The following is a 71,481-nucleotide window of genomic DNA, read 5'->3' as shown; positions in this document are numbered from 1 at the left end:
ACAGATAATTTAGGTTTGAGCTTAAAAACACAAACAATCTTTACATTTACAGCTCTGCTTTATGGTAGCACTGCGGATATTTGTGAAGCAGAGGGAAAAACCATATCCCTGGATGACTTTCCTTCAGCTAAGTCTGCGTTTCAGTGCCAGCGAGGCTCAGAGGCAGCTCAGAACGAGGGACACTTAAAGATCTGATTGTTTATGCAGCGGTTTCACGATGTGCTCTGATGTGGTAACTCTCTGAACTGTCCGTGACCATAGTAGTGGATCAAAATTACTGGAATTTGGAGTTATGCTTGAACTTTTTTCAATCTTCTGTCCTGTTAACTGACCCAAGACCACAAACAGACTTTTAGTCGAGACTGAAATACTGTATCTCAAACTACTGGATGGATTGCAATGACATTCTGTAGAAACATTCATGTTCCCCAGAGGATGATACCTTAAGATTTTGTTGATACGGTACCCTGACTATTCCTCAAGCGCCACCTGCAGGTCAAAGTTTCCACTTATCCTGTAAATTATCTCAAAATCTACAGGATTACATGACATGTTGACCAAAATGATCACAATCCTCCAGGATTACTAATAATTGGCCCTGAAAAAAACATACTGCTCAACCCCTACTTGTTAGCAAATATTAGCATGCTAACACACTCAACCTACCTGCTAAACAGCAGCATTGGTAGCATTGTAATTGTGAGGATGTTAGCATGCTGATGTAAGCACTTAGCTCAAAGTGTTGACACTGGCACGGCTGTAAACCGAGATGTTTTGTACTGCAACAGGAATCCTCGTAACACTATCATGTGCGACTGAATGAAATATAGCACTGATAACACACTAAGCTGTAGTTTCATAGCATTGAACGCTGCTTGTGCTGTATTTCGAGACATTTTGAGACATGTTACAGAAGTCTTAATGCCTGTGATCGAATAAAATACTGTAATGTGAGACAAGTCTGGGATGAATTAAAATCGCCAGCTAAGTCAGAGACAGCTGGAGGTGGAAACATGTCTGACTGATTTCTTCTGTAAATGTCACATAGAGAGCATTCACTGGGCAGCGCTCTGTTTACTGCCTCCTCAGCAATATCACATATCATGCGCACACACACAAAAGAATCAAGCAGACACACACACATGCACCCTCAGCAATTAATTTCACAAAGGAAACACAGCTGGACGTCGGCCCGTGACCTATTTGGGACGATCACATCATTGCTCTTTAGCCGAAGCAGAATGTTTGAGTTGGACCGGAGGACCGTATGACGACGGTCTGCGCTTTGTCACCAGGCATGTCAGGAAGGACAGGCTGCCATGAAAAATAGGCCCCCGTCCAGGGTCGAGCTAATTACCACGTGAGAATAGGCGAAGGATTTATACGACTGTGAGGAGGACAAAAAAAGAAAAACTAACCTAATGGCTCTGAGAAGCATCAATCACGCTGCGTGTTCGACGAGACGCCAGATTACCATGGAAATAGTTGATGGTTGTGTATTTTTTTGGGTCCCAGGACTTCAGCGTTAGTCCATGTAACAATGTGTTCAGCATCTGCCAGTGTCATCTGTCTTCAGTGTGTTGGACGCTGCCTTGTTTATGTAGCTGAGGACTCTGTTACGGTCATAGATGCGAGTGTGTGCAAAGTTATTAGGCAAACGTGTTTGTTCAGAGGTGTCCTCTTACTGTACCTCATTCCCTCAATCCTCACATGAGACGTTAGCGTTTTCAGTGCCGTCATATGGATAATTATGAGTTATACTTTATTGTACTGCTGAAAGTGTATGCACAAGAGAGTACATGTGGGGGTTCAGCTTCTTTTTGGTCCATAAATGGGCCAAACTCAACATGTAGGTGCAAATATCATGTAAGGTTTTGCTGCGTAATTTTCTGGATATTTTTCACAGTTTTGACCATCATTTCTATTGTTTATGATCAAGCTTTAGTCTCAAATTCAGAAAATGTATTGATCTTACAGGTTTTGATCAAACTCAAATGTTAGCCAAACACATTTGGAAGAGGAAACAAAGTTATTAGCATTATTATTGCATTGTTTTCCTGTGAAATTAGGGTTTAAAGCTGCAATATGTAAGATTTTTGTGGAAAACAACACTACTAGCTGAACCACTAGCTGCACGGCTAATTGAGCGAACTAGCTAGGTGTTCTATAGGTGGCCAATTCTTGCATATTGCACCTTTAATTTTGGTTGTGCTCACTTTTTTGTTCAGATAATCTATTTTTTGTGTTGCACATACCTGCCGAAGTTGGCATGCTAACCAGCCTGTCTCATAATACCGATGTGTACCTCGAGCTCCTGAGAGGACCACTAGCTGCACGGCTAATTGAGCTAACGGGAGCTACAGTCAGCAGCAGTTACAGTTACTCCTGTGATGTGCTGCCCTCTTTTTGTAATCTCGTAGCGATATTTGGCATTTCTGTTTTGCTTATTTTACGTACCGTGTTGTTTTGCTAGCGTCTTTGATGAGCTAAATCTACGCAACAGCGACACCTTGGACTAACTGCTTGTTTTGGGTTTAGTCTGAGGAATTAATTGTATGTAAGCTACGTGATTGCAGGGTTTTTCTACCTGGTTGTTAAAAAAACATTCAGATTAGTTCCATTTCTCGGTCCTGCATGCATTGTTGGACATATAACGCCATGAAGGAAACACAACTTGATGTTTGAACACACAAACTCAATATAACATGGTGATAAGTGAGCTTTACAGAGTCTGGCAGGAGGATTGTGTTACCCTCAGATAGGGCCGGGTTAGCCATTTCCTCTGTTTCCAGTCTTAATGCTAAGCTAAGATAACTGCCTTCTGGCTCTAGTTTCATATTTAGAGCAAAGACATGAGGCTCGTAAAACGTTATCATCACTGATGGAACTGATGTCCAACACAATAAAGAGTTATCTTCAAAACTTGCAGTCCAGCTGTCAATAAAACTGGGAGATGCACTCTGCTTTAACAAGAAGATATATTTCTGTCATCTCGCAGTCCAATGATTCCCCTCAAGATGTCGAGGTAGACATGTCATCGAGACCGCCTCGAGCAGGAAGAAACAGAGAATCCCCGAGGAGCTTAAGTAAACGACATTACAGTCCTTCGCCCAAGCACGAAACCCCGAGTTTGTTCAGCGGCTTCTGTTCTGCTCTGCACTCCTTCCAAAACATTATTACAGAGCGCCAGAGAAAGTGCAAACCCTGAAATAGCTTTGACTTCTACAAGGAAAAGCCACTTATCACTTGTCTGAGGAGAGCAGAAACAGCACTCTGTGTTTTGCCACGGCCTCGACATGTACGCTGCGAGAAGGCACCACGTCGCACCGGGCTTTAATTTCACCCTCGTTAATCTGTTGTTGTACGATGCATTTCAGCAGGATGTAATCATTTCCTTTTTACTGGGCCAGTGGAAAGCAGCAAGTTGTGATTACATCCTGGGGTGACATGTGCTGCGGGATATTTTTATATTTTTCATTTAATTTGATATTTTTTCATCGCCTCTGACTTCTGACTGACCTTCTCCCTGGAGCCTGAGAAGGCATGTTAAAGGGACAGTCCACCCAAAATTGGAAATACATATTTTTCTTCTTACCTGTGGTGCTGTTTATCCAATCTTGATTTTTTTGGTGTGAGGTGCAGAGTTTGGGAGATAATGGCGGTAGATATGTCTGCATTTTCTTCAATATAATGGAGCTAGATGGATGTTTCCTGTTTTATTTTGTAGAATTGCCCGTCTTGTGTCGTGTTGTCACCTCCCACTTCCTGTCTTTGTCTTTTTTCCACCCTTTTTCTGTGTCTTTTCCCTCCCTTTTGTCAGTTTGTTTTGTTCCTGGTGTCGCTGTGTTTGCTCCTCATGTTTTTTTTTCATCCTGCCTGTGTACTTCAACTAGTTTTTTTTATTTCTCTCTAGTTTTTTGGATTTGCCCTAGCCTGTTTTTGTCAGTTTGGTTGCCTGCCCTTAATTTTAAGTGGATTCAGCTTCAGGATTCATCTTCCTGCCTGTCTTAGCATCTTGCATTTGGGTCCTTTTTGATAACCATAAGATTAATGTCTCTTTCCAGAGATCATGTCCTGGTTACTCAACATTACTCAGGAGCAACTAACAATTCTTTTCATTATGATTAATCATAGCCTATTAAATGACAAAAGATTCTGGAAAGCTTTCATCACAACTTCCCAAAGCCCTAAGGGATGTTTTCAAATTGCTTCTTTTGTCCAACCAACAGTCCAAAATGAAGCAACTGATTTTCTTTCCATCGACCGACTGACTAATCAGATCAATTAGATGACTAAGCGCTGCTGTAGCTGCAGCTTAGCCAAAGAGGAGGACCATTAATATTTGCATCCCGTGTCGTCTCAAACCCGAACCTCAATTTTTTGACATCATAGAGTAATTAAATAATTATTTAATCATGGAAACATTCAGCAAACTAATCGATAATGAACATAAATGGTGCAGTTCTAGCTGTTACGTTAGCTCCCTTAGTTAGCAAGCCTCTCGTCCATGAGTAGTTTCTGAGTCTTGATACGGTCGTTAGAAAGAAAATGGTCACTACAACGTATGCGGATTGTCTTGAGTGACCGGGTCATGATTTCTGGAAAGAGACATTACTGTTTAATCTAATCCGTTTTGAGCACAACAAGCCGAGCGCCATCTAGATCCATCATATTGGAGAGAAAGCAGAGACCTACAAAACAAGCTCTACAGAGGAAAGAGGTGAACTGTCCCTTTAGTCTGGGCAGGGGGTTGGGGTTGAACCTGGTTCCCCCTCTGATTAATCGGTGATGGAGCAGCCGTCCATGAGTGATGACCTCATCGCGCGCCGGGTACTGCGGGAGCAGCAGGGGTGTGAGAGCGAGAGCGGCATCCTAACCATCAACAGATGTTACTTTAAACATGACTTCAGCGCACAGACACACACACACACACACAGCTACACAACGGCAGGCACTTTGTTCTTCTGCAGAGAAACGAAGGGCAGGGAGAGAACTTTATGACCATCTGCATCCTCTGATGTCATGCATAGCATAAAACGACTTAGAGCCCGGCTAACGTTTGAAGCGTCCTGACTGATGTCGGTGTGAGGAGTTCAGCTCATGTTGTCATGTGAGGCGGTGAACCCAGAGACGGAGCGTATGGAAACACGAGCCGATCCATCCCGCTATCTTTACCATTTAAAGCCGCAGCACCACCAGGGCGGCCTCACATGTCCGTGTCTCCAGATGGCAGCATGAAACCTGAACTTGGACACCTACGAGCCCTGTGATGTAACGTCAGGAAAATGCACACAGAACCCTCATGTTTACCGAGCCAGCTGGTCCGGGGTCGTTTCATACCAAAAGGAGAAGAGAGGTGTTACTGAGCCCAGGTTTTCTTGGACTTACTTGAAGTTTAGTTGGGTTTTTATTTTTGTTTTTAAGGTTTTAACGATCTTGTTTCTTTGCGGGCGATCAAGTGTGTATTTATGGTACCAGAGTTCAATTTAAATTAAACCCTGAACAGTGTTGCTCGAGGTGAAAAGTGTTTAGAATTAGTTACTAATGACCACCGACCAAGTCACACTCAGAGGACAGATCTTTATACGACACCGGAAGTGGTTTTGTTGCAGTTACTGTCCATTTTTTCTGACTTATCTTCAGTTTTTGCCTTTTTCTCTGGTGATGTATTGATTCTTTCACCAGTTTATGCCTCAAAATTGTTCAAATCACACTTTTGGTCGAACGTCTCACCACTTGTGTCCACATCAAGGCCATGATCTGTATTGAGGGTTACAAATAGACATTTTGTGCTTTTTAAAGGGCCGTAAATATATTTGACCGATCAGCCAGGTCTTGGCCAATAATAGCTTATCTCAGATTTTTCAGTTTCTGTTGGGCAACAAATATGAAGAAACAGCAGCGCAGGAATGTCAAAGATGTGTTTACTGTTGTTTGGAAAGAGTACTGCTTTAAGTTTGTTCATTAATGAGCAATGACAAATGTCTTTGTCAGTTATAAAATGTCTTGCTCAGTAGGTTTCGCCACAAACATGTTCGCATTTCTGCACGTTTGGTTCCCTAGTCTCAGATTCAGTGGGTTTTTTTGGATGGTTTTTGGTTAAATGCCTGAAATAAGGTCCGTCGTTAACTCTCTATTTCTGGCGCTGATGCTGAAACTGATTATAGGAAGTAAAAAATTCTGATTTCCATATATAAATCGGCCAATGTACACACATTTTTAGCAATGATCCCTCAATCGTGGTGATCAAACACTTCATTACATACAACGATAACCCTAAAGATAACCCTAACCCTTCATTACATACAAAGATATTTAATTACGTGTGTTTAAAAAGGCGGTCAGGGACATTAAACGTCTCTAAATCAAAGACTCATTCAACTAGTCTGTCTTTACATCCTGACTTTAGTTTGCAAACTCTGTTCTAACTCAAACTATTCCAACTTGTACATGTAGGAAGTTTAGTTGTTGTGTGTCGACGTTGAAGTCATGCAACTGAGATGTAGTGAGCAAACATTAGCTTTTTTTTCACCTCTGTCGACTGAACTCAGGCTTCAAAAATCATAAAAGTGGTGTTGATGTGTGAGGATTATCTCGCTGAACAAAATGTGGAAGCATCATAAACTTGTGTTTGCTTATTTTTATGCAGTAATAATCCGAAAGCCAATAAAAAAAAATCCCAAAGGCTTCTTGTCGAGGGAACCGGGACGTCTCAAGCAGGCTATATGTTGCTGATAGGATCCTGGGCTACTTGACAGCTCCAGCACACACACACATCATTGAAGTCAGATGTGTGTGGGTGTTACTTGTCACTCTGTTTCAGCAACATTTCATGATTCACGCTAATAAGATGTGTGTACTCTCCCATAAAAATCTCCAAATTGTAATTTTCTGTGTTTTATTAGTCACGATGATGCTTACACAACGCATCGAGGCCTCGGCGGGGAAGTCCAAAACGAGGCCCGAGCGATGGGAAAACAGCCTCGTGGATGATACGAAACAAACTGATGTAATGTTCTGGCAGGATGGGCTGTAATCACTGTAGCTTTTTTTTTTATTGCAGATAGAAAAAATCACAGTAGCTGCGAACGTGACACCGCATGACCTCCCCTCCAGCTCCTAATCATTTGCAGGGCACGCTATGTATCTTCATGCCATCTGGTTGACTTAACTGCACACGAGGTGACATCACTCATGTGGATCAGATCGAGGACATTCTTCAGCGATGGCCTCATCATCGCAGAGATGCTTATTATCCAGAACCTGCCCTGCTCTTTGAAAACACAACACAGACTTTCTTAGAGTCTTTTCTCTTTTGGGGTTATTATTGTGCTCACCTGGTTGTGAACTTCAGCAGCGTTTTCACGCAAACGGCAGCATGTTTTGGGAAGTTGTCGAGCAGATGTACGTACACATATTCCGCTGTATGCACGAGCAGGATCTGTCTTCACCTGTACTCCCAAAAAGTGAGGAGACAGAAATCTGCCTCATTCATCAACTGTATGCCATTGCTGAGCTCTGAGCTGTGAGAGGAGAAGCACACCTGTATCCCTCCCCAAAAAAATGTTTCACCCTGGTGCATATTGTACATTCCAGCTCAGAGCCAGGGTCAAACCCTGGTACGATGAGATACGTGTGATGAGATATTCTAAGCTCGTAAAAAATGCGACGTCTTGTTTATCAGACGCTGGTACGGGGAACGTGTTTTTTGAAGCTCGGCGTCAAACGCTCCCTTTTAAGGGAAAGGAAAGCTGCTCCTCGAGGAGACTACTGTACGTGACGTCACTCGCATATTTGCAGTTTCGACGCTTTGTGCCCTCATGTCGAGGTCGGGAATCACACACATACGACACATTCAGCGACACCCTCTAAGCACACACATGACACGCAGCACAGTCTGCCTCGTCTCCACATGCGGCCTCCTTTTCCTCAGAAACCAACATGCCTTCAGAGGTCTCAGTACTTTGCTTGGTATGTCTTTGAGTGAAGTTGATAAATATGTATTCAATCCATAAAGAGAAGGGAAAACAAGGACTGAAAGGATATTGCAGTTCAGCGATTACTGTAACAGCTGTTGATGTCTCTGTGGCTCAGTTACCAAAAATGATGTGATGTTCAGGCCTTTACGACAATGATTAGAAAACAGAAGAACTGAGAGTTTAGTACAGCTTACAGTAAGTGTCCATACAAGAATATTGGCTTATTTTCCACTTATTTATTTATTTACTTCACGTTTGTTTCGGTTCAATTTTCTGTTTCTTTCTTGTCACTACGCTGTGCTCATGCCCTGGTTAGGTTCAGGCACACAAAACCCGACCTGCTGGAAATGTACACAGGTGTCCTTAGAAATATCCAGTGGTGTGAGTCGAACTGGCACCACCACCATGCCCTCCACCCTCTGATGTGAAAGTCAGCTAATAAGCCTTGGACGTATGTGTGGTTTGCAGAAACGTTAACTGCTAACATGATTGTATCTTCAGTATTGCACCTTTACGAGCAGTAACATTAATTCTTGTTAACTGCTGCAATCTTTGCAGAGGTCACATAAACTAGTAGTTAAAACTGTAGCATGAGCTGCGTAGTTGACCATAGTAAGATAGCTGTATAGCATAGAAGCTAATTTGAGTTTTCAAGGTTCAAACAAACCAAAACTGACGTGCAACCTTGTCGGCTTTTGCAGCAAGTGTCACATTAAGCACCAAATGTCTGATGTTGTTAGCAACTCAGATGATGCACAATGAGCAGACAGCACAGCTGACATCATAAAGACAAAATAACTCACGTTAGATTTTTGGTTATTTCGGGCTTCAACCTACAAACACTGACGGGATATAAAAGGGCAGATGGGTCCATCTGAGTCCACCTTTGTTTGTGTATCTAGACGCTGGTCACAGCGTCACTCCCACACTGTAGGAAAAAGTGAGCGGCTACTGACCTAATTCGGGCCGGTCGGCCAACACTCCCTTTTTCTGCTTTGGCCAGATAACGAGCAGATTGCTCCACAGTCTCCTCGACCTCAGGCTCATTTGTCTGAATGTACTCTAACAAGGTTGATGGCATTAAAAACGAGGAAACAAACCCTCCTGTGCTTTCACTTAACCTTAAAAGCTCTTGAATTGCGCAACTTCTATCCATCTATTAACTGTAAAACACTGTCTGCAGACTCATTTATTTGAAAAATGATGTTTTTCTCAGTCTAAGATCAATTTTAAGAGTGAAGAATGATATTGTGAAGTGCCTTGAACCTGCTTTTACGTATTTTGTCTTCATTAATGTGGAGAAAACAAATAATTCATGTTTCTCAACATTTTTCTGCACCAAAATTTAAGTTTTAGAAAGCTTTCCTCTTCAACATTTTCACGATGAGACCGACGTACGCTGCTCGCTCATAGAATAAACTACCTGTCAAGATTATTTTGTTCCAGTGCGTGCAGTTTCAAGTTACGTGTCCCGGTTGACAATCTGTGTGTTTTCGTTTTATTCGGGGGGAGTTATCTCATCGACAAAATATGAAGACAAGGTGCACAAACACTCACAGATGCACCAGTTGGATCAACTCCAACTGGTGCATCAATCAACGTAACATAAAACAGATACCGTGCATGTCAAAGTGTATCTCACAGTGTGGTCATGTTACCATAAAGTGTGTGTGAGAGATTGTCAAAATATTACTCCACAACATCCGCCAACTAGGTGGTAATTAGGCCCGGAGAGTCGTCACTGCATAACGTAATGTGATTACATCTCCCTGACAGAATGCGGCGATTAGACCTCACCGACCACAAGGACGTAACGACTCGCTGCTTGCACTTTTCCAGCCTTTTTTAGACTTGTTGTTAAAAAGGGGGGGAGAATAAAAATAGAACTTGAATGTTGATTTCTGCAGCAGTTCAGGTGATAAAAGTGAGGGCGTAACTTCTAGTTCTGGTTCTTCTAGAGCTGCTCAACTGACGAGAAAGCAGCATTTAGTGGCACTATTTGATGTGATCGCCACATTTCCTGTTTCAGTCTTGTAGCTGTTGTTGTAAAGCAAGTGCATGAGTGAATATCGGCTTATTTTCATCAACAGTCTGTGGTAGAAAGTAACTAAGTACATTTATACAACTTGTCTTAACCACTTTCTTTTCATGCAGACTTAAATTGTTGTAATCTCAACCAAATCTGAAGAATGAATGTTAGTTTGTTTCTGCAAAACCACAGAGGAGTTCAAACTAAACGTTTCTTTATGTTGCAAAGTTTAAGTTTGTTTCGTTTCAATTTTCTGTTTCTTTCTTGTCACAACGCTGTGCTCATGCTCTGGTTAGGTTTAGGCGCAAAACCCAGTCAGTAAGAGTTAGGAAAAACAAAAAGGTCTGGCTTAAAATCACCTTGGAAACACCACTTCACCTGTTGGATTTAGTCAAGGAACAGCTTCCACATGATAGCATTTAGGCTAAATGTCGTGTTTCTTGCAAACGATTAGCTACCGTGGTGCCAAAAAGTGTGATTTTTTTATAGTAAATTGTAGAATGATGAAAAAGACAAACTGTGTGGTCTCAAAACCACAACTTTGCTCCCCCTTATTGAATAATTAGGCGTAAGTGTGAAATCATTTAAAGAAATCTATAAACTGCGGGAAGTGCAGAAGGTGTCTGCTCACATTAAGGCTCCATTTCTTCATTAACAAAGCCAACAAGTCCTTTTTATATCCAGCATTTACGTGAGATTGTTTTAATTGTGTGGATTTTTGCTTTTCTTTTTCAGGGTAGAAGTATGGGGCTGGGTTAGCAGAGTCAATGGTGTCTCTGTAAATGTCTTATTTCAACAAAATGTGGACAATTAGTTGCATACCCATTAATTAAAAAAGTGGGTGACATGGTGCTTTGTGATGCCAAGATAGCACCTGTGTATTTTGCAGTGAAATTAAGTGTTATTAGAGCATTTGGAGAGCCTATTTGTTAAAAAAAAATCGAGCAAAAACAACTGGGTAGAGGCTGACAAATGATTATGCTGCCTGGGAATCTGCAGGAGTGATGTATGAGCTAATCTTCTATTTGTGAAAGGAAATAGCACCGAGGGTGGAGGGCCGGGGAGGTCAAGGAGGAAAAATGCAGCTAATGTAGAGTTAGCATGACATTTCTACGCTTGCTGTGAACCTGTGCGTGGCCTCTGCCAGAGCTGGAGACAGCGAGTGATGGCGAGACTCAAATTGAAACAGGCAACAGAAGAAAAACCATGTAAACTTGACATTGGAGAGGATACATTTACACGCCGGCGAGAGCTAATCTCTCTGATTTACCTTCTTCTCACATTTGTTCTAGTAGACACCTTCTTGAGTTACTGCTTGGCAAAACATGGCAAAGGGGAGCCATTTTTCCCTTCCCGTCCTGTCAGGCTGGAAGGAAGCGACAGCGAGAAAACTTTTGCACATTACGTCCTCGGTGCTGGCAGCTGCAGCGTCTGAACAATGAGTCTGTGCCCCGTGCTGCCGGCCAAGTCAACGTCGAGATAGTGAGTGAAATATGGAGGGAGGAAAGAGGCTGTCTGGATCTGCCAACTCAATGTGTCGCTGTGGTGAATGGGCTCTCTGGACGTGGCCACGATGGATTGTGCAAACAGGGAAAATCCATCAATGTGGTGACATTTCTGCTCCTTCTTTTTAACAAAGACAGGGTGACAACTGTGCTGTAGCGGGTCATTAACACTTTGCTTGAACTCGAATTTAAAAGCAGTTTTTTTTAACAAGTTATGTAGTTGTAAGCAGGACATTTTCAAGTATTTATCGTGGTATTTCTCATAAATTCCCCTATAAAGTTTCCCCTAACTGGTGTATAAACAACTAATGTATAACTGAGTTGTTAAAGGGACAATATGTAAGATTTTAGTTGAAAACAATCATAGATTATCACCAGGATGTGAAGAAAACACACAGAAAAATCTTTGTTTCTTATTCACTTTCTTTTCTTGAGCTAGAAAATGGATTGGTACCTCTTTCATAAAGCTACAACCAGCAGCTATTTAGCTTAGCTTAGCATAAAGCCTGGAAACAGAGGGAAATAGCTAGCCTGACTCTGTCCAAAGGTAACAAAATCCGTCTACCAGCACCTTCTACAGCTCGCTAAACAACACGTTATATTTTCTTTGTTTAATCTGAACAAAAACCCTCAAGTGTGATGGTGATGATGACTTCAGCTAAGCTAAGCTAACCACTAGCTACAGCTTCCGATTTAGCTTTAAGAGTTTTTAATCCTACATTGTTCCCTCTGATCTGTATTCTTACTAAAGAAGTTCCATTTAAACCAGCAATATGCAACTTCTTTTCATCAAAATACACCTAAATTACCCGCAAATATTATAAATTATCAGCCGATCTCTCGCCATCCTGTGTTTACAAACCCAACATTCTCTAGACTCTGAGGTGATGATCTGATTTTGTGTTGTCTCTGAGTTATTAGCTCTAAGACAGGAAAGCGAAAGTAACAATGGTGCCAAAAAATCGCTATCGCTGCTACCACCTGACAGGATGCTATTATTTGCTGCTTTGTTTACACAGCAAGGTGTCCTTGATCGAGACGAGTGTTGGTGGTGGGATGTGAACTTCCTCACATGAGAAGGAGAAAACATTTCCATACTGTAATGCAGTGAGAGAGGGAAGGAAAGATAACCAAATGTGATCCTTTTCTGTGCCAGATACGGTCCCATAGGTGGGGTTGTGTTGCCTGGCTAAACTGCCTCTTCCTCCCACTGGTTGAAACAGGATATGAGGTCATGAGTTGTGCTGACATGAACGTCCTCAGTAGACTCATCTGCCAAGGTCTTGGCAATTATTATACCCAATTTTTTTAAATGTGCTACAAGGAGTTTTTAACTGGTTATTAACCAGTGTCAGTTTAATACAGATCCCTCTATATGACCTTTATAAGCAAACCAGACCATCAGCAAGAAGATTGGCTATTTCTGTGAGGCTATTATAGCTGTTATTCTCTGGTGTTATCACCACCTACTGGCCTGGCGTGCTTGTTTCACATTGGGAATCGTTTTTTGCGTTTCTGGCGACTACAAAGACATTTTGTAAAATGAGGTTGCCTGGACAGATTTGATCTTAAAAAAGGTTGGGAGGATATCTGTGAAATAAATATTGTATATGTGTGGACAAGGCTTTAAAGATCCAATTTGTAAGAAAGTTGATCTTTGAGTCTCATTCTCAACTCGTCAAATACTGATGCTTTGGGATTGTAGGTTGAGTAGGCCGCCAACCAAAGCGTCAGTGTTAGAAGAGTTCGGAAACCCAACGCATCAGTCTTTGACACATTCGGAAACCTAAAACATCAGTATTTTGATCTGGGAAAAAGACTTTCTAACTTCTAACTTTCTAACAAAACAGAACATAATCAGAAAAACAACTGTGTTATATTTTAGACTGACAAACCTAACCTGATGGTGGAACTCTGTTTCTTCCATCTAAATGTCTTATATCCTTAGAAAGCGTCAACAAATCCTCCTTTTCTTGAGTCACTGTTTCTGCAGCCACTGTTGGGATTTCATGGGATTTGTGTAAAATTGAAAATAGCTCTTGTAACTTTCTCAGGGTGTTAGGAAGCAACTGATTGTGAGGTGGTAACGGTTAATTAGGGATGTTTATAGGGAGCAGGGTTTCATTTACTTTTCCTTGACGAAGTTTGTCTGACAGAGACCGAAATAAAAAAAACCCCAAAACAAAGCGACTGTTTTCGGTTACTTGTGGATACGGCTATTTATATGTTCTTTTAACATTTATCATTTCAAAGGAATTTAAAGACGTCAGGTTTCCTACGCTGTGTAACACGGAGAGAGAAAGAAACACTGAGAAAGGGAAAGTAAGAAGGGAGTTTGTGGTTCTTGTGGGAGTGAAAAGATCGACCTGAGGTGCTCGGGTGTCGAGCTGTGATATGGAAACCAAAATTTCTAACTCTGGGGATCGACTCTTTGGCGGGGAACAAATAGAGATCTGTCAGAGGGACCACCCTGTCGCAGTGCATCCTGGGCTTCGACAAGACTCTCAGACCAACCAGGAAATAGGAGCCACGGTTGGGTTTTAAATTCCCTCCTCGTGGATCGGATGCAAGGTGCTGGAGATGATTGATGAGAGCGTTTTCCTGACTGGAGAATAGCTGGCACTGGTATGTTGCAGGGTAAACATTATCTTTTCAGACACACCTTTTCCCTCCATAGTTATCTTTGTTTTTACAAACATTTCAAGGAAATTATTAAAAACTTCATCATTATGTATCCTGGAGAGAAAAATTTGCTATGAAAGAATGTGGAAGCAATGTTGAACAGTTTAATCTTTTACAAGCCCACCAAGCCTCTGCAAAAACACTGCAGAAATGTAATTTAACTCTCAATAATATGCATGACTTAACAGAAAACCAAATTCTGTCTTTTTATGACTTGAGACCAGACAAGCGCCAAGCTAATTAATCCACCATAGTGCAACGAGCCCCGAGGGTCTTGCGTCTAATAATTTAAATTCATGAACCGCAAAATGTAGGATACACTTATTTTTTTTTGAGGTGCGGTGTCATAACAGCAAAACAAACAACATCCACCTTCCTCCGCCCTAAACTCTGAACCGCACTCTTCCTAGAAGTCATTTCCAGAGTCCGTTTGATCCGAAGCCCAAAACCTCAATTACACTGTATTTTTCCAAGATTAAATTATGCAGTCAAGTTAGTTTTACTCAAAAATCTCCTATCCCGATGTTGCGTTGACCTGGTGAGGAGATCACTGAGGCATAAACAGCCGGCACTAACACTGAAGGATGAAGGCGTTGATATCAAGGAAAAGGTTCTTGAGCTATCGACTTTAAACTGAGCAGCGACACAAGTGGGGAAGGTTAGGTAGGTGGGTGGGTATGACCAAAGGGTGGAAAATGGTTTAAGGGGTCTCTCCAGTTTCAGGAGCCTCGCATGGCTTAGAGAAGTGGAAGAAAGGGGAAGTATCCATGTCAGAAAGGAGACAAGTAAGGTCGGATACTAAACCTTTACGAGCCCGAGTGTGACATTAAATGTTTTTCTGTGTCTCATTCCTCCAGAAACACACTAATGTTTTGTTTTATTATCGAACCTTCCCTCCTCATATCACCTATAATCTCTTTAAAAGCATCCAACAATTTTTCAGCAGGCTTCCTGTAATGTTTAAGCATGCCAAGGAGGAGGTACGGTATCTGCGGTTTGGACAAAGAGCAAACACAAGAGAGAATAAATGCTATGCCTGGATCTCTCTAATTTAATGTAAGTATAGCATGAGCTCATTCCAGAGGCGCACTCCTTCTTTTTCTTTTCTTTTTTTTTTCAAACAAAGAAAATTATGAGCTCACATTTCGAGAAGCCGTATATTACAGCCAGTTTTGTGCTCAACCCAGAACAACATAAAAAAAATCTGATTTAGCAGCTATTCTTTAGCTCTGTTAGGCCTTGGCGTCCTTACAGAGAGGACTGCTCTGCATCCAATTTTTTTGATATTACATTTTAAGTGGAAGCCTCTCTCAAATTAAATGCATTTTTAGGAACCAATGAAAAGCTGATTTTGAGCAAAGCACATCCTAGAAAACAGAGGTCGGCTGTCTCCCCTAACTCAAGGGCTCGGGGTGCCTCTGGGAGGCTGAATGTTGAAACGTAGGCATGTGACGGGGAGGTTTGTTGGCTCAAAAAGTGCTGTTAAGGTTCCTCTGGGCAACTTTTGAGGAGCTTAAGCCCCCGGTTAAGCCCCAACTACTCAAAAATGGAAGCTGCTGAGTGGACAAGAGACTGCTGCTGCATTAGTGTGCTCCCTGGTGTAAATGTACAGTGTAATGCAGCAGGAAAAGACTGTGTCGTACAAAATTCAACTTTCATCCATCCTTGGATAAATAACAGCTGATAAAGGCATTAAATAATGGACATTGCAACTGACCGAGCATTTGGAAAGGAGACATATGCTCATTTTCAGCTTCATATTTTTGTTTTAGGTTACTACTAGAATAGGTTTACATCCATTAATGCTATAAAAACAAAATGCTCTGTTTTAGCTCCTATCTCTTTAAAGGTCCCACAGGTACCCAGTCTGCTCTGATTGGTCAGCTCGCACATGCCTGAACCTGACACTGTTAACAATTGCATACCAAACAACCCACTAGGCATAATTTACGCAAATGTGTGGCATGGTGACATAGTGTGATGTCACAAAGTCACAGAATTAAAGGCGGGACTAGAGATGAGGCGTTTCAGGAGCAGCGTTTTCTGTGGGAGAGAGGAGCTTCTCTCGATGCGAACTTTGACCTTTTAACTTCCAAGATCTTTAACATGCACAAGAAGCTAAATAAAACACAAGAGGTCTCCTTTAAATCTCAGAGTAAAGGCTAAAGACGTGATATAAAAGCTGTTTGGGTTTGCTTTAATAAATATGTAAACACCAGGAGGAAAGTAATACGATTTGGCAAATGTAAAAGGTCCTGTTAATGTTTCAAAATGTAGCAAAAGAAAAAACAAGAGGACAGAACGCAGCTATGCCCACAGATGTTTGCACATTTTTTAAATATCTTGTAAAACCTCTCAAGACTCGGCGCCCTGCCAGAGCTAATTGCACTAAAAGAAAAATAAAATCACCATCAATCCTCATCAACAGTGGAAGTAAGTGGACAGAGCTAAACCTCATAACCCTCGGTGCTAAAATGCCTCTCTGGAATCCCTCCAGATGTGAGCCATCTGTTGTGTTCAGTCACTGAGGTGAGACTAGTCGTGTCTATCCAGACGGTGACATCACCCAGAATAGAGACGGGCTCAAGTCCAACATTTTGGGCCTTTCATTAATAACACTGTTGCTGATCCAGGCCTTTCAGGCAGCCCCTCGACATGCACTAAGGTATCCCACCGGTGCACTTCATCAACATTGTAAGTGTTTTCTGCTACGGGGATCCTACTGCAGCCAAGAGACCTGGAAACAGCAGGGAGGTGGTGCACTGTACCACAGTATCCCCAACAGGCTCCTTCCTTCTTTACTTCCCTCAGAGGTGTCAGGTTTTATGGACTGGCCTGGCATGAAGTGAAAGACACAAAATCTGACCCTACTGCAGGATAAAAGGTGACCTGAGGAACATTAAGAAAACCTTTCCATTTACTGACTTCAGTACACACATATAGCTGCATTTTAGCACCAAACAGCGTCCGAGTTTCGACTTTTTAATTATTTATTTATTCTTTTTACAGTTAATCACCTCAGTTGTTGAAATGAAGTTTGAATTCTCCATGAAATTCAACATTTGAGAAGTGCTGTTGAGTCTGTACTCAACTCGGAAAATGGAAGGTAGCAAGCTAGGCTAATAACGCTCCATCAGAAAGTGGAAAATCATAAAAAGCTAATAGCTAGCAAGCTGGCGAGCTAGCTGAAAACCTGAAGTGATATTACGCACTATTTGTTAGTGCTGCTCAGTAGCGTGTAGTGTCAATATGAACCAAAATATCTTCTTTAAGCTAGCTAGCTAACTAAGAAAGATTCCCAGTAAAAACTTGGCACTTTCTCCTGTTTGATCATGCTTATACTCACAACATGCATAGCCAACAACTAGCACTAGCCAACTGCTGGTAGGCCACTGCATAACCCCTTTAAATGCAAGGGACCTGTAACAAACACTTATGTCCTGGAGTGGAACAGCATGGACACTAAGACTTCTTTCCACACAAAGTACAAGATACATGACAGACAGAGACAGAGACTGCAATCAAGCAATCATCCAAGGCATCAGGCATCAGCATTAAATCAAATTTGTGCTGTGATGGAACAATCCACAAGACACCAGAGGATGACACACTGCAAAGAAATCATGTCTTTTAAGGAATAACAATGTCGGGACAACAAATACAGATGTTGGGATGACATACAGCAATTCATAAGAAATCAAAGCGATGACGTGGCGGCGAAGTGCTGTGAGCCTGAGTCTGCTTCTCCTCACTTTAATTCAGACTCAGAGACAATTACGAGTCAGTTTCCAAGTAATGGAGATAATGAAAGCAGTACGCCTGGACAGGAAGTGAGCAGACAATAGAAAGAGCTTGTGTCCAGGATCCCAAACCTCCACCCAGCCGGGGTCTCATCCCCTCTGAGCGCTCTGGGAGGCGGGTGATGTCACCCCAACACACCCACTGAAGACAGACGATCGCACACTCACAGTCCATCACAGCTCTGTCTCGCTTAAGTAAATTCCAGCGTCACACCCCACATCCCGAATCACTATCATTTACATTCCTCCTGAACACAAAGAGGTGAGCAGCGAGTGGGAGGATCGAGGGTGAGCCGGCAGCTGGCTGGCCGTGATGGAAAGGCTGAGAGAGGATAAGACGAGAGGGAGGAAGGGACAAAGAGAGGAAGAGAGGGTGAAAGGGAGGAATTAGGCGTTTTATAAACCATGTAGAGGAAGTTGTTAAAGTAGGCGATGGTTTCTGAAGGGTCACAGTACGGGAGAGAACTTTAAACTAAAAAACTTGAGCTTGATTCAACAATTTTTTTGTCTGTTCGGTGAAAAAAGCACAGTGTACTGGAGATGAGTTATGAATCATGTTGTAAGTTTGACAGACTTGTCTGCACTTTGCTGTGGCCTCATAGTTAGACAGTCATGTTTTCCTCACTGTCAAAAACCACCATTAAAATAATATTTATTTTTAGGTGAACTGCAGAACAGGATTAGCCCTGTGCAAAACAAAAACAAAAACTGCAGCCCCTCCGGGATCAGACTAACTTTTTACACTGGTTGCAACTAACTCTTTAACTTGGGTGCACTGGAAAACATAATTTAGGGGAACGCATGATGAAAATGCAGTGGTGTACACGGGTGTTTGCAGGCCAGGGGCGGAAGAAATAAAAAGGGCACCACATGTATGCAGGGGGCACAAGTGCAGAGAAAGTTGTGATACATTTATTATAGTGAAGAGAGGGCACCTCACCATGTATTGTCTATTGTAAGGGCACCCTAGAGGGCACTTTATCATGTTTTATCTAGCACAGGGGCATCCAAGAGGGCACGTTTGCTGCATTTTTTCGAACATGGGGGCACCAGGGGGAAACCAAAATCCCTTTGGTTGCTTACGTTTAAAAGCAGATCACAACTTTATCATTTAATTGAAAAAGGTTGGTGAGTATTCCCAACTGCAGGATGGCGAATGCGCGTCTCCTCTAAATAAACTACCGTGACCATGTTCATTGGTGTGTTTTTATTACATTTAGGACAACAACAGAGCTCCATGGCACCAAGGAATAAGACATATCAGGCTGTATGTAGACTTGGTAGCAGGATCAATCTTTGTTGGTTTGGTCTTTTCTTGGGAAATAAACACTATCTAACTACAAAACTTACTTTCAGCTGTGGAGATGGCAGGTTGCACCCATATGGATCTTTTTGAGTAGTTTGGTAGGAATCATAAACAACAAGTTTTTTCGTTTAGACTTGACAACTTGTTGAATTTTTCTCAGAGTAATACAGCCACCCAATCGTTTTATGAGCTGTAATCCGATAGCACTTCTCTAATAAATGTAACAGATCACCTGTCATTACTTCCTCATCACTCTAATCCCCTCACATGTGAGCCATTATTTCTGAAAAACGATGTGTGTCATCGGAGGTCTCGCTCTCCGGCAGAAGACGTGAACGGAGCCAAAGTGTTATGAGAGGGTTCAGATAAATGACGGATGAGGACATCTGGTGAGTTTTGTCAGGGTGTTTTTCGTCTAAATAGGCAGAGAGAGAGAGAGAGACTGTGGTGACAGAGAAAGAAAATCAGAATGGTGGAAGGAAGATGGAGGGATCAGCAGCAGTTATGACAGAAAATACACTGCCATTTTCTGACAACAATAGTCTTTTATTTTAACTCCACTTAGAGGATAGCTACGTGTAAGTACCAGAACTCATGTTTGGATCAGTTGAAGAAGAACTGGAGCATCACAGGGTGTTCAATGGAAAACCTGAATCATCAGACCTGATAGCGTTGGTCATGTCCTTCATGTAGCCTGGTGTTAGCATGTTGGTACTAGCATTATCTAGATCCTTTATCCTGGTATTGCCTCTTGAGGAAGACTTGCCAGACATTGTTAATTGTTCGTGATGAAACAATTCTGATTGCAGTCGACTTTGTTAAGTTGAGACGAAAGTAGAGATGGTGCAATTGGACAAAGTGGCAAATCTAGGGTGAAACAACACAGCAGTTAATCCCGACTTTAAACTCCAATTAAGGATCCATTGCAACAAACCAGTGCAAGATGGAAGTTGAGTCAGTGTTTACGACTTCCAATAAAAATGCATCCCAGCGCATTTAAGAGAAACAGGAGGACTCGACGAGTCAAAGACTTCCATCAAACACAAAACAACTGAATGGAAATGGAAAACGACAAAGCTGTTTCCAGTTTCACAACACAAACACGGCATGAAGCAAAACTGCGTGCGCTGCCATAATGCTGTGATGTGTTTGATTTGTTTATGTCGGTGAACTCAGGCTCGATTGAAGTTTGTTTTTCCCGACTCGGATGACTGTTCCATTGCACTCTCCTATGTTGGGGGTCGTTTTTTCTGTCTGAGCTCTGAGTACAATGGATTGTTGCAAAACTTATGGCGAACCGGGACAACAGGCTATGACACAATAAAGATAGAGAATGCTACCCTTGGGGAAATGGGGCACGGTTAGAAAAACTAAATCAACTGCTGAAAAAACAATTAAGAAAATCACTATTTTGTGCCAAACTCAAAGGCTAGAACAAGAACTTCTCAGGCACATATTCGTACACCGTGTTTTTCACACATAAATCTCATGATGAAGTTTACTACCTAAATGCCAAAAGTTTGTTCTCATGTCTGTTACGTAAAAACCTTTTCCTGTCCAACTGGTTGCTTTGCAAAAATAGCAATGCGATGACACCCCTACCATTGGAGAGTATTTCGCAGAAGGCTGTTATTTTGGACTTTTTCCACTGATGCAGTTGTGAAAGGATGACCAGATTAGGAAATCCATTTCCTGTGTTTAAAGATGCTGACAGTGTTTGTAGATAAGTCAGAGAATGAGTAAATGGGACAGATATCTGAGGAGGCGTCGGACGCTTCGCTCTGCTGTAGGCCTAATATTCAACAGGAGTTTGTTTGTCCTGAACTCTTATGAAACTGTGTGTTGGAAAGAGGAGGTGGTTAAACTGAAAACTGTATTAGCTCAGAGGGATGAGCTGCTTTGCTCCAAATAAATATTACATGCATTTCTTTTAAACTTTACCCCATTGGCTGGTGGTCACATTTTAATCTCTGCGGGCTGAACCAGCATTTAGATACGTATTTAAACACAGTCTCTGCGCTGAAGGCTTTGAAGTGCAGTTATCTCTAAGTGCATAAATACAACCTTTGCGTCGGTGCAGGCTGAGGGGAGCTGATTAGGACAGAGGTAAAGCCGAGATGTGGAGCTTTCATAGCTCAAAATAATAGATCAACAGGTACGATCTAGGTGTGAAAATGTCAGGGAACATTTCAGGTTTTTATGGATGAACAACTTAAAGTTCAGCCCGTTGAAATCTGATTAAAGAGCCACTTTTACACGCCTCCATGGACTGTTTGAGATCAATGCTAATCCATCAGGAAACCATCAAAGAGTCTCTGGAGGCAGATCCACCCTGCTCACCTGACAGCTGGACAGATTACCGCGTGTTTGTGTGCGTTAGTGTGTGTATATCACTTCCCTTCTTCTTCCTGTGAATTTGCTGCCAAGTTATGAGATCCATGCTCTTTTGTTAAGCTGCTGTCATTGTTAGAGCAGGGCGTGAAGCTTAATGGAATCACCACCATGTACTTAGGGGAGTTTAATAGCAGGAGTCTGGCTCGAAAGCTCAAATTGCTTTAATAGATGCTGGAGGGCAGTTATTCCCAACCAGGGGTACTTACGCCCAAGGGGGTACTTTTGCAGTCTCCAGGAGGTACGTGGAAAGATTTGAAATAAGCTAATTGTAACAGTCCAATTTGTAAGAAAGTTTATTTCTGGGTATCATTCCCAACTCGTCAAATACTGATGCTTTGGGTTTTTCCAAACTCCTCAAATACTGACGATTTGGGCTTGTAGATTGGGTTGGTTGCCATATCTAGTAACCTTCCAGTTGCGGTAGGCTGACTGTGCAGGGCACATCTTCACCGGAGTTGGTGTAACCCAACCAATCTTTAACATTGACAATTAAAAGATCACTACATCTTATAAGGACATTTGGAATTGGTGGTGTTGATGAAGGCCTACTTGGAAATCAAAGGGTGTTAGCCATTTAACCTGCTAAAAATTTCCACATCTGAGTCCAAATCATATCAATATTAGGTCCTGCAACATTGGATCTTTTCAAGGAGATATGGGGACATTTCCAGACGTGTCTGTGGCAACCAAAATCGGATATTATTCACAGGAAGTCGGTCCACCTCCAGCAGAGTTGGTGGCGACAAAACCAGGTGTTTTTTAATGAGATGTGGGGCCATGTCTGGCCATGTTTGTGGTGACCATAACTAGATATATTTCACAGGAAGTGGGGCAAGCTCCAGCTGTGTTTGTGGTGACCGAAGCAGGTATTTTAAGCCAAACCTGAACCGAGTTGGTCATTGTGCCTAAACCTAACCAGAGCATGAGCACAGCATAACTTATCTGTGGTTTTGCAGAAGCGTACTTAGCCAAGACTTATTTAGGCGATTGTGTTGGAGAAAGCTCGTTGCTACCAAGCGAGGAGCTTTAAATAGGGCGCTATCCAGGCTGAGTTCATCGTTGGAACGATTGATACTCTCCCAGTTGTGTCCTCTCACACAACCACACAACCCCACACTAATTGGCGCAACATCTGATTTGGTCTGAATTCATTTTGCTTCACCTGCGGCTTATTTTCCATTTCCAACACATTTCCAACATTAAGCTGATTCTGTTTTAATTTTTCCCCCAATTACATTGCGGTGACAAATAGTCCCAACAAAAGCAATTTGGTTAAGTTTAGTAAAGAACCTGGTTTTGGTTAAATGTTAAACACATGAGTCACTGCAGACTTTTCCAAGACCATAAAGTTTCTTTAACCTTAACCAAGACAACTGTGAAAACATGTAGTCATTGTTGCTGTACAGGCAGACACTGTGTTGCAAGATTGGATATTTTGGTGGAAAACAAACGAAATATGCTGTCAGTGAACATTTTTACTGACAACTCCTGTATGTGCTGTGTATGATCCAGACGATGCCAACATCTTTCCATGCTGTATGTGTAATAGCTGCCGGTGGATGGGTGGCCCCACAGGGCTTTGAAATCCACCACGTCTGAGCAAACAGCGATCGGAACATCCTCCTTAAGTGTTTGCGATTTACATCAAAGTCCAACGTGGTGGAGGGGTAATGATTATCAGCTGTACCAACTGAGGGCAGCAGACACACGCCCGCCCTGCCCTACACACACACACACATCTACTTTCGCACTACAAGTGTGATCCTTTGTTAGGCAGATTGCTGTTGTTAGACTGTAAATTACAGTCTGTCGAGCTGGTCCAGCCCTTAAATCTGAGGCTGCAAGATTGATTCCTGCCTGTAATCTTATGTCACTGCATGGTGGGATGACGTGTTTCATTTGTTATGCAGCTGGGTATAAGGAACGATATGTTCCTATTGCTGCAGCCGGGAAAAAAACAACAAGATTATTCCATTACGATATCGGAAAAATGGGCCGTACTGTACCACTACCACCCGAAAATGGTTCGTCTTAAAGGAGACCTATTGTGCTTTTTTGTTTTAGTGTGTATATATGTTCTTGTGCATGTAAAAGATCTTGAAAGTTAAAAAGGCCAAAGTCTGCACCAACAGAAGCTCCTCTCTCCCACAGAAAACACTGCTCCTGAAATGCCTCGCCAGAAGTCCCGCCTTTAATTCGTGACTTTGTGACATCACTCTACATCACCATGTCACACATTCGTGTAATTTATGCTTAGCAGCTAGTTTGGCATGTAAGAATTAATTTCTGTTGTTGTTAGCGGTGCTGGCTCAGACGTGTGCGAGCTGGCCAATCAGAGCAGACTGGGTATTCTTAAAGAGACAGGAGCTAAAACAGAGCATCTGAGACGGAGGGTAAATAGAGGGTTTTTGGAGTATTAAAGCATGTAAACCTATTCTAGTAGTATTTCAAAATAAAATCATGAACATGAAAAGGAGCATCATCATTATCTTCCTTTGATTACTCAACACAATGAAAAATATTTTAATGACAACAGAAGAGTCTTTAGAGACAGTCTGTGCATTTGTGTGTTTTTTAAATGTTTAAAATTGTTTTTTTTTCTAATCATAAAAATTCGAACAGAACACAAATAAGAAAGACAAACAATAAACCCTGGAAATAAGTGAAGTACTCTATGGGTTTCTTGAGGTTGCATGAGACTGTGAAATCCAAGTTATGTAACAGCGAAAGTGAGTTATGGAGACAGGTAGAGACGTTCAGACTCAGAGAAGAGCGCATAAGTTTGAAATTTTCCTTCAGTCTAAGTCCTTCTGAGACTCAGCGTCAAAGTTAGATAGCTTGTTAGCATCAGGAGGATGAAGGGAAAGAAGAAAAATAGCCAAAAACTTTACTTTAAGACAGCAGACAAGCCTTTATTGCTCTGAGCCTCCCTGAGGGTTAGAGCTGGCATAAAGGGAGGGGTGGAAGGTCAAGGTCATCCCCCACACTCACTTTTCATTAGAAAAACATGCTTGTACACACATTGTTCCAGGCGCTGACATGGGGTGCACAGACTGAAATAAAGGAAAAACGAGAAGACAATAAAGAAAAAGAGGGCATGCAGGTTGAAGAGATGAATCAAGCCCACCTCGAACAGGCAATTACAACTATTTGGACTGTACAACATGTCATCGCAACTACGAACAAAAGGTCTTCAGCCAGAAATGCCCATAAAAAACGAATTCTGGCCATAAAAGGCCAGCTAACGTCCTCATGAGGGTTGGCAATCAAAATCACGTTCCATTTTAACAGCAAAGCCCATGCTGAGGCCCAGGCTGAGATCAGAAACAAGAGACAGACGGAACAAAAAAAGACGGAGAAAGACAAGAAAGAGGGGGACAAGGGATAAACAAACATAAAGAGGAATGTGGAGACAAAGTCAAAGAGTAAAAGAATTCCAGCGAGAGATAGAGATAGAAACAGAGCGAGGGGAAGGAGACATATGGATTTGATTACAAGCCGATGATGTCATGTATGTATGTCAGGTAATCAGCCGCCGGGCAGACAGCGCTGAGTGTACAGGGCAAGACCGGGCCTCGTCTGTGACGGCTGCAGCAGGGCGGTTTGTCTGATGTGCAGCAGAAATCACACACTCAGTGGAGAGGCTGAGTGTGTGCCTTTTGTCTCTGACTGTGTCTGGTTCTGCCGCTGATCAGATCCTTAACTTAGACACACTGCTGCAGGGCAAAAATGTGCAAATGTCTGCAAATCAGACAGGCATTCACTCCTGCAGGTAGGAAAACTTAGTGCGCTCCGTGATATCTCTTGTTACCATCTGGGTTGGACATTAATGATTTATCTGAATCATGCCGCATATCAGGTGCCAGCGAGTTCACACACAAACTCCATCGCAACGCTTAAATGCGCTCGTATGACAGCTGGACTTTTCACCACGTCTGCTCTGAGACTGTGCAAGTAACAGAAATCAAGAATATCCCATATCATGTGTTCACTCACATAACTTTAAACGTAGAAGCCAAGTCTCTGAGGTCTAATGGGCATGCAGACCCAACTTCGTCCCTCGCATTGGTGTCAACGTGTTGCTAGTCCAGGTTGGGTAATAAGTCAAGTCCCCTGCCAAATGTAGCGCTGAATTTCCAAAAAAGTGGCAAAAGAAAAGTTGACGTAACGCATGTTTCCATTTACAGCTGTTATGAGAATACTAAGAGTTGGGTTCATCAAGATAAAAAGCATTAATTCCCCAGTTATGTAACTAAAACATTGCAACAAGATGACATATTTAAAAGAGCGCCAATCAGGCCTTAAATTATTGAAAACGGCTTGTTTCATGTAATAATTTAAGAAAACATTGCAGTGTCTTCATCTTTTCATCGATACACCAACTTTTCTTCCCAAGCAAACCTTATAAACATTATTGTTGTTGAATTTCCAATGTTTCCACAAGCACAAATTGAAAACGAGCATAAAAACAGTTAAATAGAAAGGGTTGACACCAATGAAAACTAGTATGGCTCTCAGTAGAGTGCATATTGTACCTCTGCCAAGGCCCAACTTTCCCCTTAAACTCTTTAATTAGAAGTCAATTGCCCTGTATCACTCTAAATTTTAAACCACTCATAACTGCTTAACCATAATTTAAGCTTATCAGATATGTAACAGCCAACCACTAGGACAACAAAACAATGCAGATGGAATCAGGAAAAACCTGATAAATTAACAAAAATCTCACAATATTAAAGAAGATGTTGAGAGAAAGTTTCTGGATCCATCCATTTATTTGGCTCCACGCAAGAAGTTTATAGGGGCTTGCATCCTCCATCCTAGTTTTGTGGAAATTTGTGCCACAGTTTTTGTTTAATCCTGCTGACAAACCAACCAACAAACAACCAACCAAAAAATATACAGCACCAACCAAAAAACAAACTAACCAGACAAAAGATATACCAATCAACCAAACAAACAAAAAACATACCAACCAACCAAACAAAAAACATACCAACCAAACAAACAAAAAACATACCAACCAACCAACCAACCTTCAGAAATCTGTGGGTCGGAGGCTGTCTGTAATAATAATTACGAGTCTAATTACTTGATCATCATTATTGTAATTATGAGTCAGATGAGGTACAAGGACAAGAGGGGAAACATCGGCCACTGTCCCCACCTATTGTTGAGCAGTTGTGATTGGGAGGGTACAGCATGTGGTCGTCACAGGCACGTGCTCTTGCTCATGCAGAAATGCGCCCTCGCTGGTTTTTATGAGCGTGGGGTTTTGAGGCTAGAGCTCCATTTCTCGCTCATTGTAAGTCTTTTGCCTCTTTACCGGTGAGGAGAGTCTCCTACCTTCGAATACTCATTTGGATGTTGTTTACGGTAACAACAACAGAAGCTTCAAAACATTCAGGTCACAGTGGTGCTTTTTTTGGTAATGTTGCATTATGTTGTGGTAGAATTTTTTGGCACTTTTTCTTTCATGGACGGTGACAGCATAGATACAGACAGCAAGCAAGCAAGACACGCAACAAAGGTTCACACTCAGAATCAAGCTGGAAACTTCACAATTACATGGTCGGCATCTAAACCACGAGGCCACAAGGACGCCCTAAGGCTGATTTTCTATGACACAGTAATAATGTTGGTCTGAACGCAGCCCAAGAGAGCAGATTCACCGATCACAAACTGTCTGCTACTTCATATATTTCTTTTTCATCCGTGTAGCTTTTGTTTTGTCATCTGTACTCTTCCTGGAAGTTTCAGCTCTGAAGAACATGACAGCGTGTTGAAGACCATGCCTCGAGATTTAACAACTGCCTTTGCCGAAACCGCACACGTTGCTCATGCAAACCAAATCCCAAACCTCTGCATTCTTCTGTGTATTGTCAGCGCTGTAGTCATCCCATCGAGGTTACATAATATATCTTCATCTCCCAACTATTTGTCATTTGGCAGAGGCTTGTCACAGCAAACATGTTTGTGTGGCCTGATCTTGTGTTTGATCCGCGACATCTGTTTCATGTGTACAGTACTTCCCGGGCCCCGAATACGTCCACATCCAGAAATAGAATCTAATTTTGGATGACCGAATTGTTTGTTCCAAGAACAAACTGTTTGTTGCGAGGAAATAGGAAAGAGCACAAAAGTGAAATACATCATAGTTCAGAGCTGTGAGTGTGGGCAGTTGTTGCACACGTTGAGAAATATTGTGTTTTAAATTGCCTGAAATCAATCCCGTCTTACCCAAGTGTGCACTACAGTTCCCCATTTCCCAAGGCCTTGTGGCAATGCATGCTACTTTAAGGACTTCAGAGTGTTTCAGGAAAAAGAAATAGAGTTGTAATACTTTCAAGAGGACACAGGAATTGGTTTCTTTGAGTGGAAAGAGTCGAGAGTTCAGTCTCAGCAGGGAGCACGGCCATGTCATTCTGGTTGTGCTCCCAACTCCTCCAGACTCTGATCCCCGCGCCTTAAGCTGTCAGCAACAGATGTGACAATTACCATACGGCACTTGAAGAAAAGTCACAGAGTTCAGCAGATCGGATAACATGTTTAAGACTTGCCAAATTCTCCAAACAAAATCAAATTTGGTATGTTTGTTCAGGCAACATGGCGAGTTCCTGACCAAAAAAAAAGAAACTGCTATACTTGGCTTGGATTCACGCTGTGTGCACAAGCTGGTCGTCCAAACTTTGTCACACAGCTTCATTCACTGTCCTCCAACAACAGTCTCCTCCAATTGGTTGAAAACTCTGTGATTAAGTGCAATTTCTTACATGAGACTTGTGGCCACGTGTTTTTGGTTTACCTCTTTTTAGGAATTTGCGAGTCGTGTCTGGCTCCCGCTGCGACTCACGAAACCTGCTCCATCTGCTACCAAACAAACAGACTTTAGGTCGCAGTCTGTTTGCTGGCATTTGTTGTATTTGTCAGCATTTTGAGAACACCTAATTAAATTTTGCTTGGAGCACGATGTTGGCCAGAAACAGAAGATTTCTTTTTAACATTTCTGGACTTGAAGTTGTCCAGAAGTTGGCGATGATGGCTGGTAGATGCTTGTGGACTTGTGGAGGCTGATTCAATCTAAAAATCTACATGGCTTCCTATAATCATTGGACGTTTGATGTGTAATTACATCCTTTAAAACTTGAAATTAATAACAGCACAACAGGGACAACCAGGGCCTTGTTATTGTGCCACGTTTGTTTGGCAAACGCTCAGTCAAGACGATCGATTGACTCTCGCGTGTTTAAACGTCCATGTTCGTCAAAGATGTATGCCGTGTCTAATCCGAGAAGTCTCTGCATCCCTCAGCTTGTTTGGCAAAGCTCGTAAAATTCAGTTTCTGTGACCTCAGCCTTTGTGAAGCCATGACATATTTTATTTAGCGGGCAGGAGACAGGAAGAGTCTTGTCATTTGCTCGCACGGCTGGAACGAGTTAGAACTGCTTGAGAGCACTTAGTGACAGAATACACTTTGTGTTTTTTTACAAACTGGTGTGTGTCTGTGACTAATTTGCTGTCTTATTGTATGTCATGCTTTGTTGGTTCACGATAAACATGAGCTCCTGCTGTCAGTGATGGAATATAACCAAGTACTTTTACTCGAGCACTGTTCTTCAGTACAATTTTGAGATAACTGTCGTTTATTTGAATATTTCCATTTTCTGTTACTCTATACTCACACTTCACTACAATTTGGAGGCAAATATTGTACTTTTACTAGTTACTAGTTACTTTGCAGATTACATGCTTTATAAGAGCCCATTTTTAAATCAATTCATTATGACTTTATGTTTTCACCAGTCGGTCGGTCGGTCGGTCGGCTGATTGGTTAGTTGGTTGTTTGGTTGGTTTGTCAGCAGGATTACACAAAAACTGCTGAACAGATTTCTACGAAACTTGGGTGGAGGATGGTTCTCAGCCCATTATCGACCCCAATAACTTTTGGTGTGGATCCAAGAGTTTTTTCTGACGTTTTTCAACACTGCGAGGTGGGGTTCTTTTCAACTAAGGAGTTACTTCTCAGGGAATTAACTTTAAAAAAAAATCAGGCGTATTTAGGTGTCTGGTATCTATGTGTGAGAACAATTTGTTGCGGATCCAAATAAAATTCTGAAACTATTGGATCTGAATGTTTCATTTTATATTAGATTAGGCTTGATTGAATTAAAGGTCTAATTTGTAAGACAGTTGATTATTGAGTGTTATTCCCAACTCTTCAAACATTGGTGCTTTGTTGGCTGGCCAGACTGACGAACCCAAAGTTTCAGTATTTGAAGAGTTGGGAATAAGACTCAGTAATAAACTATGTTACAAATAGGCCTTCAAGAGGGACTATTGGGCCTCTGCAGAGGTATGCACTCTAACAAGTGCCAATCTAGTTTTATCTGCAATCAGACAAAAAAAATTGATAATCAGAAAAATGTTGAATATTGGATCCAATCGGTCGACCATAGTACAAACATGTAATTATATCTATAATTTAACTTTTACATGTACTTTGATACTTACATATTTCATATCTGATACTCTTAGATACTCTGAATTCAATGTGCCTTTCACTTGTACTAAAAAAATATTCTAACATGACATCTTTACCCAAGTATGACTCCTGGGTTTAACACTGCCTGTTGTTCTTACACCCTGTTTGTCAGGAAGTACTTTTGTCCATTGCCCATTGTTTGACTTAACAGGGCACATTTCTCTCAGAACAATGGCGACACTGACAGCTAAGCAATAACCTCCCAGACAAATCTCTATAAGATTTGCTCCCATCACATGACAACAGATGACGCACAATGTTGACACTTTTCAGAGATGGATTTAGTCACCAGCTATAGTGTGAGAAATGTATGAGTTAGGTAGGAGCTATCTGATAATGAACGTTTAAGACCGAGGCATTGTGAGGGGAACAATGCGCCACTGATAAAGAAGTAATGTGTGCTGGCTTAAGCTGTGATTACACTGCTGCATGAAAATCCATTGTTTTGTTTGTGGAGCCGTTAGCTGAAAGCCACTTTTACACCCGCAGGTACGATGTTAAACACCCAACCCTCGCTTGATATGTTCGAACAGTGCTGGCTGACAGATATACTGTATACTAGTAGTGGAAAGTAACAGACTGCAGGCACGCAAGTACTGTAATTAAGTGCAATTTTGAGGGACTTGTAGTATTTTTCCATAACATTTCAGAAGGAAAATTGTAGTTTTTACTCCATGGTGTTTGTTTGAACTATGCAGATAAAGATTCTATAAATAGAAAACGTGATCATCTTAGAAAAGATGATGTATTGTCATAGATCGGGTCAGAAGTGCTCATATGTTAAGATATTATAAAGGTAATAGTTCAACATTTTGGGAAATAAGTGTGTTTCACTTTCCCAGTGAAAGGTAGATGGGAAGATCTATATCACACTCATATCTGTAATGAGCTTGTAGAACATTAGCTTAGCCTAGCTTAGCATTAGGGCTTGAAACAGCCAAGTTAGGTTTTGTATTGGTAAAACAAACAAGATAGTGTGAGCTTTAGAGGTGCTGGTAGGCAGATTTTTTGTTTAATTTCAGACAGAACAGGCTAGATGTTTCCATTTGTTTCCAGTCTTTATGCTAAGCTAAACGTCTCCTGACTGTAGCTTAAAAAAAAAGCTAAATGTAAATATTATTCATATTATATCATTATTTTATGGTATTTTTTTTTACTTAATTATTAAATTGAAAGTTTTTATCTATCTATTGTAAATGACCTGGCCCACCTGCAGTACATTCATCGCCCGCCAGGGGAGCGTAGCCCACACTTTGGGAATCACAAAACAACTAAACCTTTGTTTAATATTTAGAGTTGTATTTTTGCATCATCCCAAATGTTTCCAACAATGTTCACAACCAGAGAAATAGTAATTTTATTCAAGGTAATGGTACGTTTGATTCGGAGGCTATATATTATATTTAATAACACTTTCATATATTTTAATTCTGTGAAATGTTCTTGTAATGGTGTATTTTATTCTGATGTATACTGACATGTCTCACTGTAAAAACAAATGGAGTCAGTTCAAGGGACTGTGTTGAGAGAAAAGTTCCTAGGATGTTAGCATTGTTAGCATTCCTCAGTGAGACTAAGCTAGCAGCTAGAAGCACCTCATGATTTCAGTCAGGGATGGTACTGCTAACACACCATTTCAAACTGTCAGAATGTCAGCGGATGTCTTCGGCGTGGGCTGCGAATCTACATTTCACGCGTCACAGACACTATGTGTTACACGTCTTGTCTTGTTTCTCCGCGTTGGTCTCAATTACAAATCCTCATCCAAGAATTTCTTATTAACTCTACAAGCTGATTCTGTTTTTTTTTCCCCCTCCCTCGCTCTTTATGTTGACAAGAGCCAGAAGGAAATACTGTAACCCGAACTCCTTGTCTCTCCTCACCTACTGGCCTGCCTCCGGAGCAGTGACAGTCCGGGCACATATTTCACACATCACACGCGTCAAGACGAACCTTCCCTCTCCGCTGCCACATCCTTTAGTCAAACAGTTACTTAAGCGGACTCACACATGCACACACACCGCACGGGTTACACATACGAGCAAGCACACCCCCTTCTTGTGAGCCTCTGCAATGCAAAGCTCCATATAAGGGCATGCTGATGATGTAATGGTCCATAGGCAGGGAGCACATCCCTTATTGTTTGGTCTGAGTGCAGGAATGCCCACATTACAGCGACTAAGAGAGTGAGACGCACGCACCGAGGAAGAGTTGTGTTGTACGGGAAGATAATGAGCTCATGGCAGTGAAGTTTGGAAAGCCTTTGGCACAGGTAGGCACACTGAACATGACTACACTCTGAATTTAGGGCGTAAAACTTTTTAAACAATTTTTAAAAACTTTTAATAGAGTTGTCGATCTCTTGATAGGCTTGTACAGATGTTCAGAGGAGCATCACTGCTTGTGTTCTTGTGTACTCTGCAATAGTAATTTTAATAGTATGTGTGTGTTCATGGTACTTTTTTAGGGGCTTTATGAGTCGTTGCTGTGAGTTATTCCTGAAACGTTTAAAACAGCTGGTCTAAGAAGTTAATAAAACTCCGCAAAAGTCAACATGTCAAGAGTACAGCAAGGTATTTAACTACATCTAAGGAAGTTTAAGTTTTCAGTTCTTTAAATAAAAATTAAACAGAAATTGTAGTTCACAAATGTCTTTGTTTGCATCATAGCAGTTTAATTTAACTTCATTATCCATTCATTCATTCATTCATTCATTTATATATATAACTTTTGTTTCGTGTGACTTTACAATCTTGTGTTGTATAATAGTGATCGAATTGAATCTTGAATGTCCATAAAGAAACGCTGAAAGCTGTTTTAATTCATTACTCAGAAAGAAAAGTGAAGGAGCGGCTCCTCTAACACTCTAAAGAGTCAGACTCAGTGGACTCCCATTGCAAACTGCACTTAAGATATCAAGTATTTGGACAGTAATGAGGCTCAGTCTTTGTCGGAAAGTCACATGTATGGCCCGGCAAATTTTACTGTGAGGGGATTTGTCAAGATAACAGAATGGTAGAGATGCATATCTTCATTTTTGTGCGCACAAGATATCAAAAATGAATAGTACAAGGATCCTGGGAGAGTAGAGAAAAAATCACAGTCAGAACCAAAGCGGTGTTTAGTATTTTAAGGCTGTTATTCTCAGACTTTTTACATGTCAAGGTCTCCTTAAATTACACAAATTATTGTCATTGTAAATGTATGAAACCAATTACCAAAATAGTCGTATATGCTGTAATTGTGTTACTTATGGATGGACTTATAGTGAAAATAAGTAATTCCCATTTTTGCTTGAGAGCCTCTTGAACTTCGTCGAGGTATCAAATACTTTTGATGGCGTGTAACTGTCAGATTACTTCATTTCTTGTCTTCTCTGATTGACTGTGGTTGTGGAAACGAGCTCTGATTACTGCTAACATGCAGCGTTGGGAGGGTTACTTAAAAAATTTACTCCGATACAGTTACTAATTACCTGTTAATCCAAGTATCACAGTATGGAAGTAATGTAACTTGATTATGTTCTGTTACTTTTTGGATAAGCTCAATTCCAAACATTTGCAAATAAAGACGAGAGAAAAGAAAAATCAATAAGATGATTTTTATCGTATCGTAACGAGTGTTGTGATGTTGTGTGAGACTCGTGAGTTGTTGCCATGTGTGCGAATGTTCATGGTTATAGACTAGTATATCATTTCTTCATTTTAAATCATAATCCTGCTAGTAATCCTCTTTATTTTTTACTGAGTGTATCTGTAATCTAATTACATCTTTTTTTTCTGTAACTTTACTGAAGTACAGTAAAAGGAAGACCTTTTTATGTATTCTGATTACATAATCCCATTACTTGTGTTCTGTTACTCCCAAAGCCTGCTCCTAACCAGTGTTGTAAAAAGTACCCAAAGTCATACTTGAGTAAAAGGAAATATATCTTAAAAATATTACTTTGGGGAAAGTACTTGAGTTAAAGTTTGAAAGTATCTGATACTAAATGTCCTTACTGTAAGTATCAAAAGTAATTTTCAGGCAATAAAAGTATGATATATGAAGTATAAAGTACCAGAAAAGGGAAATACTCAAATAAAAGTACCTTAAATTTGTACTTAAGTACTTAGTTACATCCCATCACTGTTAATGACATTGATATTAATAAAATTAGGAGTCATCTTTTAAACAGCAGCAACATTTACATAATGTATCTTCAGCATTACTAAATGACTCATCATCTAATTTATTCATACATTAAAAAAGAAAACGTCTCTTTTGGGATCACACAGCTCCATTAAGCATACTACCACCTCCTCCTCCTCCTCCTCCACCTCCTCCTCCTCCTCCTCCTCCTCCTCCTCCTCCTCCTCCAGGAAGTTAATAAATATCCGAGCTACATATTTTATACATGTTGATTGCACTCTGGGGGCAGATCACTTCGCCTGTGTGGACTTTAAATACGGTCCACGCACTGACATCAATCAGCGTCCTCCCTCCAAACTCTGTCCCACATCGGCACATCCACAAGTTAAAGCGGAGGTGGCTGAGTGTGTGTGTGTGTGTGTGTGCACAGGATATATCGGTCTGTACATGTGTGACCTAATCACTTGTGGTTAGGCAGAGCTGACATATGGAACGTGTAACACAGATTTCAAGCAGCGGGTGAGCCACAGTTTCCACGTAAAGAGAGGGAAGCCCTCTGCGAAGCCAACTGGATGCTTCCTTTTATTTTTTATTTAACGTTAGTGTTCTTGAATATACCTGCAACAAAGCCAGAAACAATCCTGTAAATCCAAGATATCCAAACGAATGACTCCCTGTTTTTCCGTGACACATTAACGACCTACATTACCGGTGGTGGTCATGCATCCTGGTGCCTGTTGCGAAGGTTGTTCAGGCTGCAGAGTGGGTGGTAAAGGTGTCTTGTAATGTTGATAGCCATGAAACTGTTATGTCACCGGCTTCATGTGCAGCACTTTACAATTATAATGTTCTTTCAAGCTGTGCGGATGTCTGCATAAAAGGGCTGCTCTCTAACGACGTCGAGATAAAACATGATGGCGATGGAAACGTGGACAAATGTTATGTAGATCAGTGATATTTATGTGCTCTGCTGCTTCTACTGACTTATATTAGATGCTGAAAGCTCGTCAGTTGAGCTACAACTACGTGTTTACGTGTGGTTTGTCTCCAGCATTAGCGAAGGTCACTCCGTCTATTGTCCCCTCCCGACTATAACATGCAAGTGTACACTAAATTATATCTAATGACAGGAATGGTCTCAGATGTGGCTCCCATCTGTGTGTGTGTCCTTGATGAGAAAAAGTTCAGGAACAACTGATCTGTATCACATTTCCTCATGTACCCCTATGTGTTCTGGGAATACAGTAATATAGTCCCATAAAGGGCTACAAGTGATTTCACTGGTGTGTATTTTGGGCAGTTTCCTCTCAAAGGATTTATTAGCGCAAAGTGCCCTTTGCATGCAGTGTACACGATTAATACCCAGTTGTATTTTAAAAGGGAGTGATAGGCAGAGTTTCCAGTCCTGCGAGGGGGAACAAAGTACATTTGTCTTTCTATTTTGGCCGATGACATCACTAGAAAAACAGCAGCGACTGAGATAAGAGATTGAATAAACAGCGATTACAGGCGACAGGGTGGTTTGTAACAGAGACGTCTGCTGCTTTCGCTCAGCACCTTAGTGTTTCTGCGCCACACGGCAATTTTTCAACACATGTATGTTTTTAGATAAGAAGGGCTTGCGCGGCAGTCTTATCCAGAGTCCTTCACGAAAAGAAAGATGATTAACATATTTTATCAACACTTCTACAAGGGCAAACTTTAAGTCAGCGTGCCAGACAGAACACCAATCTGAGCACCATGAATACTCACAGAACATAAAATAAGAAAGGGTCCACAATACAATAAGTACTTTTACTTTTGCGTTAAAGTTAGTTTTGCTGATAATACTTACTAACTTTTACTTGAGTAAAGTTTTGAATGCAGGACTTGTAGTGGAGTATTTTCACAGTGCAGGATTGATACTTTTACTAAAGTAAACAACTGAGTACTTCCTCCACCGCTGTCGGTTACAAGTAAAAGTCATGCATTCAAAATGTTACTTTTATTTTAAGTGAAAGTACCAAAGTTTAAGGATGAGACAACACCTAAATTACCAAAAATAATAAAAGTACGTTCAAACTTTTATTTCAAAATAATGCACATTATTGGATTGTAATTATTGGTACATTAATGTGTGTGCAGGACTTTAGTGTTGAAGCTGCTGATGGGACCAACTTTAACAACTTTATATGCTGCCGGGTAGCTGGATTTATAATAGTGCATCATCATTTATTGGTTGTATTTTGTCTGAAAGGGTAACTCCCTGTCACACTATACTTATACAGCACTACATTTTGAGACTGTAACAGATTTATATAATAGTTATAATGCAGATTCAGACTTTTAAAGGGTAACTCGACCAGTTTGACAGGTCCTGGGGAGTACTACTGCATATGTGAAAAAAGTAGCATCAAGTCTTTTGTGGCTCCAGAGGAAGCTGCATGTAATCTGGTAAATTGTCTCCAGTGATGTGGCTGAGATGCATGGTGGGTAATGTAGGCATTACGCAATGTGGACAGACACTGGAGGCAGTTTATCAGATTACATGCAGCTTCCTCTGGGGCCACAAAAGACTTTATACTACTTTTTTCAAATATGCAGCAGTACGCCCCAAGACCTGTGAACGCATTAATGTAAAAGATTGGTGGAGTTACCCTTTAAAAGCTGTTAAACTAGCTGTAAAAGCTCAAAATGTAGTGGAGTAGAAGTATAAAGTGACAAAAAATGGAATTAATCATGTGTAAGTTCTTCAAAATTGTACTTAGGTGTAGTTCTTGAGTAAACGTACGACATGTAAAACTAACAGAGGATGTGTTAGTTGTCATTATGTCCAAAATGTCCAAAGTTTCCATAAAAAGCATAATTCATAGTGAATAATAGTGTATTTGCTTTTTGAAACGTGGCCCTAAATCATATCCAAATCCCCCGAAAACCACACTAATAATGAATTCTGATGCATATCCTTGTGAGATTTTATTGAGTGTTGTTTGGTCTGGATCTAATTGCATCCACTCACATGTGTCCCGTTACTTATCCGCTCCCACCCTTCAGCAGCTACTGAAGAAAGAAATGACACACAGTCCGCTGCTGAGAAGCGCCCCGCCCTACCACACTTACATCATGGCCCACAACCCAAGTGTACATGTGGAATTAGTGATCCCGGAGAGTATGTGTTTGTGTGTGTGGGGGGATTTCTGTATAAACTCTGAGGGACTGTAATTGCCTTTGGAAGCAGGGGGAATTCCTTTAAATATATAAGAAAAAAATAAACGGGGAGGGTAGGTGGTGGTGGTGGTTTTGGGAAGGGGAGGAGGGTTGGTAGTAGAGGAACCCCTTAATTAAAGGATTGTTCCATGCCAGTGGGCCATCTGTGTGGAAATGCCTGGCAGCTGCGCACACAGAAGTCATAACATACCTTCCCCCGGGGATGTAGGCACTTTGGCCTGGTGATGTATGTATGTGCCAGACGAGCTGACCCCGACTACACACTGCAACTTGTACCTTGACATCATTTGAGTACTTTGTATCCCACCTGGGTTTAGTAGGAAGAAATATGAGCTAGATGTAGCTGTGGAAATATAAACATCACATATTCTATCCCATCTAATTGATTTTTTTACTGATTACTGTTGTCTTTCAAGGTAAATTTTAACAGTAATTCAATAAAGAATCTAAATTTAGCTTACATCCAGTCTGAAATCAATGCACATAACTTTTATTTGACTGATTTGTTTGTGTGTTTGCTTCCATGTGCAAAGATACAATCATCATCCTTTGATATTTAGTCAGCATCCATGAACGCTGATGGATATTATAAAGTGTTACTGAAACATTCTGATAACCTGCTCATCATATCTCATTAGATCATTTTCCAAGGTTGATATCAATATTTGGCTGTGTGTCAGTCTTTTCCCATTAATTCCCACAGGAATTAATAGGCCATATGGTACACCCTCAAATACTGCGGAAACTTTTTGAAATGCACCAATTGTTAAACTCAAGGCCCAGCTGTAACTCAGGTTTCCAAACCATAGGAGAATTAGTTGGCAACAAGGGAACCCCCCCAAAAAGTAACCACAGGTATTTCAGACTACAAACCCAAGAGAGTTAAAGTAATGCTTTTTATGATGTGTTAAATTTTCCATGACATTAAAACTTTTGTCCAGCTCAGAAATGCAGGGAAAATAACAGTGTTTATGATGTGTCAGTGCTTGGAGAAGTGGGTCCAATGGGTAATGACAGTGGGGGTGTAGAGTTTCCTTCGCACCTTTCTTATTGAACATTGACATTTTACTGACAATTTAGGTTAAAGTGTTGCTCCAAAATACACTTAAAAGTTAAGCAAAAGAAATAATGAAAAAAATTGCCTCTACTCTAATTGATTGCCTGAAGATCACGTTTGCTTTGTTTTTATGTTTTACAGGTTGAAGCTGTTAATTGATCAAGAAAAGGCCTACCAAGAAAGGAAGGAAGAAGAGAACAATAAAAAGGTCACAAGCCTGAAGGAGGAGCTGACAAAACTCAAGTCATTTGCGTTGATGGTTGTGGATGAACAGCAGCGTCTCACTGAGCAGCTGAAACAACAAACAGCCAAGGTCCAAGAACTGAGTGCCAGTGCTTCACAAGCCCAGGAGGAGCTGAGCTCAGCTAATGCTCGTCTGCAGGAAGAGGAGCAAAAGGTCTTTCGCTTGGAGGCTGAGCTGAGTGACCAAAGCGGTCGATATCATCAGGAACAAGAAGGCATGACGGCCAAACTGACCAGTGAGGATGCCCAAAACAGGCAGCTGCGCCAGAAACTATCAGCTCTCAGCAGGCAGCTTGATGAGCTGGAAGAGACCAACAAGACCCTGCGCAGAGCTGAAGAGGAACTGCAGGAGCTGAGGGACAAAATTAGCCGTGGCGAGTGTGGAAACTCTAGCCTCATGTCTGAGCTTGAAGAGTTACGGAAGAGGGTACTTGAAATGGAGGGAAAGGATGAGGAGTTGATCAGAATGGAGGACCACTGCAGGGACCTCAACAAGAAACTGGAGAAAGAGGCGCATCAGAGCCGGAGCCTGAAGGCCGAAGTTGATAAACTGAACCACAGAATTATGGACTTGGAGAAATTAGAGGATGCATTCAGCAAGAGCAAACAAGAATGCAATTCCCTCAAAAGTAACCTGGAGAAGGAGAGGACGGTGTCAAAGGTGCTCACCAATGAGCTGGAAGTCTTGAAAGCCAGGGTCAGAGAACTGGAGGCTGCTGAAAGCCAACTGGGAAAGACAGAGCTGACACTGAAGGAAGATCTAACCAAGTTAAAGACTCTCACAGTCATGCTGGTGGATGAGAGGAAGGCGATGGCGGAGAAGCTGAAGCAAATGGAGAATAAGGTCCAGAACAGCACTGGCAAACTTCAGGCAGAACAGGATAAAGTTACGTCAGTCACAGAGAAGCTGATTGAGGAGAGCAAGAAGGCACTGAGGTCGAAGGCTGAGCTGGAGGAGAAAATGTGCAGCGCTACAAAGGAGAGGGATGACCTGAAGGCCAAGTTGATAAATGAGGAAGAAAAGAGCAATGATTTGGAGTCGAAGATCAATATGATGAAGAAAAGGTTGCAGTCCCTAGAGAACATAGAAAGGGAACACCTGAGAAGCAAAGCTAAAGAGGAGCACATCAAGACACCCATTGCTAACCGCTTCCAACAAGAAGACAACAAAGTAAAGGACTTGACGCAGGAGGTTGAACGCCTCAGACGCAAGTTAAAGGACATGAAGGTGGTAGAGGGTGACCTCTTGAAGACAGAGGAGTTTGAATCACTGGAGAAAAGATTCACCAACGAACAAGAGAAAGCTAAAGTCTTGATGGAGGAGCTGGAAATATCCAGAAAAGAACTTTCCAAATACCAACTGGCTGAAAAGAAAGAGTGCAACCAAGAGCATGTCCTTTATAAACGCTTGAAGGACGAGGAGGCAAAGTCTAGTCACTTGACCAGAGAGGTAGCAGCTCTGAAAGAGAAGATCCATGAGTACATGGGAACTGAGGAGTCCATTTGTCGTATGAAGACCGACCACTCTACACTGCAGAGAAAACTGACCCAACAGGAAGTCAGGAACAAAGAACTGGCCAGAGAAATGGAGACACTCACAAGAGAGCTTGAGAGATACAGACGCTTTAGCAAAAGTCTTCGCCCAGGCATGAATGGAAGACGCTTTTCCGACCTTCATGTTGCCACCAAGGAAGTTCAGACAGAGTCTCTTGACCTCATGTCTCCCAACTGTAAGACAATGGCACCACTGGAACGTGCTGTCGTGAACGGGAAGCTGTATGACGAGAGCGAACCTGAGGATAACGCAAATTACAGCAACGAGCTCCAGCTCACCAAATGCAGCCCCTCGCTCATCAATAATGTCAACAATCTGAACAACAACATGAAAAGAGCGCGAGTCCCGTTCCTTAAGAACAAAGACAACACCCATCAGGTGAACGGGAAAGTGCAACCACGGCAGAACGGGAACCACGTTCAGCCTGGAGATGTTGTGTTGACCCACAGTCCTGGGCAGCCTCTGCACATTAAAGTGACTCCTGACCACGGACATAACACAGCAACGCTAGAGATCACCAGCCCGACCACAGAAAACACCCAGTCATTCACCAGCACTGCCGTCATACCCACAAGTGGAGGTCCACCCAAGCAGAGAATTACCATCATCCAGAATGCTTCCATATCCCCGACTGCAAAGTCCATTTCCCCAACGATGAAATCCAAAGGTTCTCCAATATCAGATGAACCTTGCTCACCAGATAGGGCCCTATCACCTTTCACTATGTCTACATACTCCAGAGCAATGACTCCAGACTCTTGTGGCTCCGTAACCCCAGACAGAGCCATGTCACCTATACAGATCGTGTCCGTCACAACAGGCACCCCTGACCGCTCCCTCTCCACGGAGCCAGTCGAGGTCGTCGGAGGGCACGCCGTCTTCCGAGTGACCCCGGAGAGGCAAACCAACTGGCAGGTCCAGAGGTCCAACAGCTCTGGGCCCAACGTCATCACCACAGAGGACAACAAAATCCACATCCACCTAGGGAGCCCCTTCATTCAGAGCATCAGCACTCCGACGCAAACGCTGAGTCCGTGCCACACGCCTGGACTCCAGGAGCAAAGGACTCAGGTGCTTGCAAATTGCAGTACTCCTACTATCAAGGGCAACAGCAAAATCACAAGTAGCATCATGATTAAGCCCACCTCCACCCCAATCCAAAGGCCATCACAAATTACAGTAAGTAATGCCTATGACTGACCTGATAACCGCCAAAACCCTCCATCCCATCCTGAATCCTGCCCATGAGATCCACCACAACCATAGACCCCTAGACCCCAAATCTATACCCTGATTCATTTACATGTGTTTTTACTTGATTTATGAGTTTAAACCAGGGTTTGAATGTTTTCGTTTTTGGTTTGCTTGGTTCTGTGTGAAACAATTGTTTGCCTGCATGAGAAAACAATACCATTTTGAAAGCACTAGATTTTGATTTCATTTGACATAACACCAGGTTTTAACTTATGTGCACTTACTGTATTGTACTCAGTGGCTAATTTGCCATGTAGTCAAGACTATTCACACTGATGTATCATGCCAGTTTTTATACTTCATATTACACATTACTGCATTATGATTAAGTTGTTTGGTTTTTCTGAGAATTAAAGTGTGCTAAAAGATGTGTTATGTTTTATAGTTTGTCATCCATGCTTGCCAATTTTCATTTATCCACTAAATCCAGCATGTTTTGAATCTGTAAAAAAATTAAAAATAATCTGAGGAAAATGCAATTAGGTTGAAATCACTTGTTTGATTTGATTTTTGGTGCATGCACAGTGACTGTTTAACACAGTGTGTATTCAAACGATCGTTATTCAATATCTCAGATTTGCAGCCTGTCAAGACTTGTGTCTTAGACCTAATTAAACAATACCGAAGTGGACGAGTTGTCTGAAAAACCTTTGTGCTCATACAGATCACAAGACAGAAAGAACCCTCTGGGATTCTCACATGTGTTTGCTTGCTCTAGTTTAAATCATAGGCTGATGTCATAGTTTCTCCTTACATCCAGAGCACAGCAGTGACTGAAAATGAAAACCAGCATGATGTGAACTCTCTTAAATGATGCAACGGAAACTCTGCTTGAAACCTCAGTGTGGTGTTTCATATTGCAAAGCTGCTGGAGGAGGTGAATCTATTTAAAAAAAAGTGCACGATGAAGAGTTAGAGTTTCTTGTCTCCAGTAGATAAAGACATTTAAAAACTTTTAAATATCTTATGGGTTGAATGCAATAGACAGTGTAAGGGGGTTTTCACTAGATTAGATCACAAGGATTCAAACTCAAATGTAGATTTCTTTGAAAAAGTTAATAAAAAAACAGAAAGTTAAAGATAAATTTGTGGTTTTCTGGTTTTCAATATCAAATTAAATTAGCACCAGATCCAGATAGTGGTTATATTAGGGCTTAACTTTAAGTTTATCTTGACTTGTTGAGTTGTTCTTGAGCAAGACACTGACATAGGGGGGTCAAATCTGCACAATTTGATTTGACTTATGATTTTCAGAAACAATTAAATACAATTTTTGATTTAAACTTTTTTCTCCAGCACTGACGTCGCCATTGTTAGACAATAACATTTGGACTTAATAATAAGAATAACAGATAATTGGTTTTATGCCTTGACAGCCTTCAAATACCACCCAGGACAGAACAATAAACAATAAAAGAGAGAAAATAAGTTTGTTAAAAAGTTTGTTTCTCAAGTCTGTGCTGAGTTAGTTCAGTGCTGGAAATCAAAACGAAAAACTAGCCTTTGTGGCCATTTTTGAGAGCACTGCCACCGAATATTGCACCCCAAGAAACTAATCAAAAAGGCCCCTTGGGAAACCTGATACACTGTCTGGATCTCAGAAACACAAATATATTTTTTGATAACATAAACTCAGTGGCCTTTTAGCAGAAAGTCTCAATTAAATTTATATTCATTGGGTAGTAACCCAAAACGTCTGTTTTATTTTTCTTTCTCCCACGAGATGAATCATCAGTGCAACTTACCAATGTTCCTCCCCATGTATATGCATTCCTCTACATGCGGTTTGACGTGCCCACAGTGGAAACATTACCACATACTGTACAATACGTCTGATTTGTTTAAATTAAATCAGCACTGAAGGTCAGAACGATGATGATGATGAGCAGATGGAGACTGAAAGACAGGAGTGGAGGAGGAAGAGAGAGGATACAGAGGGGAGGATGTGGGGTGATTTTATTTGGTGCGGTGCATTTAATTAATGTCATGTCAATACGAAGCTAATGTTAAAACAAAAGAGCAAAATTGAGGAGCAGCTGACTTTTTCTTGCAGTAGTTTTTGGTTTATCCGAATCAAATCAAAGATGTAATAAGCCCACTGCGAGGTCCAAAGATTTACTGCATATACATGAAAGATACACAAGCAACCATACATTTCAAACAACACTTCATTATGCTTTATCTTCATATTTCAGATAGATGAGCTGTTTTTTTTTTAAAATATGGCTGCAGTGCACAGATATGCACTGTGTATATGTGAGGATTATGTGTGTTTGTTTACAGACGCTGGCAGGTTTAAGTCTTGTTGGTGCAGTTTATCAACAAAAGCTGGTGTTCTTTGCTTCATACTCGTCCAGAACGCTCATTTAGCTCAACATCAAGCCAACACAGCAAATAAGCAAACAATGCCGGATCTAAACTTGTCACAAATTATCATACTTGAGGAAAACTTTCACAGCAGTCCAGGTTAAAAAATACAAACCTGAGATGCTTCCCAGTGACCACCAATTGTCTAAGATGTCTTTTCGCCCTCTTTTCTTCCAGCTAAATGTGAAGTCATATTGCACTGGTAGGCAAAATATGGTCTACATGAAGACCTAATTTCAACGCATTTAATGTTTAATATAAAATGTCATAAAGATGTGCACCTGGTGAGCAAAGTTCACAAGAAATAAGTGACACAATATGAAGTATATGTAGTCATTTTCCCTCAAAAGATAGAGCCGCTGTCCAATAATCAAGTGGTACGTGGTTTGATCTAGAGCCCGACTGATATATCAGTTGGCTGATATTAACAACGAATATTGGCCTACACAGATATATGTGCATTGGCCTATGTTTTTTCATTTTTTAGTGATTATAATGCAGAAAAAGCTTTGGGTCATTTATAATTATCCAATTCCCAGTAAAGTTAATTATTTCAGGGCACTGATGTCATTAAGGACAATGAAGTTCATTGTTAAACTGTAAAATATCAGGGTTTGATTCCAATCTGTGGCCCTCTGTGGACGTCTTCCCCATTTCCTGTCAAACTCTTAAACTGTCCTATATCGATATCAGAAATGTTTACTCCCTGAGATCGGTGAAGGCCCCAAAATTGAGCATCAGTCGGGCTCTAGTTTGATCCCTGGCCCCTGCAGTGAGTTTGGTTATGGTTGGATTTGCTATAGAGGCATTTTTAAATAATATCCTATCATCATCTTGGAGCCTGACGAAGAAACCACATCCCAAGTTCTCAGTTGAGAGCCAGAATTGCAAATTCTGGTGAAATATGGTCTAAATGTGAATCTTTAATCAAATTCTTCAAATGGTCGGCAAGAAAACTTTCCTAAACTCTTACGTGTCCAAAATGTACAAACAAAAAATATCAGAGGAGCTTGAATTAGATGCAGCAACAGTCTTAAAGACGTGAATTTGTGAGGGAGTTGATCAATTTCTTCGCAAAACTAAACGTGCACAAAGTCCTCAGTCTTACTTAGATGGAGCAAGACAACTGTTGCAGAAAAGTGGCAAAACCCAACCCAAACACACACACAAACACACACACCAGAGTGACAGCGAGGAGATGATTAAATCGAGCATTAAATTGAATGAGTGTGAAGGAGCGCAGCTGGGGGAACCGGATCCAAAGCAGTCTGGGCGCGATGAAATGATGCAGCGGCTGAACAAGATGCTATTCATTAGACGACTACTTGAGAAAGCATCCAGCAGCTGCCATCGCTGTCTGCGACCTCAATTACCCCCTGACTCACATTAGACTTAGTTGATTCATAAAGAGGTTCAGCCGAGGAAGACGGATCTGCGAGCGGTATCCCTGCCAGACTGATAAAAACGACTATCAAGTGACACGCTGGGAGACGAGGGCGTTTCATTGACAAGGCTCAGAACGAGGCTGTAATCACTCTCAACCCAGATTGATGCTCCTGATTAACAGCAGCATTTAACAAGACATCAACACCAAACAGTGTGATGCAATTCAAACAATCGGCTGCCAGAACGACAAGCCGTGCATCAATGTGCAGGCGAGAGAGCGGATTTCCTCGCTGTACTGATAATGATCGCCGAGGAATTCGCTCACCTTGACCTCCAGGCTCAATAAAACCGGGGCAGGACAATAAAGAGTGGTCTCTAAACAAAAGGCTGCGAGCGTAGACGCTGTGAAAGTCGCCTCACTCACACACCAAAACAAACCTCGTGTTTGGTTGCCGTGGAGACAGCCGGTATTGCGGGAGCGCCTGGGCAGAGGAAGTACTTAGCTGAACTCCTGCTGCACCGCTGATATACGAGAGAACAAAGCCGCACATTAAGGCCTCTTTTCCATGTAAAATCAACAAGCGCTCCCATGACGTGGAGCCCGTACAGATTTTCTGGCCCATTACCTCCGTCGAGGCTCTACTTATTCTGAAACTCATACCCCCCGATGAATATGTAGGGATGTAGTTCAGTGCAGATTTTTGTTAATTCTCAAAACCTCAAGCCACACATGAGCATATCCAAGAGCTTCTCTTAAGTCGTTCAGTGTGTTGCTCGGGAATACAGTGAGTGGGAGTGATGAAACTCATGGAAATACTGGAAAGTTTCGGCTTCACTCAGCTGCTGACACATTTTGTCAGAGAGGCAGCTTCAGTTTATGACTCTTATTAACCCAAAATTTGACAGAAGTACCCGTCGCTAATTGCTTTTTTGTTTTAAACAGGCTTTTAAATGGGGGTGAGGCACATTTTGCCAAATGCAAATTACCTTTTGCAAATGCAGGTGCTGATAAAAAGGGACGATATGATTGAAAATGAATCCTCTGTGCCAATTACATTCTTGGATAACTTTGAAGATAATAATTACTGTCTGACTATTGCCACAGAGTAATTTCTGTCTCTGGAGGAGACAAGCTTTGAGCTAGAAAAGGAGGAGAGAGACTCAGACATCTGACTGTTCATATGTCTGGAGATCCTTATGATTCTTAAATGAATAATTCATAGAGCTGATTTAAAAATGCAGACACAAATACAGCTGAAAAATAACAAATATGAAAGAAAATCTTCTAAAGAGACTGTTGCTAGGTTGTCCGTAGTTGTGTAAAGATCTTATCAGATACTGTTTCTACTGCACCCAAAGTGATGCACCTCAGTCTGCTGGCACGTCGCAGCACATGTAAACACACTGATTGAAAAGTGATTGCACAGTAAGCGGAGCAGTGAGTCGTTTAAGATTCGGAGAAATGGGCTGATTCCCATGAAACTTCCCCTTTTCTTTTCTTTTTTTTTGTTGTTTGCAGACTGTGCTGCGAAAGCAAAAACACTGGTTTCTAAGCAACAAACTCACACTGTTATTAATAATGGGATAAACTGGGACATCATCAGGGGCAACAATAGAGAAAAGTTTTTCCACTTCTAAGACTGCAATTACTGATATTTAAATAAGAACATTTTAAGGGCTGTGACCAATTTCTCAATTAATTGAAGGCTCAGTTTGTCAAGAAGACAGCTGACTGGACTCACTGACTTGATTAATGGACTAATTGTTGCAACTTAACCTTAATATAAATTTGAGCTTAAGCAGAATAATGTACAAAAGACAGACAAGATTGTAGCTGGAAGATAATATAATAGAGTAAATATAATTAAATGAAAGAACTGTATGACTATATTGTATTTCGTTATTGAGTTACTGTGACTGACAATCATTTTATTTATTGATCTTCAGACCATTTTCTTAATGAATTCATGGCTCACTCACTTGATTAATTGACTTATTGTTGCTACTTGAAGTTTGAAGAATGCAACCACTAATATTTCAAATAAAAACACCTCCAGGGCTGCGACCCATTATCATTTTATCTATCGATCTACAGACCATTTTCAGTGAACATGTAAGAACATCCAACATGGTTGAAAGGATGTAATGTATTTCCATAGTGGTCCAAATGCAGGAACATAACAGATGAGAATACAACGGAGTGAAACTAAATTAAATGAAAGTACTGTTTCCTTAAAAAATGAGTTCTGTTTTTTATCTAAAAGAGGTCTTTTAGGGACAAAGTGCAACAGCTGTGCAGTTAAAGTTTGGTACTGTGTTCATTTGCTGTTCATAAAACATGATTTGATATCATCTAGTGGTCGTTGTCAGTACTGCATCCAAACTTCACAGCTACTGGAAACAATTCAGTCAAAATCATCCTCTGATCCTGAACCTCACTCTTGTGATTATGACCCTACTCCCATATATATACAGTATCTCCAATTTTCTTTAAACCTCCAGTATTGCCACTCTCTGTCAGACTTCATTGTTTATCTCTTTTTCCTCAGATACCTCTCGAAGGTTTCCGACGACCGGGACCGACCAGAATCCCCAAACCGAAGGGCTTCTGCTCCCAGAAGGGGACGAACGGCACAGCGGCGAACGTGGGGCTGCAGAGCAAGACGCCTGGGAAAGATCAGGCCGCGCACACGGCTGCAGCGCACAACAACAACAACAACCCACATCTGATGAACCGCAGACTGTGACATCACTGATACTTGTTATGTTTTTAATCGTTTGGAGGAGACGATCAGCTTACAGTAAAAACATCCTTTAGATATTAAAACAGAAGGTCTAAAATCATCCGTAAGAGAAAAACAACAGTAAAATTCATACTGTCAGTAATCTTTTTTAATATTTTAAGAAAATAACTGTACCTCTGTTACCTAACTCTCGTCTGTGGTGCTCTAAAAGACAAAATGCAACAGATGTGTGTGTGTCGATATCATGTTTAATGTGTCAACACTGTATTAGGTGTAAAACATATTTTAGAAACTAGTTCCATTTCATATTTTCTGTCACAGAGTTGTGTGAAGATGTCACGGTGATAATAACGAATTAATCTGAAGAGTAACATTAGAACATTAAGTATGTTATTTGGAAAAAAAGAATATTTATTTGTATTGATGAATCGTGAATGACTTCATTTCTAGGGATGGGACAGCTGGATATTTTTTAAATTAAGTGGCAATAATGTACATAAGTGTATAAGTGATGTGTTGTAATGCAGCTCCTTGATAGTGATAATCTTTAAAATGTGACATTTGTGTTATTTTTGGTTATCAATAAAGACTTTTTTATACCTGGAACAAGAGAAATGTCTCGGATCTGATTATACTCCACAGTGACACCTTGATTCTGTATATACTGATTACAATAAACACCTTAATACAATTTGTGAATCAACGATTCACAACGAATCAACCTTAAAATATTAAGTTGAAAATTATACGTATGTAAATAACTGGCAAATACAAGTGGTGCACTGATAAACACAAACAAAATATCCAAGAACATGATATGACTTTTGTAAGGTAACGCTATGATGATGCTACTCTTGATGCTACTCTTGATGCTACGATCGTCTAGCTACTGGTTCCAGGTCTAAATGATGCATTCATGGCCAACAGCTGTGTCCAAACCTCTTCTTGTCTTGCTGGTGTGGCATCACTAATGTTCTGTCAGAGCAGAGTCAATGGCTGAACGCAGCACATACAGGAAGTGCTCCCTCTCCTCGCCTCTCTCTGTGGCACAAACCCAGGACCGACAGGGACCCTCAAGGACGAAGGCGTGACTCACATCTACAGAGAGAAAAATTACTATCAACATTCCTGTAAGACTTTATTGATCGTACGCTGAAGATTACTGGCGATAAACTCACAGCGTGTGTGTGTGATCTCTCTGACAGCCAGGCTGGAGAGAGCCACGGAGGCCAGGAAAGTGTGTGTGCTCCGGTGAGCCAGCGTGAAAGGCGTGTGGTGCACATTACGCCTCGTCAACACCAAAGCGTCGTTGAACAGGAACAGGCCCACATCAGACACCTGCTCATAGGTCCTGATGAAGCAAATGAATTACTCGATTAGAAACAGAAGCATACATTAAATACATTTGTAAAGTATCTGCAGATTTCTGACTAAATTATTTCTAAGAAAATTTCAAAAACTCATCGCTTCAGCACGTATCTTGGTAAATATTCAAAAACAAAATACATCTACTAAGTGGATGAACATTTCTGGATATTTTTACATCAACAGGAATAATTCGTGTTGTCACCTGAGCGAGTCTGGAATCTGTTCATCGGGGCTCCTGAGCAAAGCGGCATTCTGAGTTATGATCAGCTGCCTGTTTCCTTCACTGAGGTTCTACAGACACACACACCGTAATCACATTAAAATACTTTCACAGAGTGTGAGAAAGAAACTACAGAAAGAGGGGAGGTGTGTTTTTACCGGGCAGCCTTGGATCATCCTCTGCGTCTCCTCCATCTGTCTGTCTCTCTCTGAGTTTCCCTTTGACTGAAAGAGAAGAAAAACATCTGTGTGTTCGCTGCACTAAACACAAAAACGCGACAGATGAAACGCAAGGTGCTGTCTCAATGCTCTGTGCACCTTCTGTATGAACTCTCTGAATCGTAGCAGGGTGCTGAGGGCGGAGGAGAGGTGTGTGTGGTCAGGGTGACCGTGGTGTGTGTGCACAGACAGAGCCTGAAGCAGAGTCACGTACTCCTGTATCCTCCACACCGGACACAGCAGCAGCTCCTGCAGGCTTCACAAACACACGCATGAAAACATGTTTGCAAAGACTACAGTCTGATTAATTAAAGATTAAAGATCCAAGTGTGTGTGTGTGCTATTACCTCAGCATGTGTGTTGCTATAGTTCTGTCTGATCTCTTCAGGAAAGCCCAAAATCGAGGTTTTGTCTCTCTGCACTGACACACACACACACAACATCATCTGATTACATATCGCACGCCCAAGAGGTTTATTTTTGTTTTGGATCATTGAGATCGTCACCCCCTAACAAACACACTGTTTGAGTTTACCTTGTCGATGGTGCGGATGGCGGTGGCGTAGTTGTTGAGGTAGTTGGTGTAGACTCTGAGTTTGGAGCACAGTTTCACAAACACATCTCCAACACACTGCTCTGCTCCCCACTGCTGCAGTCTGGCTTGTAAATCAGCCTGAAACACCCTGCAACAAACACACACACAGATCTAACATGCCATGTCCACAAAGTACGCAAAAAAGACATTATCATCTAATTTTGCATGTGTGTGTGTGTACCTGTTGAGCTCCAGTATCTGTGTGACTGGGCTGAGGACAATGTGGATGTCAGCAAAGCTCAGGATGGCTCTGTTGGAGTTCAGGGCCGCTGTGAGAGGCTCCTGGTACACCTTCAGGACAAAAGGTAGGACAGGTATAGATTAAAGGTCCTGTATTATTCTGGGTGTCTGATAGAAAATGAAAAGGCCCAGTCTGCTCTGACGGGTCAGTGCTCACAGGCCTCAGCAGGCACCATTCACTGTTTCCAAAACAGCTCAGCTGGCATTGTTGCAACCACGGCCTTGCTGGTCACATTACTGAGGGCGTTGACTGTATCATTGTGACATCACAACGTTACATAAGTCCTGACGGCTCATTTATAGGCACAGTTTCTAAATATGGGCTGTGTGCGTATTTCTGTGGATTGAGCGTTTTGATACTTTAATGGTGTTTACATAGCACCTAAATGTGCTTATAATCAAAAATCACACTTTCTAAATATGGGCCCTTTAAATACTTTGGTTTCAGATATCAACACGGACCGTTTCTGCACACAAATGTACAAAACCAACACTTGTGGTGTTTTTGGAAGCTCAGAAAACAAAGAAATGATCCTTCCCTAATCATATTCCAATTAAAAAAGACCAGGAATGAAAGAAATAGGCCGTGCAGCTGGAGTACCACGATTCATTTAAAACTGAAAACACCAAGATTACAAAAGTCTGATTAGAGTGGGACTGCACCTGAAACAATAGCCTCTAAGGCTCGCTAAATGTGTAAAAGTGTCCCTAAATTTCCAGAATGGAAGACAGTTTAATTATCCTTTTGTGCTGAATGTTATTTTCTACTAATTATTCAAAAATGGAAGCCGTACTTTCATCACAGCGCCCAGTCTGCCCAGATAAACACACTCGCTGTGGTGCAGCTCTCTGGCAGCAGCACCTCTCCAATCTAACACCGTCTAAAAACAGAAAGACAGACATGAGTTTTACAGATGAAGTGTGCTCCTTCAACCGTCGCTGAAATGGACAAAGCACACACACCTGTGGCAGCTCAGGTATCCGGCTCCGGCTGAGGCCTTTCTCTGATTTATGTGGTGATAAAGAGAAATCATCACTACTCTCTTCTCTCTCCTTCTGCTCACGCCATCTTGTCAGGAAGACGGCAAGAAACTCCAGAGGTCTGGTCTGAAGATGAAAGAGAACATCATTAAGTTCGGATCATCTCAGTTTTCTGATGTGCTTGTGTTTTATTTTTACAGTAAATCCCACCTCCTCCTGTCTGTTGAGAGCTGTGAGTCCCTCCGTCAGAGCCTCATTCAGATCTTTGGACACGCAAAGCTCCTCGAGGCAGATTTCCTCCCACAGTAAATGGCCTATAAATGCATGAACAGATTCCTCTCAAAGTTTATAGTACACAAAGTATGCAGGTTTTTGTTTAAACCTGCTGTTGGTGAAGCTGCGTCACCCACCCAGAGCTCGGCCCCTGGCCTGGAGGCTGACCCGCTGTAGCTGTGGCCCCAGGCAGCTCCTCAGCTCCTCCAGAGCCTCCTCCATCCACTGGGCCTGTGTGCACCAGCCCTGCAGGAGGCTCTCGCACACATACTGCAGCGCCGGGGATGTTGGCTGCTGGTCCGAGAGTCCGGTGCCCACGCTGCTGTCAGACCACTCACTCAGGACTCAGGAAGAGACAAAGACATATTTATTGTGGCTCTAACATAATACATTTACACTTAGGCTAGTGATTAACATGAAGCTAAAAATTTAAGAAAGATTTCAGTTTATCTGGGGACACCAGTGGTTACCCCAGTAACAAAATACTCCTTGAGCAGCTGCTTTTTCCAGAATATTCAGAAAAGAAGAAGAAGAAGAAGAAGAAGAAGATTTTTTCATGGCCAGTGCTTCCTACAGTGACAAACAAGTTTCGTCACAATAAAAGCCATCCCCTGTTTTGTGACTTAAAGGTGAAGCAGCAGCAGAAAGATGTTCCAGTTGCATTAACAATAACTTAATTGCGATCTTAAAGATTGCAAAGCAAGTAAAGTGTAAAGAGTAAGCAGTCCGGATGATACTAATGAGTATAATGTATTTTTTTCGTCAAAAACCAAATATATTCAGTTAACTATTCACATTGAAGAAGCTGAAATAGGAGAATTGTACTTTTTTTCATTAACAAAATATTTAACGATGAATTTAACAGTTGATGACTAACAGATTAATTGTTGCAAGTCAAGATAACTTAAAGTATTTCAAGAAAGCCAAGAATCACACCAGGCGCCTGCTGGCGTCTATATTTTTTGGAGGTGTTAGTGGTATTAGTGGTGTGGCGTCAGGTCTCAAAGAGCATGATATTTCTCAGCTGGAAAACATTTTTAGTTGAAATTTCTCAGCTGAGTCAGTCTTGCGCACAGCTGACTCACTGTTCTGGAAACTTCCGGTGGCAAGACCCGTTGGCGCCCGAACCTCCAGACCAGTCAGAGTAGAGAGGGTCTGGATGAGAGCCACTCCAGACGCTGAGAACGAGAGAGACGGGATGAGAAACAGTGACAGGAATACAGATACCGGTATTTTTGTGTGTCCTAACATCTGTGTCTACTGACCAGATGCAGCCAGCGGGGAGAAGATGTCGATCCCTCCTCCCTCCTCGGTCGGTGCGACCCAGCCACACAGGTTTTCCCAGAAGTCTCTACAGTCGGGGGTCAGTAGAGTCTTTTCTGACAAGCTACTGCCTGTGAAAGGTAAAACAAAGTGGGTTTGTATGCTGATTCAATCCATCATATGTCAACTTTGAAAACTAATTAAAAGCCTGACTCTCTGATCTGGAGTGTGCCGAGTCCTTCATAATGTAAAATTAATGTATGATTTATGATAGTAAGCCTTGGACCGACTCTTAGCTAAGGGACGAGGATAGCCGTGGACTCAAGAAAAGGTGCTATCATAATACAAAAGCTGTGAAATGGTTCGAGCAGATGTGCTTCAGAGTATCCTGAGAGATAAAACTTGTAGCACCAGAGGCTCCACTTGGACCGGAGCTGGCGCTGGCAGTGTTTGCACACGTTAAAACACACAGGATTATTAATCCTCACTGTGAAGCAGATGGATTTCCTCCGTTCCTCCCGGAGCTAGCAGGCCCAGCCTCTGAGCTGTCTGCCCAGAAACGGCCCTCTCCGCCTGGGCTAACAGAGCCGAGAGAGTCCCTCTGTGGTCGTACAGAACCACAATCACTCCAGCCTTCACACCACTCAGCAGCAGCTACGTGGAGCGTGAGGAAAAGAGCAGACAGGGAGAAATATTAGACGCTCGTGTTCCCAATGTGCCTTTTCTTTTACACTCACTGATAGACTCTTTATTTTTCCTTTACCTCATAGGCAGGGATCCTGTTGGAGATCAGCAGTAAGAGGGTAGGAGAGGACAGATGGATGTGAGGGGGTGAATGTGGCGGTGCAGGTCTGTAGGTGAAGGAGGACAGAGCTCCACTGGCTTTGTTCGGTCTTTCACTGAAAGAGAGGATGGAGGTCCGGTTCACATCACAGCTTTAATACATAAAAAAAAAGGATTGTTAACAGGAATTTTGGGCAATGAACTCATTTGCTTTCTTGTAGAGAGCTTGAATTAGCTGTCTTTAAAGTGTGAAGCAAGAGCCAGGACAGGAGGAGAGCTCAGAGATTACTTTTTAACATCTGGGATTAAAAAGTTGATTTATCTTCACTCCTGTTTATCAACCTGACTGCAGCAGCGATCTGCGGAGGTGACCTTCATTGTTGGGTGTTTATGTTCTGTAATGTTGACCGGAGCTGGAGGGGAAATGGATTTTACCTAATGAACGTAATGTTAGCGAGAGGAGAGAGAGAACCAGAGTCTCTGGTGAGTGCTGAGTTAAGTGAGAAGTCAACCTAAACACACATACACCATCTTTGCATCCCATTGTTTGCTAGCTTACATCTAATGTACAGTAAAGAAATCTGGCTGTTTGAAGTTCAACACTCAACTACAGGATTTGAATTAGCACAAAAAACAAATATTATAAAGAGTATTATGAAGTTTTATATTTCAAATTGATTCCTAAAACACAGGCAACTGATATTAGTGAGGGTAAGTGAATATATAGACAATGACCTGCTAGTGTAGGTCTGGACTCTCTCCAGGCTTGGAGCAGCAGTCATGGGCTGTCCTCTGTCTAGGCTGAGACAGAGGCTGGGAGACCCAGCAGTCCTAGGAGGCCACGAGAGAGAAGGCCACGACCTGAATGTTAGTCCAGAGCTGGGCCTCCCACCTCTGTCTCCTCCTGGCTTTGTGTAGCTGCCCCAGGCTCTCCTGGTTCTCATCGACAGTCCTGCAGACATCACAGATACAGTATAAGCACTGAGAGCTGTTGCTACTTGTCGTTTCCTTTCATCTCTCTCTTTTCCACTCACTCTTCTCCTCCTGCAGTTTGTCTCTGATCATCTGCCTGATCATCCTCTCCTTCCTCCTCTCTTCCTCCTCCTCTGTGCTTGGTTGGTTGAGGGTCCCGTACTGCTCGGCTGCCTCCCGCGGGGTGAGCCAGTCCAGCGTGGAGAAGCAGGAGACGTAGTGGTTCTTCCACGCTCCAAATTCTTTCTCTCCTGGAGCATAGGGAAGGAACCAGCCTCTTCTGATGCAGCGGCCGGCCCAGAGACAGTCCTGAGCAGAAAGAGAGGGGACAAGTTGACGAATGGCCCACGAGTAAAACTGAGATTCCTCTCTGTTGGGCCTCTCACCTGTTCAGCTAGGACCCTCCAGTGCCAGCTGACTTGGCCGGCAGAGCAGAGGTCGCGAGGGGTCAGAAATGACATCACATACAGGGACAGGAAGCGCGGCAGCACCGCCGTGAAGTCCACTCGAGTCACAGGAACCGTCTCGATCAGCAAATCCCTGCAGTGCCTGCTCAGATCGTCAGGGTTTTTTTTTTATTCCTAAACACTTGATCATTACGACATCATTAGACTAAAAAGGGGTATTAAAGATCTTACTTGAGCTGAGAGCGCGTGCAGCGTGTGAGCAGAGAGTGCAGCAGGTGTTTCCTCTGTCTGTCAGTCCACAGGTCAAACCAGTGCAGCACCAGGTTCATCCTCTCCTCATATAACTGCAGCAAACTTCAAACACTCAGTGGAGGACGTAGGGAAGGTGACACGCATTGCATACAAGCCACAAAACAAACTCTTCTTCAACACACTGATGAAGACCGCTGGAAGAGGGAACGTTTCTGTTCCTAAAGGCCGGGACATTTTTTGCAGAATATTATGATGTGAGGTTAACCTTTAACCTTTTGGATATAAAATGTCAAGACATAACATATTATCCTATTAGACATTGTTAAGTAATGGCCAAAAGTGTGTTTTGAGACATCACAGTGACCTTGGACCTTTGACCACCAGAATCTAATCAGATCATCTTCGAGTCCAAGTGGACATTTGTGCCAAATTCATTAAAGATATCCTCTTTACAAGAATGGGACAGACGGACAACCTGAAAAGATAATAATCCCTCAGGCGTATTTATGTGGCTGTGAGTACAATTTAATGTGGATCCTAATTAAAAAATCTGGATTTAGGGGATTTAAATAGCCTTTGTTTTCATAGAGAGTCTTTAACCTCTATTGAGGTGGATTTCGAGTAACTATTGGGCTTGAAAACATCAAACCAACCTGGCAACACTGTGCAGGAGGGGGAAATCAACTGTTATGATGATATATTAATGATTATGGGATCAAATCCCTTAGTTTTAAGCAATAACTTGTGTGTAAAACAACAGAAAAGCCCTCACTGGGTATGAAACTTATTAAACATGGCTGCCCAACCTCACCTTCTCTTGACGCATGCGCAGTGGACCCGAAACATACAGAGGCGACTTGTTATCACACCTGTCCCAAATTAGCTTAATTGGCCAGTTAGCTAAGTGTTGTGTCATGCTAGCTTCAGAGAATATGTGTTGTTTTAAAGCTTATACGTGCACTAAAATAAATAAAGCTTTAAAAGAAGTATTAAATAAACATGTTTTATAATATAAATCTGAAAGTCTCATCTGTGACGCATTAATAATTTGGTCTTTCCCGCCATCTGGTGGCTGCTAGCAAACACAGACACGAACCTTAATGTCACAGAAAAGTTTGATTCATTAAATGTCGGGTTCTGACCTGCAGGTTCCCGGGCTTGTGGTTCAGGGGGGTCCAGGTGCTGAAGAGGGTCTGGGACCGCTGCGGGTCGTAGTCCGTCCCGCCGAGCTGCCACCGCTTCACCGAGTGCGGGGCTGATCTCAGGCTCGGCTCCATGTCGGAAAGCCAGAATTAAAATCTAAAAACAGTGATTAAATCAAATGTGTGTGCTGCCCATCTCTGCCAGGCACAACACCAGGCGGCCATTGCTCCTGTCCCCGCTGCAGTAACCTTAGAGACGCGTCAACACATTCCTTCACAGCGGCAGCGCATCAATAAGTGACGGAACCGGGTCCAGTGTGAGAGCAGGACGTCCTACCACATGATCCCTGAGGCCGAACACGACCTGGAGTAACTCTGAACATGTAGCACTATTTAAACGTGTAGTTTTAATGCAGATTAACACACTTTCATACTGTTTTACTTTGTTTGTATGTGGCGGACCCTGCCACCTCTCCAGCTTCAGTGTTCCTCTGAGAAGAGCTTGTTTATTCAGTTATGTAAATAATAATGTGTGTTTGTATTATTATTATTATTATTATTACCTTATCAGGTATTAGTGCACCTTAAAATACAAATTTGAAGTATTTGTACTTTACTTGAGTATTTCCATTTGCTTCTCAGAGGCAGATTTTGTACTTTTAGTCTGACAAGTTACTTTTTAGATTAGTTTTCCTTTTCAGCGACAACAATTTATATCTAAACATGTTGATTCTGAATTTGAGTTTGTGGTAGCCTGAAGGATGACGTGTTCCTTCATGTAATATCATATATCTAAGACTCATCTTTGCTGATAAACAGGTGGATGGGAAAAATTAAACTTGTAAAGTTAATATTTACAATATTACTAATAAATCTAATTGCCTACGATACAGCACATAGATTTACCATGACCTCAAGAGCAGTTTGACATAGAAAGGTACCTACTTCAATAAGTCCTGCTACCATAAACAAAGTAAAACAGAATTAAATTGTGTTATCCTTAGAGGACAGTGTGTTTATTATCAATATGTGAACATGTATCTCCTGAAAACTACATGTTGCACCTTTAACCCTCATTATTCGATCGCTCTCTCCAACATCCTTCCCTTCTGAATGGTTTAAAAACTGTAGCCGAGACTTTCAGACAACACATTTATTAAGTCAATAAAAATAAAATCACCAAACAGTTAAAACACTTCAAAATAGTCCCAGAATACATCCCTCCCTCCCCCCCGACAACACTGGTTAAAGAAGTGATGAAATAAAAGTACAATCAAAGCAGCATCAAATGATTATCTTAAAACATTCAAACCTAAAAATCAACATGTTCTATGACGGTCGATTAAAACGTTAAAACCAATAAGGCGAGGAGAAAAAGAAATTAAGGCATGGTTGTGATGTCAACATTTGGATTATTCTCTTCCAGCGTCAAAACCAACACACCGGTGATAAATGTGCAGTGTGTCCCGCATGTTGCGTGGATATGTGCAAATATGTTCAACACTGAGCGAGGTGTTGGAGGTGATATCAGGCCACTCACATGTAGCAGGAAATTATATGGAAACATCACAAACGGCTGGCGTCGCTGCTCATAACGTACAGCGCAGGGTTGTTTAAATGTTATTTTTTGGTAGATTTAGTGAATATTGGAAATATTTTATAGGTTTTACTGTCTCACAGATCTACGGATGAGGATTAGGGCCACTGTACAAAAAAAAATGACATTAATCTCTGTATTCTGACTCATTTTTTAACACCTAATCCTCTTCCTAGCTCTGCACTGAAAAACAATTACATAATTACTTTCTGTATCTATATTTTGACAAGTCTCGCTCTGGGTCTTAAGTTTGTGATGTTACAGAACTTATATAAGACAAAAGTGCAATCGAATGAGTTTGAATATCTGAAAAATTGCTTAAAAAGTACATTTGCAATCAGTTCACCTTTAACAAAGCCCATAAACAAACACTGAAGAGGAATACGGTGAGTGCTTCATATCAATATCACTTTGGTTAGCAATGTATTGCAAGTCTAGACTGTTTGGAAATTAGTGAACTGACTACAACTCGACTTTAAAACGGCCACAACAGGAATGCACCAAAGCCAATATATTATATGATGTGATAGAATATCCTCTTGCCGTTTATTAAGATAAGATTATAACTATTTTCTGATCCATATTAGTAAAAAATTAGGCTGTCAGTGCATCCCTGTTGGGCCATCTTACGATACATCCATCTGCCTGTACAAACAGGGAACGCTGGTGAGCAGCTTTGTTGCCATTTCTGCTGTAATACTTAAGAGAAAGTGCCTCAAGCTCGCTTCGACTCCATCTTATCCGTCGCAGCCCCTCAAGGTGGCAGGAAACAAACGGATCACAGAAATCACACGCTGGCAGTCCTCGGGACCTCCTGGGTGTCGGCGAGATTTAGTTTCTGACTGGAGAAGCAGGGTCAAGGACAAACAACGGCAAACATCTCATGATTTTAAAAAGATCAAAACAGGATGGACAGGCAACCTGAGCGCAGAGAAGTTTTACTTTAAAAGGTGCTAAAAAGTGGCATTACGCCAGAGTTACGGCTAACTGCTGCTAACTGTAGCTGCAGCTGTAAGCAGTTAGCTCAGTTAGCAGTGCAGTTGGTGGCCCAAACTGGGAGCTAGGAGCACTAGGGAAGTTTTTATGTTTATACAAATAGCACAAGAGCTTCATACCAAGACAGGCCGGGGATAACATGCTAACTTCAGTAGATATCTCGCAACACAATACATACATACTATTACTACATACTACAATACATACTTTTCTTTACTATTGCACCTTTAAACAGTAATTAAGGTGGCTTGGTGAATGAAAGGATACATGGAAGAACTCAGCTCCTCAAGCTGTGGAGAAAAACAACATTTGATTTAATCTCGTTGTACAACATTGTGAAGGACGTTCTTGATCCTGTTCGACGTGCAACAGGCGGCTAACTAGACTCTCAAAGACCTGGCGTCTGAGGCATAAGCAGCTAAATCCTTGCACAGCTTTACCTGCAACAACACAGTGACCTCACTGTGTTCAATCACCAACATCTCTGGAGCAGGACTGGTACTGGCACTGGGTTCAAAAGTCATCATTTTTGACAAATAATGTAATTAGGGTCTTACATTAAGAAGTAACTTGTCCATGTTGGTGTCGCAGGCCACCTTCCTCTGGTCTTCGGGCATTTCATCCACCTCCCCGTAGAGGTCAAAGTGCAAGCGGGCCAGCTTCTCCTGCATCTCCCTCACATGCTCCATCTGCCCTATGGAGCACTCATTGCCTGACAACAGGAAGGAGCACAGAAACACTGTTTTCTTCCACTTCCTACAGTTACACATGGTTGTTTTACACGTTGTGTTTACGGCCAGGAGTCCAAATTACCAAATGCTTGTAGTTTCCCTGAGTGGAAGTCGTTGAGGAGACTGAGCAGGCCGTTCTCCATCTCCTGTACATCCGACACATCAGTCAGGAAGGAGTGCTGGATGATGGGGGCTGCCTGGCCCTGACCCTGGCTCGGTGTAGCTTTAGCAGCCGAACCCAGATGGTGCCTGGGTTTATCTCTGGCTGCCCTGGACAAACACAAACAACACAGAACAGTCACAAAAGGAGAGATTACACTTCCTGGTAATTATATAAGACTAGCAACCTCAAATGATGTAGCTTCTTTGCATCATAGGATGATTAAATAGTCGTATTTTACAGTCACTACCTCCTGCTCTTGCCCTTCTGGCTGGAGTGAGTCCCCATTTGGTGGCTGTAGCCGACGTGCCGTCCCCCGGAGGAAGTGCTGGTTTTCCGGCCAGAGCTCGCAGGCTGGGGCGCCGGGTTGGTGGTGGTCCTGGGACTCTTTCGCTTTAGCTTTCGCTCCTCCATAACTTCATGTTACGGTGCCGTTCAGTGACAAGCTGACAGCTAGAAGTACAGACAGCGCTGAAACGTGACGCCAAACCCCGCAGCTAACCACGCAGGAAAACCACCCTGACAGGTATTAATGTAAATCGTGACAGAGCTAACGTTAGCTTACCAGCTAGCTTGTTTGCTAATCCTCAGACGCAACCTGCCAGGACGCCCGTTGAAGTTAATCACCACAAACAGGAGCCGATGAACACATCCGCTCACAACTACTGCTGAGCAAATAGTTCGTCGTCTGTGGCGCCGACAGATAGTCCACACGATTCAGACATTTGTTGAAACGTTTAAAAATGCGTATGTACCCCGCAGGCTAGTTAGCTAGCTTGTAAACTCTGAAAACTTCCTGTTTTGGTGGGACGCGACGAAGCCAATCAAGGCCAGATTCCAAATCGTTACCGGTTGACTGCTACACCGTGGATTAAAACACGGAGTATTATCAAACTTAACACAATGATGAAATAACTATGTTCTTTATGTTGCTGATAGCAAAAAGTACTTACTGTGTACTAAAAGTCTATCGTAACTTGATAAAAGTTTCTCTCCTTGTATGCGTAGTGTCCTTCAAAGGTTCCTCAACTGCGAATTGGAACTCGGCCCAACATCTTGTCTTCTTTCCAGTAAAGTGACATTTTTGTGAAATTTCATGCAGGAAAATGTTGAATATCTTATTAATAATCCCCATGACTTTGCTGGAAAATATTAGTTTAATAATTAAAAAAACCCTTACAAATGAATTTGTCATCTTTTTTTTTAAATCCTCGAGACATATTAGGAGTAAAACATGTTTTAAAACTACTTGATTACTGTGAAATACACTCAAACTCCAATTTTCTCACACTTTAAGTAGAAACTTTCATACTATTGAGCTTTATTAACACAATATTTTAAATAATCTTATTTATTTTCTTTCTAAATTCAACTAAATTATTATTTAGATTTCTCTCTATTTCTGATTCTCATTTATTCAGTTGTATTGAATTAGAGAACTTAAAGTTTTACCCCCCTATAGAGTAAACTGTCCATATTTGTATATTTGTTATCCCTTTAACATTTAAAGACCTGAGCTGACTGAGATGTAGTTACACAAAAGAGCCACAAGGGGGAGATAAGTGAACATCCAATAATGACTCCCCCTCTCTCTTCTTAATTAATGAAGTATTAATAGCTGATAAACATGCTGAAAGGAGGCACTTTGTGCACTTTAATTAACTGTGCATGCTTTCACAAACATAAACTATTCAAAATACCCATTAATTGAATTCCACAACACCAAATATTTTGCAGTGAAAGAGTGTGTTTTGGGGTCTGCAGGTGATGCTATTCCAGTCACAGTCTTGAATAGCTGCACAAATAGCTGACTTTATTCATTTTTACGGACACCAAAAATAAAAAAATGTGTAATTGCATGGCTGTCCCTTGTCGGTAATTACATGATAGCCTTTATATGTTACTCTGGAGGAGGAAAGAAAAACATTAGAAAGCATCAGATAAACTGTGATTGAAAATTAATTTCTGCCGAAGGATCAAGAGGAAAGACTTTCCCAGTGAGGATCTCTGAAATGTCACATTTATATACCCTTAAAAGTCACGTCTCTCGACTTCCTGTAGGATTCCTTCAGCGCTCCATCTTCCTCCGTCATCATCTACCCACAGTGCACGCCTGGATCAGTCCACTTTAGTCCCCTTTTTTTGTTTGTTTGTTGTCCTTAACCAGTTTTTGATTATTTATCGTGAGATATTTCTGTATTTCTGCTTTCTTCTCACTTATCTTTAAGCGGGCGAGGAGTCGCTGGAAAAAAAAGCTGAATCCGAGCCAATCGGGATTCAGCAATATGTGAATCAAAATCTGAAGATGGGTGTGGGGTTGTTTGCATGTGTTAACAGGTACTTGTGAGCTACATCTGATTAGCTGAGTTAAAGGTGCCACCAAAACAAAGAACAGAGAAGCTTGGATCACAACACACATGTGGAGAGTGGGACTCTGTTCTCTGGTCAGGATGCCATTACTCCACTATATCTAAATATAGCAAGTAGCTGTTGTTGTGCTGCTTTATTAATGTTCAAAATCTCATATGTGGAACATTTTAGAATGACTTTCAAAGTCAATCCAGGGGCTGCAAGTATAAAAATGTCATGTCATCTATTTTATTTCATTATTTCCTTTTTGTTTCACCTGGTATGTTATTATCCGGTCCATGTGACTGCCTCTGATTGGCTGTTGCTACAATATAGGTGAAGCCACATGTGTTGTTTGTTTATTGGAGCCCTGATGAAGATCTAGTTGGTCCAAACATGTTTGGACTTTAAGATTTGCCACTATAATAAAGGCTCTTTAATATTTCCTTCCTGGTTTTGATACTTTTTCTTGTTCCGAGTACCTGGATTATTGCCTCTGGTTTTCAAAGTACTCCTTTTTGCAAGAGCACCTTACATCCTTTAGATACATTTTGATTGTTGATTATTTAGTCATAAATACTTAAAGTCAAAGATAAATTTGAGACAGGATGTTTTCAGGGATTCAGAAAGTTTAGGGACCATAAACGTTCTCAGAAACCATGAATGTGAATATAATAGCTGACTAAAATATAGAGAACAATTATTGGCAGGTTTTTTTTTTCCAGAGTTAAACCCTGCCACCCTGCAAAGAAAAATATAGATATCTGGAAAAATTGACACCACACTGAGGGCATAACCTTTTAGATTCTTATTAAAAGATGCATACAACAATGCAAGGCAATAACATGAGGAGGTAAAACACTCCTTCCTTGACGAGAACAGCAGAATAACTGTAGGAAACATTAAAATGAATAAATAAATAAAAATAAAAAATGTGTTTTTTTAACTCTTTAAATCAGGCATTTAAAAATAATGTGCCTCGATTCACTTTTGGAGAGAAAAGAGAGCGTTTCTGAGGAAAATGAGTATTGAAACCATTTGTCATTTTTGACAACACTACCAGCTGTTTCAAATCTCAAAATATTCAACCTCCTCATCTGAAAAAAAACATGAAGCGAGAATATTTATAGGCCATTATCTTTTTATCTTTATTTTAAGACAGTGATGTGAGTAAACAAGCTAAAATTTGGGGGGAAAAAAATCTTGACTTCCTGAAAAAGTCCCAGATATCTGTGTAAAACGGCCTCATGTCTGCAGATCGCTTCCTCTCCCTCCTCCTCCTCCTCCTCTCCTGAGCTCATGTGTGTTTGAGTGTGTGTGACAGCGGCTGAGTGAGGTGAACCAGGATAAAATGTTACAGATGAACACATTTAGACTGTCGCGTCCACACGGCCATTAACTTAGAGGCTCCACACACTCACTCACACACACGGAGAGAGCTATCTCTCACAGGTAATTGCTGTGTAGGTGCTGTTTGGAGAGCTAGCTGCTTGTTACAGCCAGTTCATTCTTCCTCTGGTGTGCGCCGCTGCTTGAATTATGCATCGGATTGGAAATGAATGACAGCTCGTTTAATTACACACTACGTCTCGCCGCTAATTCTAAGTTAGCTGCCTTTTCCGATGTCGTTCCTGCGTTTTAACAGAAGAATCCAGGACTAAAAGTATAAAAAACATAAATGAATCATCTTATTATAAACATTATTATTGTTTCCATTCATGTGCATGCTTGTATGTGCTGTATGTGTAACCCCCAGTGTGGGGAAGGGACACTCAGGGGACTATAGGAGACACTGGGTGTGTGCGAGGCTCTGCTGGGAATTAGGGTTAAGCAGAGGGGTTACAAGTGTGTGTGTTGTCATGTCGGCAGCTGTGACCCAGAATAAGACATGTTTTTATCCCTCACACACACGTGAAGTGAGTGTTTCCCCCCCGACTAGAGGAGATTTATATCTTTTCTCAGTTAGCAGTGTGATTTAATCTTCTGCGTGGACGTCTTTTCCTTGACATCCATTCGTCCCCCCGTGCAAGGACAAGGAGGACGAGATGAACGAGGGAGGTGGGTGAAAATAAAGAAACCTTTTCGTCATTTAATTATTTATTTAAGGAGACCCTTAAATTAATGTTACAGAGCTTCTGTAAGCCTGACTGACCTGCACACTGAGAGTACTGTTATTTAAATGTGGGATTTTAAGGCGGTTCAAACCTGGTACTATTTACACATTTAAAAGGTCCAGTGTGTCAGATTTTGTGGCATCTAGCAGTTGTGTTCTCAGACTGCAACTGCTGAATACAGATGGCCTCACCCTCCCCTACAGGAGGCCGCTAACTTGAACATAGATCAGTGACTGCTGAAACGGCTTACATGTCAAATACAGCAGCTTGCTCGGTGGTCAGTTAAGCTTCAAAGTGTGACGCTCTACCTAGGGCTCCACGGTCAAGTTAGCACTAATATGTTATATGCAACGTCCAGTTAGACTTTCACAATAAAGGGTGCTGACAAACAGTTTGCATTGTATGACACGTTGTAACTTGAATGTTGTCAAACGGTTGTTCTGGTCAGGGTTAGGCACAAAAATCTACTTGGTTAGGGTTAGGAGAAGATGATACTAACTTACGTAAGAGATATAACTCAAATCACGTAACATCATTCCCTCATTCACTTACTTTACGTTACATAAATTAAAAACGTATCACTCTTGACTCTTGGTCACAAGCGGGATGTGAACCCTGGTCTCTGGAGGGAACGTCCTTACACTTCTGTGCTCGAGGGATGCTTCAAGAGGTGACGCTAGAGGGGTAACTACAGCGTCAAACTTTATTTCACTGGCTGAAACAACGTAAGTTATGTAGGTAACTTTATGTTCCATAAGCGATGTAAATTAATGTTGTGAAACAGCCGCAATTTGGTTAGGTTTAGGCACCAAAACTACTCGGTTAGGTTTAGATCATGTGTTGGATTAAAATAAGAATGTTAATTACGTACGTAACATGTTAAAAGCCCTGTGTTTCTCACCTTTTATACAGTATACGTCACCTGACTTCCTCCTTTGCATTCGTCTCCATTTAGAGGTTGCCACCAACGTAAACATTGGCTGTTTTAAACCCTTAAAAAAATCAACCTGTGTCGTTTTCCTGGTGAGGACAGGATGGTGTTTTTCTGCGACAGAGACGGACACACAGTAAACGCTCCAACACCTAAAAATGGAGAGTTACCTCCTACAAATCAACCTTGATTTTGAGCGTGAATTAAGAAGGATTGAACTGAATTTTTAGCTTCTCTGGCTAAATAACTGGATCTCCAGATGTTGCTTGAAATAGCCAGTGGCTGCCAAGGTGGAAGGAAATAAACCTTATGGAAACTCGTCAGCAGCAACGTAATAGATATGAAGTTGTCGATCGACCAAAAATGCAATGTTATATGATCGGTAAAATAGTCTACAACCACTCTTATCCATCTATACTGACGATAAAAGTGGTGATGCTTTCATTTTTTCACATCTGGCATTAACTAATGTGCTAAAACAAAGATCCAACAGGAAGGTCTTTGAAAGTGGCAAGATTTTGGGATGAAAAACGATAATAAAAGACTAAAATAAGCAAGTTTCCGTCAATATTTGCACCTAAAAACTCAAAATATTCTGTATTATCTAATCCGACTCTCCACTCCACATATCTTCGAGCCTCCTCTTTAACTTTCGTCTCCCTCTCGTACAATTCCCCGTGTCCTCCCCCTCTCCTCCTTCCTCCAGCCTCCCCCCTCTCTCCCACTCGCCTCTTCCTGTCCTCCTCTCACCACTCTGTAGAGGGTCCAAGTGACATTTGGCTGTCCCCTGCCTCGAGGGGGTCCAGGAGATGCAGACGTTTTTGGCAGGCAGGCACAGGGACGCCTAGGGGTCCTGACGGGGACTCCTGGACTCGGAAGAGAAAGAGAGTACACATCATAAAATGCACCCGCAGTCAGAAACACACATACGCTCTCGGGGTGCACATGCATAAGCAAACAATTGCACAAACGGTGGAGAGCTAACACAGGCACACACCGACACATGTAAATGTGTGTGCGCACAAACACTCGTGCACCTACCAATCAAACGCACGTAATGAAGACACAGTGGACGGCAAATGTGAGAAGGCGAGGGAAGCTGCCCCCATGGAAAAGTTTGGGAAAACAGTAAATAAACTGGGATTTGAATTTGAATTGCTAAACTATTGAGCGTCAATATGACCGTCTGGCTCCGCTCCCCGTCCTCCTCACTGTCACTTCATCACTGTGTTTAATTTGGCTTTTTATGCCGATACGGAAATCAGATGTGGGAATGAAACGAGGAGATTCAGATGATATAATTAAGTTAAACAAGGCCGACATTTGTTTCTGACTGACTTGAAAGTGTCACTGAGGTGCTATTATTTAGTGTAAAGATGGAACTGAGTATAAAAATCTCCCAAATAAGACATAAAGTTGTATAATATTTATAGGGGTCATATTGTACGAGGCAAGGAAAACTTTAAAATAAATGAAATCCAATGCTGTAGGTAAACTACAAGAATACAGAATACAGTGAGGCAGTTTCTTCACCTTGAGGTCAGGGCCCAAAATAATGGATGACTTCATCTGCAGCACTGAAGATCAAAACACTGCTTGTATATACTGTAATTTAATAATATAATAATATCACACACATTTGCCTCCCTTGTCACAACCTAGTGCCTACATTACCCACAATGCAACTCAACTGCTGACAGTTTAGCAATCCACAGAGGATGCCACGTCCACTGCCCTCCACTCAGCCGTCACACACCTTGAAAATAACAACAGCTGCATAACAATGTTGACTTCAGCTCAGCATTTGGGTGATTCAGGAGTGTTATGCTAGTAGCAGCTAATGCTGCTGGCAGTCTTCCATGCACTGGCCATTGTTTACAGTGTGATTAGCAACTTGAGAGACGAGCCTGGACCCTCACCAGCATGCATTCAGAACCAACAGATCCACAGAGGGTGCCGTGTCCACTGCCCTCCACTCAGTCTTATCAGGTTAACAGATTTCGTGACTCCTCTTTGGCCTGTACGTCACTGGCGTTCCCTCTCTGCTGCTTCTACCATTTCATCATGTGGTTATTTAAAACACCGATATCAACAACCAGTGTTTCCTGAGAGGTCAATCCCACGACTTCTCTCAAACTGGAGAATCTTGCGTTGTTGGTGGTCAAAGTTGAAGTACAGCAAGATAAAGATTAATTCGATTAAATGAATGCCAGCAAATATCCAATGAAGGCCAAAATGAGAGCAGTTTTGGTGTCCTCATCTGCCACCACTGGTGTCCCTCTGAGATCACTCATCTGTCTTTTCATCCCTCTGCACTCTCCTCTGTCTCCCGGCTCTCTTCACAGAGATAATACGCTGGTCATCTGGGGGAGCGACAGAGCGAGGGGGGATGGAGATGCGGGGCTAATTGCGGGGTGCCGGCGCTCGTCGGCGCCGCACTGCCCCGCTGTTTTGGCTCAGCCATAATTACCTGGTAGCCGCAGATGTTTCACGCCATTGTTGCACAACCCAGACAGAGGGGAAGGGGATGGATAGATGGACGGAGAGGTGGGGGAGACGTGAAAAAAAGAGGGAGAGCCAGAGGGCCGCTTCTCCCAGCCAGCTGCAAAACTTCTGCAAAAGAAAACAGCGACCATGCAGACGCTTTCTCTCTCCATTCATCCGTCCATCTTTTTCACCCATTCTTTTATTCATCTCTTTCAATCCATTATCAAACCAACCCTTTTATATTTGCACCTTGAGTGTTGATAGGTGATGATAATTCTTTGTGTGTGTGTGCGGGGTGCAGCCTTCCCACTGAGGCAGAACAAAGTAGCGTAATAACTCAGACACTGAGCTGACCCTCTCTGCTGCTCTCAAGTACACTTAATGGAGGTGTGTGTGTGTGTGTGTGTGTTAGCATGCATGTGCATCTTTGTGTGTGTATTTGAATATGACTACGACTATGTGCGTGCCTATGTGCATGTGTGTATCCATCTTTGTGTGTGTGTGTGTGTGTGTTTAAATAGCTGATCCCTCCAGGGGTGAATTGTTATGGATGCTGTTCTGTTGAAATTACTGTTATTTGTTTCCTTTAAAACAAGCTAATTGCAGCATAGCGGATTGCCTCGCGCACGTGCGTGTGTGTGTGTGTGTGTTAGTGTGTGCGTCAATTTGTTTGCTTCCTTGTTTATTGTTTGTTTGTGTCGCATTGCAGACCCCTCCAATTTCTTTAGCATGGACACATTTTCACTCCGGCGTCAAAACTCATTCTGCTGCAGCTGTTGGCCGCTAATTTGACTTTTAAGCCAATTTTTAGCTCAACTCCGCGGGCTCAATAAAAAGGGAAGGGAATTATCTGTTGTATTAGAAACAATAAATCTCACACAGTGAAAAGGATTCATTATCCTTTTAATTTCATGTTTTTATACTCTTTAATTCTTATCGAACGAGAGAAAAGAAACGTTCCTCTAAGTGCTGCAATCACTCGCTCGGCACAATATCTGTCTTTTTCTTGTATCTTTCTTAAATTAACTCATTAAATATGTCACAGTGACTAAACAGATTAAATCACTTACTGTCAACAACATGGATTAGTTAATGTGACTAGCTGATCATTCATTAAAGGGTTAATTCACCCAAGATCCAAAGAAAAGACTGTATTATAGTACTTTGCCAGGTGTTTATATCATGCACAGATTTTGCCACAGCGGTAGCATCACAACCCTGCAAGATGCACTCACAAAACTTTAAAGGTGTGTAGTAGTAGTTTCAATATAAGTGTGGCTAACCTTTGATATGCTTTGGGGTCTGAAATGTGAAGTCAAAGCAGAAGTGCCTTAAAGCTGCATTATTTCTTGTGGCCAGCAGGGGGCGTCTCCACTGGTTTCAAAAAGAAGTCCAATTTTTTTGTAAGCTTATGAGAAAATGAGCCTACTTCTCACTTGATTTACTACCTCAGTAAACAGTTTCCTAATTAGTTTATGGTCTCGATTGACAGTTTCAAGTCTTCTTCAACACAGCATGATGTTCATTTTGTAAATAATGGTCCCATCTAGAGTAAAATTGGGGATACCTTGTCGCTACCTTGGTGTGTCCTCGGGCTCCAGTCAGATCCAATCAGTATCTTCCATAGCTCCACTTTCATTTCACAATATATTAAACATCCGAACTCAAACAGATGCAGAGTGTGTGTGAACGTGAGCGAGTGCGACAGAAGACAGTGAGCCCACGCTGGTGTTAAGTGTGTTAAGTGGGACATCTCAGACAGACAGGCCATCTCCTCTCACAGGCCTCCTCGTCTGCCAGGCAGGTGAGCCAGTGTCTCTTTATCTGTTTCTCTCTCTGACACACACACACACACACACACACACACACACACACACACACACACACCTCTGCCAGCTCCTTCACATCCCCCTGTGCCAGGTACGTCTACGTCCCCGTCTTTGTGTGCGAATGAAAGCCAAGCAGATCTGACGAGGAAGAAAACACACACACACACACACACACACACACACACACAGACACACACACACGCTGCATTCTCACGGGGGGGAAGTGGAGGGACGAGAGGAGGAGAGGGAGAAGAAGAGGTGGCCTCGCCTTCCCTCTCATCCCTCAATCCAACACTTCTCCTCCTTTCGTTTGGTTCCATTCATTCGTCAGTTCTTTCCGTTTTGTTGCCGTTCCATATGCTGCTGCTCTGTCTGTCTGTCTCTGCCTCGGCACTCTTCTCCCGTCCTCCCTTTCTTTGCGCTCCATCCTTTTTCTCCCCCATCGCATCGCTCCCCTTTCTTTCCCATCCATCTCCCTCTTTTCCTCCTCCTCGCCTCGTTCCAGTTTTCCAAGTGCTTGGACGGGAGGCTCGCTGCTCCGGTCACTGCTCAGGGAGTACGGTGAGCTAAAGTAGGCTCGGTGTGTAGAAGAACATCACACACACACACACACGAGGAAAAACACAAACACACACTTGAACAAACAAACAGAAAACGAGGCCCTTTCTCTTGCTCCAATTTCAATTGTGTCTTGTTTGCTACCTGCATATGTCTCTACCTTCTCCAGATCCCAGAGCTTATCTGTACACGCAGCCTAGAAAGCATTATGAGAACTGGTCTGACATCATACGTATCCAAACACCGAGCGCTCAGAGATAAGCTTCCCTGCTCCTATCTCAATCAGTTGCTCAGCACTCCGGGCCAAGCAAAGTTCAGCGCGACAGAACGGCACTGAAGTTCAAACCGGCGGAAGAGAAATCACTCAATTATTCTCGCATCTGCCAATTATAGAAGTTATTGTCGCCTGGGGGATGACAACAGAGGCGACATGTAAGACAAAATCGTCTTAATGTACAGGCCTGGAAGTGACATGCGAATACCGGTTAATCTGTCTCAGCTGAATTGGTTTTGCCACAAGAAAAAGAAACTAAACTTACTTCAAATACAAAAGTTACTACTAGCATTATAGTTAAAGAACAGCACGGACTGATTGCATACAAGCTGCCTTCAGGGTCAAACAATGACACTACTATAAGCTACCTGTAATAACTCAACTTTTATGGTGTTTATTGCTTCGTCTTCTCCACTTAACGTTAGCTGGCCAGGCTAAAAGAATGCATTGGTTCTCACAGGACGTTAGACATCTAGTAGTTACAAATGACATACTGTACATGGATGCAAATCATTGGTTAGACGTCACAGTAAAAAGAGAAATTGGACGTTCAACTCGGG

General features: G+C 41.9%; 4 protein-coding genes across 6 annotated transcripts in view; 2 read left to right on the top strand and 2 right to left on the bottom strand.

Annotated features, from left to right (window-relative positions):
- The window catches only part of LOC140991950 (filamin A-interacting protein 1-like), a 7,101-nt gene extending 4,011 nt beyond the window's left edge, over window positions 1-3,090 (top strand). The window contains exon 4 of the mRNA XM_073462123.1: window positions 3,018-3,090. Within this exon, the coding sequence (XP_073318224.1) occupies window positions 3,018-3,090 (73 nt within the window). The remainder of the gene's footprint in view (window positions 1-3,017) is intronic.
- Window positions 3,091-32,405: 29,315 nt separating this feature from the next.
- On the top strand, window positions 32,406-48,787 carry filip1l (filamin A interacting protein 1-like). 2 transcript variants are annotated; one of them, XM_073462173.1, is made up of 2 exons: window positions 32,406-32,509; window positions 38,774-42,315. In XM_073462173.1, the coding sequence occupies exon 2, from the start codon at window positions 38,889-38,891 to the stop codon at window positions 41,628-41,630; it is 2,742 nt and encodes a 913-aa protein (XP_073318274.1). In that variant the 5' UTR covers window positions 32,406-32,509; window positions 38,774-38,888; the 3' UTR covers window positions 41,631-42,315. The 2 variants fall into 2 exon arrangements, with proteins under 2 accessions (XP_073318274.1, XP_073318275.1); XM_073462174.1 differs by lacking the exon at window positions 32,406-32,509 and adding an exon at window positions 47,987-48,787 and having other exon boundaries at window positions 38,776-41,609.
- ect2l (epithelial cell transforming 2 like) lies at window positions 48,194-57,189 on the bottom strand. The gene is made up of 21 exons (XM_073462172.1): window positions 56,896-57,189; window positions 55,733-55,845; window positions 55,481-55,643; window positions 55,157-55,403; window positions 54,858-55,074; window positions 54,103-54,238; window positions 53,828-53,993; window positions 53,342-53,470; window positions 53,162-53,254; window positions 52,214-52,420; window positions 52,014-52,117; window positions 51,786-51,929; window positions 51,617-51,703; window positions 50,764-50,873; window positions 50,523-50,670; window positions 50,335-50,408; window positions 50,087-50,243; window positions 49,928-49,993; window positions 49,752-49,840; window positions 49,360-49,532; window positions 48,194-49,279 (listed from the first exon to the last, which is right to left on the bottom strand). Exons 1-21 carry the CDS (start codon window positions 57,028-57,030, stop codon window positions 49,149-49,151), a joined length of 2,889 nt encoding a protein of 962 aa, XP_073318273.1. The 5' UTR covers window positions 57,031-57,189; the 3' UTR covers window positions 48,194-49,148.
- Window positions 57,190-58,130: 941 nt separating this feature from the next.
- ccdc28a (coiled-coil domain containing 28A) lies at window positions 58,131-61,234 on the bottom strand. 2 transcript variants are annotated; one of them, XM_073462666.1, is made up of 6 exons: window positions 60,945-61,234; window positions 60,630-60,832; window positions 60,302-60,489; window positions 60,046-60,200; window positions 59,756-59,778; window positions 58,131-59,334 (listed from the first exon to the last, which is right to left on the bottom strand). In XM_073462666.1, the coding sequence occupies exons 2-6, from the start codon at window positions 60,791-60,793 to the stop codon at window positions 59,280-59,282; spliced, it is 585 nt and encodes a 194-aa protein (XP_073318767.1). In that variant the 5' UTR covers window positions 60,794-60,832; window positions 60,945-61,234; the 3' UTR covers window positions 58,131-59,279. The 2 variants fall into 2 exon arrangements, with proteins under 2 accessions (XP_073318767.1, XP_073318766.1); XM_073462665.1 differs by having other exon boundaries at window positions 60,630-61,232.
- Between the last annotated feature and the right edge of the window lie 10,247 nt (window positions 61,235-71,481).

Source organism: Pagrus major, chromosome 24, assembly GCF_040436345.1.
Source record: "Pagrus major chromosome 24, Pma_NU_1.0".
Taxonomy (NCBI): domain Eukaryota; kingdom Metazoa; phylum Chordata; class Actinopteri; order Spariformes; family Sparidae; genus Pagrus; species Pagrus major.
Note: the sequence above shows the minus strand (reverse complement) of the source record. Positions and strands in the feature narration are given on the sequence as shown.

Coding starts and splice junctions, on each gene's coding strand:
- filip1l (XM_073462174.1), top strand. CDS start 38,889: ATGGTTGTGGATGAACAGCAGCGTCTCACTGAGCAGCTGAAACAACAA. Junction 41,610..47,986: donor AAAGGCCATCACAAATTACA/GTAAGTAATGCC, acceptor CTTTTTCCTCAG/ATACCTCTCGAAGGTTTCCG.
- ect2l (XM_073462172.1), bottom strand. CDS start 57,030: ATGGAGCCGAGCCTGAGATCAGCCCCGCACTCGGTGAAGCGGTGGCAG. Junction 53,994..54,102: donor ACAGGATCCCTGCCTATGAG/GTAAAGGAAAAA, acceptor CGCTCCACGTAG/CTGCTGCTGAGTGGTGTGAA. Junction 50,874..51,616: donor GACTGGGCGCTGTGATGAAA/GTACGGCTTCCA, acceptor TTTGTCCTGAAG/GTGTACCAGGAGCCTCTCAC.
- ccdc28a (XM_073462666.1), bottom strand. CDS start 60,793: ATGGAGGAGCGAAAGCTAAAGCGAAAGAGTCCCAGGACCACCACCAAC. Junction 60,201..60,301: donor AGGGAAACTACAAGCATTTG/GTAATTTGGACT, acceptor TCCTGTTGTCAG/GCAATGAGTGCTCCATAGGG. Junction 59,335..59,755: donor GAGGAGCTGAGTTCTTCCAT/GTATCCTTTCAT, acceptor CTGCTTCTCCAG/TCAGAAACTAAATCTCGCCG.